The 60,948-nt window shown below is 53.2% G+C and overlaps 7 protein-coding genes across 9 annotated transcripts; 3 read left to right on the top strand and 4 right to left on the bottom strand.

Annotated features, from left to right (window-relative positions):
* Window positions 1-8,382: 8,382 nt before the first annotated feature.
* MUL1 (mitochondrial E3 ubiquitin protein ligase 1) lies at window positions 8,383-12,996 on the bottom strand. The gene is made up of 5 exons (XM_063317459.1): window positions 12,942-12,996; window positions 11,503-11,646; window positions 10,978-11,065; window positions 10,482-10,602; window positions 8,383-9,298 (listed from the first exon to the last, which is right to left on the bottom strand). Exons 2-5 carry the CDS (start codon window positions 11,620-11,622, stop codon window positions 8,602-8,604), a joined length of 1,026 nt encoding a protein of 341 aa, XP_063173529.1. The 5' UTR covers window positions 11,623-11,646; window positions 12,942-12,996; the 3' UTR covers window positions 8,383-8,601.
* A 1,269-nt stretch (window positions 12,997-14,265) lies between these two features.
* LOC134507134 (basic phospholipase A2 PLA-B-like) lies at window positions 14,266-18,748 on the bottom strand. The gene is made up of 5 exons (XM_063317616.1): window positions 18,687-18,748; window positions 17,458-17,509; window positions 15,937-16,081; window positions 14,621-14,727; window positions 14,266-14,464 (listed from the first exon to the last, which is right to left on the bottom strand). Exons 2-5 carry the CDS (start codon window positions 17,495-17,497, stop codon window positions 14,298-14,300), a joined length of 459 nt encoding a protein of 152 aa, XP_063173686.1. The 5' UTR covers window positions 17,498-17,509; window positions 18,687-18,748; the 3' UTR covers window positions 14,266-14,297.
* A 1,267-nt stretch (window positions 18,749-20,015) lies between these two features.
* On the top strand, window positions 20,016-23,541 carry LOC134507136 (basic phospholipase A2 sphenotoxin subunit B-like). Its single transcript, XM_063317622.1, has 4 exons — window positions 20,016-20,125; window positions 21,229-21,373; window positions 21,682-21,788; window positions 23,330-23,541. Exons 1-4 carry the CDS (start codon window positions 20,086-20,088, stop codon window positions 23,473-23,475), a joined length of 438 nt encoding a protein of 145 aa, XP_063173692.1. The 5' UTR covers window positions 20,016-20,085; the 3' UTR covers window positions 23,476-23,541.
* A 3,372-nt stretch (window positions 23,542-26,913) lies between these two features.
* On the top strand, window positions 26,914-28,334 carry LOC134507137 (phospholipase A2 homolog 1-like). The gene is made up of 4 exons (XM_063317623.1): window positions 26,914-26,953; window positions 27,228-27,360; window positions 27,846-27,946; window positions 28,207-28,334. The coding sequence occupies exons 1-4, from the start codon at window positions 26,914-26,916 to the stop codon at window positions 28,332-28,334; spliced, it is 402 nt and encodes a 133-aa protein (XP_063173693.1).
* Window positions 28,335-30,790: 2,456 nt separating this feature from the next.
* Window positions 30,791-35,196, top strand: LOC134507133 (group IIE secretory phospholipase A2-like). The gene is made up of 4 exons (XM_063317615.1): window positions 30,791-30,967; window positions 31,363-32,276; window positions 32,903-33,009; window positions 33,850-35,196. Exons 2-4 carry the CDS (start codon window positions 32,089-32,091, stop codon window positions 34,023-34,025), a joined length of 471 nt encoding a protein of 156 aa, XP_063173685.1. The 5' UTR covers window positions 30,791-30,967; window positions 31,363-32,088; the 3' UTR covers window positions 34,026-35,196.
* Window positions 35,197-35,290: 94 nt separating this feature from the next.
* On the bottom strand, window positions 35,291-42,967 carry OTUD3 (OTU deubiquitinase 3). Of its 2 annotated transcripts, none has more exons than XM_063317613.1 (8): window positions 42,724-42,967; window positions 40,856-41,004; window positions 40,026-40,138; window positions 38,352-38,474; window positions 37,984-38,115; window positions 37,415-37,511; window positions 36,270-36,439; window positions 35,291-35,527 (listed from the first exon to the last, which is right to left on the bottom strand). In XM_063317613.1, the coding sequence occupies exons 1-8, from the start codon at window positions 42,930-42,932 to the stop codon at window positions 35,351-35,353; spliced, it is 1,170 nt and encodes a 389-aa protein (XP_063173683.1). In that variant the 5' UTR covers window positions 42,933-42,967; the 3' UTR covers window positions 35,291-35,350. The 2 variants fall into 2 exon arrangements, with proteins under 2 accessions (XP_063173683.1, XP_063173684.1); XM_063317614.1 differs by lacking the exon at window positions 42,724-42,967 and adding an exon at window positions 42,301-42,341 and having other exon boundaries at window positions 35,293-35,527.
* A 9,973-nt stretch (window positions 42,968-52,940) lies between these two features.
* YBX1 (Y-box binding protein 1) lies at window positions 52,941-59,448 on the bottom strand. Of its 2 annotated transcripts, none has more exons than XM_063317695.1 (8): window positions 59,071-59,448; window positions 58,149-58,212; window positions 56,835-56,868; window positions 55,317-55,406; window positions 54,865-55,167; window positions 54,525-54,607; window positions 54,160-54,425; window positions 52,941-53,323 (listed from the first exon to the last, which is right to left on the bottom strand). In XM_063317695.1, exons 1-7 carry the CDS (start codon window positions 59,297-59,299, stop codon window positions 54,191-54,193), a joined length of 1,038 nt encoding a protein of 345 aa, XP_063173765.1. In that variant the 5' UTR covers window positions 59,300-59,448; the 3' UTR covers window positions 52,941-53,323; window positions 54,160-54,190. The 2 variants fall into 2 exon arrangements, with proteins under 2 accessions (XP_063173765.1, XP_063173764.1); XM_063317694.1 differs by having other exon boundaries at window positions 54,160-54,443.
* Between the last annotated feature and the right edge of the window lie 1,500 nt (window positions 59,449-60,948).

The following is a 60,948-nucleotide window of genomic DNA, read 5'->3' on the forward strand; positions in this document are numbered from 1 at the left end:
GGCGAGGGCGGCCGGCGGCGGGGCAGAGGCGGCGGCAGTCCGCGGCAGGGCGCGCGCGCGCGCGAGAGAGCCAGCCGGGGGCCGCGCAGCTGAGCCGCGTCCGCTCGCCTCGCCCCCGCCCCCGCCCCGGCACGCAGGCAGACAGGCGAGCGGGCTTGGGGGGCGGGCGGACCCCCCGGGAGCCCCCGCCGCGTTAGCCGGAGCGCTGCCCGCTCGCCCTCCCGCCCGGAGCGGTCTCTTTTTCCACCCGACAAAGCAACGCGAGGGACGCGGCGCTGGCGGTTCGCGTTAATTACAGCGGCGAGCTGCTTCCTTTCCCCCAGGAACCCCCCCGCCTGTCTCGCCCTCCGAAGGTACCGATCGAGAAACCAAGAAGGAAGCTTTTTTAAGCGCGGAAACCAGGCTTGGCTGCAAGTCCCAGGCACCCCGCGCCCCCCCTCCCCGCGTGGTCCTGCCTGGTTCCCTGAAAACTACCTTCTCCCCGCCCCGCCCGATTTTTAATTTTAATTTCAGGGTTGCCACACGCTCCCGCCCTTTGATCCCCAGTTTCCAGGGCGGCTTGCAATAAATTAAGTCAAAGGCAAACAGACAAACGATTTGGAAAGTCTTCCCTGACCTTGCAGTTCGATTTTTATAAAAGCACAATAATCGTAAAGCAATACGGCACTTCAAAAAACCCACAAGTGGATCCCGAACCCTGTCGGTGGCTATGCTAACAAGGTTGTTATGTGACCTATTCTTCTATTCTTCTCCCGCATTGGTGCCAGCTAGAAAGAAAATTAATGTGAAAGGACCTTAACATTTTCTCAATTGCTGCAATCGATGGTACTACCCACAATGCAGGTGTAACAACTCAAACAAGATTCTTTGAGCAGGAAAATATTCCAAGGTGTAGGGAGAAGTATCTTAAAAGAAGGAAGTTACAGTATTGGATGGAAAGGAGACCAAGAGGTGATCCAAATCGATACCTGGTAGTGGCCTTTGACAGCTGACCTTCAACAATTTCACTGGCTGGGTTTGTGCCCTGGCGCGTAATGGATAAAACCCATCCATTTAGGTTTAGGGAGAGATGGAGAACTCCTTACAATCCAAAAAGGCAGCAGAACGCAATTCTTGGCAACCCCTCTTCTTGGCTCAGTTGCCCCCATCCTTGCACCAGGGGCTTAATCCCTGGGAAATTTATTTTTATTTTATTTCTTTTCTATCCTGCCTTTATTATTATTTTTTATAAATAACTCAAGGCAGCAAACATGCCTAGTACTCCTTCCTCCTCCTGTTTTCCCCACAACAACAACCCTGTGAGGTGGGTTGGGCTGAGAGAGACTGACTGACCCAAAGCTTGGTCTACTGGTTAAGGTGCTGGGCTAGAAACCAGGAGTCTGTGAGTTCTAGTCCCGCCTTAGGCATGAAAGCAGCTGGGTGACCTTGGGCCAGTCCCTCTCTCTCTGCCCAACTCAGAGCAATGCAGAGTAGCCTCCTCGTGGTCCACCCAGGGCAACGTGACTTGTCACAGCTAAATAGTCTGCACATACAGCTGCTGGACCCACAAGGATTTCCCAGCAAGAAAAAGCAGCACGAACACCGAACTGCTATGCCATACTATTAAAAAAAGAAAAAAAAAACCAAAGTCACCCAGCCGGCTTCTAGCCCGTTGCCTTAACCACTAGACAAACCAGCTGCTCTGCTCCACGTCTTAATCTCAAAAACCCAGGACGTTCCTGTGGGTTCTGGGAGGCTAGCCAAGTCTGCCATCGGCCACGAGAGGGCATCGGGCGCAACCCCCTAGGATCAAATGAGCCTCTTCGGCTGGCTTCCTCCTGGCGATGTGGTGCTTTCTCACTACGGAGATGCACCAAAGTCCGACTTGAGGACCTTTGGAAGAAGCTGAACATCAAGTATGGCTGGTTCAACTGGTTTAAGCTGGTCACATACCTGCACGCCTGCTGCTCGCCAAGTAGCAGATGCTTTGTGGGCAGGGGCCTCGGGATCAGTTCTGATGGTGGCTGGGAAAGGGGCAGATTGGGATGCTGGGGTGGTAGTGGATCCAGGCGGGTTACCTAAATCAGGCAACAACCAGCTCCTGCCAGAACACGCGGTGCTGTCCTGCTCCTCCTGGGCTTGGTCAATAAAGAGCATGTACTGGGCCTGCTTCTTGACGTGGCCTACCTCAAAGGGCTGGCGGCAGTACATAGGAGCTACGGGACACTGGGATTAAGAGGTCAGCTGCTGCTGCTTCTCCACGGCCCAGAAAGCAAGATCCCAGGCATCTGCCCTCCCCTCCTGCAAATATTCAGGCAGCTCGCTGGCCACCCAAATCCAGTTGCTGCCTGGAGGGATCTTATGGGAACAGGGAAAAACATCAAATATTTCTCCAGATCGGGGGCGATTTCAAAAGCCGTTAGTGCCTTTTTTTTTTTTTTTTTTTGCAAAATTAAGAGCCTCAATTTCCCCCAAGGGAAAATAGTTTGGCCTCTGGAGCATCAGATTGACTTGTGTGTGAAACTTTTTTTCCCCAGCTCTGCGGCATCGTTAAAAAAAGTGACGGGGCAACTGAACCTTTTGATCATGTTCCAAGCTTGTCTCCACAAAAGGCCTACCTGAAAATAAAAGCAGTTTTAAGTTTTCAACTCAAGCCCTAATAATCCCTTGCAAGACTCAACCTGAATCGCTTACTGCTCCGTTTTAAAAACCTGGGAGATCCAGACTGGCCTGGATTTCATTGGAGACCAAGGATGCCAGACAGGAAGGGAAGGGAGCCAGCGAGCGAGTGAGCAGAAATGGGGACAAGGAGAGTTTAATTGGTGATGCCTCCCTTGGGGATAACCTTAATGTTTTCAAGACGAAACAGGATTGAAAAGGAAGCTACGGAACTTCGAGGGATTGGACTAATTGGCCTGATTTGCCCGTCTTCCAGAGGCCCCCGGAAAATAGAAAACACAAGCAGCAGTTGGGGGAACTGTGACCCAGATTGCATTTGCCTCTCATAAATGTGCACGGCAGGAAAGAAGGAATTAAACGTGATGTTAAAAATATAGTCCCTTTGCACAGAATTGCTCCTCTTTTTGACAAGAAAGAACCCTGCCCTGTTCCAACAGCTGAGTTAACGCTGATCGGATCATTTTGCAAGTTAATGTCCCGCAAGAGAAGGTTGCGCTAGAAGTATGGAAACCTCTAGTGATTAATAAGTACAAGTGGTCCTCACCTAATGACCATTCATTTAGTGACAGTTCAGACTTACTTTGGTGCTGAAAAAACCGACTCACACTTATGACCGTCACAGGGTCCCTGCAGTCACATGATCACAATTTGGGTGCTTCACAACCGGTTTGTATTTATGACTGTCGCAACATCCCATGGACACCTGATCGCCATTTTTGACCTTTCCTGCCAGCTTCTGGCAAGCAAAATCAATGAGGAACCACGTCATTCACTTAACAATGATGTGGCTTGCTTAATGGCCAGTGATTCACTTAATGACTGCTGCAAAAAAGGTGGTAAAATTGGGTTGGATTTGCTTAATGACCACTTTGCTTAGGAACCGAAATGCCAGTCTCAATTGTGGTCGTTAAGCACGGACTACCTGTACAACCAACAGGCATTGCATTTATACTCCAGTTGCAACTTCATCAGTTTCTCCCAACAAAAAACTCCATAACCTTCTAATCTTGAGAGATTCATCCCCAAAATCACCTTTTGGCTGAGCATTGTCCATCCACAGGCAAGTGTATTTACAGGATGTTGAATCAGCTGTGCTGTGGGTTAACAGGCACATGCTCCATCCAAGCTGAATTCTTTAACTGGATCTGGACACCAATAGATGGAGAGAAATGTAATGCTGGGCTGACATGGCCCACCCACCCACCCACCCCCTGCGATCTCTCAAGTTTTCTTCCTCCTGCAAGAGGCGAGGCCCCTGAATTCCCTGTTCTCACAACCCTCCAGTGTCTGTTGGAGGAAAAAGTCGGCAGTTTCGGTCCCACCGCTGAGCCTCCTCGGCAGCCTCAGTTTCCCCATCTGGAAACCCCCCCACCCCCGGATGGCAGGCCTTCTTGATTGTGGATGGAGAGGAAAAACTTACAAACACACAGCCCTTGTTCAGTTAAATCAACACAAAAGCACCACACTCTAGGAGAATTTCACCAAAACTCTCTTCTCCTTGAAATAAATGTTGAGACATTTCCTTTTGTTAAACCAAATGAAAATTGGTAGAGAACGATGCTGGAAAATTTCTCTGTGCAATATTATCTATATTCCCTGGAGGCCTCCCCTTTACTGGGTCAGTTCAGTCCAGGTAGGATGTTCACCCAAAACATTAACCAGCTCCAGAGAGCGAGCGAGCAAACACACCTGGCATTGCCTACCACACTAAACCATGGTTTGTTGAATAAGCTACAATTGGTTGGATTCACATGCTGTGCTACATCATAAACCCCATTATGGCTTTGTGGGATATGAGCACCATGAATTCTTGTGAACCACCCAGCTTGGCTGTGCAAATCCTTTGTACGTGGACACAGAAAAATCAACGTTTTCCAGTGGTTAGGCCTCCGGCTTCCGAGTCTCATCCAAAACCCACCTGGGGTTCTGGGGTTATCAGAGAAAATCTGCTAAGGGGTTGGATGTGCAAAAAGGAGAATTTAGCAAACGTGGCATACATTAGTACACGTTTTCTTGTGCAAGAGACAGAGAAAGACATAGACTGATGCGGAAATGTCATGGAACAGATTTAGAACTGAGGATGTGCAGAAGTTCCCATCCTGAGCTTCACCCAGAGATGCGAGGTGTTTTGTTAACAAGCCAACAATAGCCCAGCGGCAAACGACTTAGACAGACTTGGCCCTGCTTAGTCTAGTTTTGATGGTGGTCTCCAGCCAACACTTCCCAAGAGAAATCAAGGACAATTTTTAAGAAAGGACCCTGCTCCATTTGAATTCAGCATTAGGAATGCTCAGTGGATCCAACCTGGTTACTTGGACCAAGTTACTGACTGGAATTTAAAAGGCTGTGGAGCACCCCAACTATTAGCATCAACTTTTGTGGGTCAGGATACAATGAACTCCCTTTCAGGAAAAAAAGGTCACTATGGGACTTTGGGGAAAACACTTTCAAAAGTCCAGACCCGATTTGAATACATATCTAAACGTGAGTCTTTGGGTAGCTTTTTAAAAAGTGTGGTTCTGCACAAGAAAGAGGATGCAAGAGGCACGTCCAACCTACAGAAGCCACACGTGGTTTGAAAAAATCTACTCCCCCCCCAAAAAAAGTGGCTTTGGGTCTTCTTTGTGTGGGGACTGAGGGAAAAATCTTGCATGCGTCAAATGCAATGTGTGTGCTGAGGGCGGGAGCGGAAGATTTTTTTGGCCAACATAATTTTCAAGCGCCACATATTAATGATTGCTTGAAGTAGCCCTGGGTGGGCAGACAGGCGATGCAGAAGCCATTGTTTCTCCCTTAATTTAATTGGATGTTCTCTCCCATTTCCACATATTAGAAAACAATTAACCACAGTCAGAAGCTCCTTCTGTGGAGGGAGGAAAAATGAGAATTCTCAATGAATGCAGTTGCCTTCTTGATTATTGTTTTAAGCTTTGACTGATTAGTATTTAAGTTAAAAGGGCACCTTAGGACAAACACTGAGAGAGAGATATTATTTTATAGAAGGAAACAGTAACAGAGCTTTGTATCATTAAACCAAATCCTACTTTTTCATTCAACTTCATTAGGAAAAAGAAGTATTTACTTTCCACTAGTAAAAAGAATAATTTGGCACAAGACGGTGGTTGCATTCGCAAAACAGGCTCAAGGGACCATCCTCTGGGTTGAAACGGTAATCACACTAAGACACCACAACCTTAAACGAAGCTGTGTGTTTCTTGTTACACAAAAAACACTGCACAACCAGCCAAAGAGCCACGTTTTTCCCTTCTGGCCGTCAGCAACCAGTGAGAACAGCCAAAGGCCCTTTTGTATCTGGCACGCTCCCCATCCCACAGCTCAGAGTGCTGCATGAACCCAGAGTGGGACAGGAAAAGGGAAAGGTTGGGGATTTTACCCAAACAGCAAAATTTATCCAAGCAATGCATTTCCAAGATGTTTTGGCTTGGCTTTCCCATGTGCCATCCATCTTAGTGGCAGCTTCTGGTCTCCCAATTGTCTGCCACGGACGGTGGCATCAGGGATCGGTTGGGGCCATCTGCAAAGTGTGCCCAGCTGCCAAGGCCCCTTTCTTTCCAGTGGCTGGGTTCTCCGTGGGGTGGCATCGAGAAGCTAGGTAGAAAAGCCCCCTCCCAACCTTAAATACAGAGCCTGACCACAACAGCATCGGGAATATTGTGCGAGTCAGCCAGGAATACAAAACCAGACACACACAGACCGCACACACCCACACGACGCAGGGATTTTTGCATGTAGATTTTCTCCAGCCGCTTTGGGACTTTTTACCACCCTGGTCCAACACAATGGGAGGACTCCGAATTGGCAGAACCGGTTCTAAGAAGCTAGCAAATATCTGGCTGAAGGAGACCCCCAGGCCCCTGAATCCAGCACGTTGCTCCTACGCCGGTCAGCTGGAGGCAATGGAAGCACTGTTCCGTTCTGCAGCCAAGAGAGGGTGGGGTGGGTGCCCCAAGGAGACCCGCTTACTTGAAAACAGGCGCCATAGGAAGGGAGCAGCGGGCAGAGAAACAGCTGCTTGCTGTGCCTGGCTGCGTTGCTTTGCTTGGAAAACGAGGCACCCGTCTGTGAACTAGGCTGCCACCTAATGGTCCCCAGAAAAACCAAGACGCGGGCCCCCCCCCTGCTGATCCACGCAGAATTTCCCGAAAAGCAAGAACCTCAGCCACAATCTCCATTCTTATGCAGGGGAGAACCTGCTCTTCCCAAAACTGCAGCCAAATTAGGGTTTTTAGTAAGAGAAAAGGGTTAAACATGCGGGGGGGAGGGTTTGGTTACATTCACAGTAGTTAGCCAAATCCACTTCTTTCTCTTCACTCCTCCCGGGATGCCCGTTGTGTGTGCACACGTCTGTGTATGCACGCTCGGGCCGTCCAACCAAGACAGGGAGGGTGTTTGAAAGAGTCGCACTTCCAGGATGACTTGCTGTCTCAAGGTTTGAAACTCCCAGGAATTCTTGCCCAGAAGTAGGACATGGGGGAGCAGATCAGGGTCCCTGGGGAAACGCCTTTAGCAGGACCAACCCGGGGTGAGCTTTTGGGTCCCCCGGCACTCGGCCCCAGGCAAAGCTTTATCCCGCAAAAAAGCTGGCCCCATACACAACCAGGCATTCAGAGCTGTAATGGAAGCCAGGCCCAGGAGCAAGCAGGGCATGGATGCTCGCAGCGCGCAGGGCAAAGGGTTCCCTGCTGGTCCTGGAGACCCAGACCGACTGCAGAGGCCCCCTGGGACACCCCCTTCCCCTGGAGCAGGGAGCTTTCCAAAGGCAGCCTAATTCGCATCATGTCGGTTGGCCCCCTCCAATCAAAGAGCGCCCAGCTATGGGGGGTGAAGATTGTGTTTGAAGAACAATCCACAGTATAATTCTCTTCCTTCTGTAAATGAAGCTTGGGGATCCCTCTGCAGGCCCACACAGAGGGCCCTCTTGCGTTCATCTGATCAACTCTCCTCTCCTCAAACATGTGTTTGCTCAGCAGGACAGGCTGCTCCTCTTGGCACAGAGGCGGCCCGGGTTCAACCCCACCCCCTCTCCAACATCCAGACAGGTCTGCCTGGGGTGTTTGCACTTCTGAGCCCTCCATGGCTTCTTGCTGGGGAGGGGCGTGAAGACCTTTTGCATCCCCAGGAATTAGCCAGTTTTTCATCATCTTAAGGCCACAATGGGGGAGACAGTAGTGCAATTCCTAAAATGGGAGTTTTGAAATGTAAAGAAAAAGCACCAAGACAGAGTCTGGCTCGTTTGGCCTACCTTCCTTATGCCCTGCAGCCCAGATTGGGGGGGGGGGGCTGACATCCAGTAATTCCCAACCACAGCAATGGTTCGCCCCCCCTTAAGCACTCAAAAAACATTTGCCTCCATCTCTTTGCCAACACATGCAAAATCCTTTGCCTGCAAGAATAGCCAAAGCTGCATTTGAAACACGTGCAACGCAAACTCATTTTATTCTAGGAACTGGGTCAGGAGTCCCTCAGCAGAGAAATGGGACTCAAAAAAAAAAAAAAAATACACACACACTCAGGGTCAAACGCACAAAGTGTTGATAAATGGAGGGCAAGTGAACTCCACGCAGCTCTAGAAACATGATCCTGGGGAGTTCTCCAACAGGAAACTTTCAAAGATGAATTGGTCTCTCTTTCTCTCTTTCACACACACACACACACACACACACACACACACACACACACACACTGCAATTACCCGTAAGACCCTTCATTTTGGCATTTTATCAAAGTTGCAGCCAGCCATTCAGTTCCAAAGTCACGGCTGAGGGTATCTCTGAACAACACTGTTTGGCTTTGTCTGTCTGTGCAAAGGGCTACAGCCAGTCCCCCCCCCCGAAACCCACTCCCCATTTAATGCAGCAATGCTCAGAAAGGCTTGTTCCTAAGGCGGGCCTGGAAGCGGCCCGAGAGAGAGGGCATCGCCCCTCAACTGTTGTACAAAGGCACCACCCTGGCGATTGGCTGCCTGCAAATCGGGCAGCGGGGGGGCCTGGGGAGGGCCTCGTAGCACTTGGTGCAGGAGCACATGTGCCCGCACTCGAGGAAGACGCAGGAGCGGCTGTTGCTCAGGCAGACAACGCACGTGCTGGCCGCGTCCCCCCCCGCAGCGAGGCTCTCCTGCATCTGGCGCAGGCGCTGCCTTTCCTGGCGCCACCGGTACTGTTTGCGCAAGAGGAAGAGGAGGAGGACGCAGCTGGCCAGCCCGCAGAGGGCCGTCAGGGCCTTCCAGAGCCGGACGCTCGATTCCTGCCGCTGAAGCAGAGCGTCGAAACTCAGGCTGCTGAGGTAGTAGCGCATGCCCTGCTTGGGCGGCTGCAGCTTGATGGTGCCGCTGTCCAGGACCAGCTCCCCGACCCCCGTGAGCGCCGCCCCGACCTTCAGCATCTCCTCCGTCTCCTGGATGCCTTTGGGCCGCTCGCCGCTGATGTAGTGGCCGATCACGTCGGTGAAGGACTGCACGGAGGGGTGGAACTTCTCATAGACCGTCTCCAGGCTCAGCTCAGCGGCATCGAGAGGCTTCAGCACCCTCACGGCAACATCGGGGGCCCCCCCGCTCTCCTGGGGCACCAGATCAAAAGTGACTGTGTTCGTTCTCTGGTGGATGATCTTTTCGTGGTCATTCCTGGGGAAATTTCATCCGGGGACAGAATCAAAAACACCGTCCGTTAGCTGCAACAAACTTTAGAGCCTCTTTTGCTCTTTCCTTGCCTTTCTCCTTTTCTGTCGTACTGTACTATACACATGTGGCAAACTGAATGCCTTTAAAAAAAAGTCCTCCTCTTAGTCTCTAGAAACCTTGCTCTTGGACTACAGCTCCCATCATCCCTGAACGCCTGGAGCTGATGGTTTAAAGAAGGGATGTATGCCATCCAAAGCGGGATAGACACTCCAGATCTGCAGAGGATGAGCCTGTTTTTTCACTCAGCAGCACCTCATAGAAGCTGTGCTTTGTCCCAGCCTCGCCCAAGAGCCTGGCGCCGGGCCCCAAGTTTCAGACCTGAACACCTCACACCACGAGAGAAGAGCAAGAACAAGGAATGCTGCTGGACTCAAAAGTCAGGAACTGGCAAAATTTACTGTGGCAGACCTTACTGCGATCTGAAATCTATTTCATTAGGTATAAGAACACACAGGCGTCACAGAAACATTCAGAATGCAGTTGAACACCAATAAATTAAAAAAAAACAGTCTGTGGACAATGTGAAATGTATATTAAACTCTTATCAGGGAACTGATAAAAAAGAGAAACACTGAGATATTTCAGTACTTAACGGAGGGCACAACACTTAGAATTTAAGCAAGGAATGATAAACTGAACGTTGTGGTCGTTTACATACAGTGCCCTTTTGAAGAAACTTCCTCTGAATATTTTTATAGTTCTCATGACCGTAAATAAATAAATTAGCCTCTGAAAATGACAGATTGGTGCATGGCTCCCACAGCACCTGCAAATAACACCTGTGAACCTGCAAAACTTACTCTCTCAAAAATAAAACAACGGAATGTCACAAAATCTTCTCATGTGGTATCTTACAAGATTTCAGGCTACAATGCAAATTCACACTGATGTTGTGGTTCTCAGCCAAAGCTGCACAGGAACTAGAATACACTAAGACTGAAATTTCACGAGACTTTGGGTAGCTATTTTTAAACTACAGACTTGAAAATGCTGCTAACCGTGGATTTGGACCAAAAAGCAAGGCCAACCAACTTTTACAAGAAATAAAATCATTCCCCCAGCTTGCCCATGGAAGTCACTCCCTTGCTCTCTGTTCGTTTCCAAAATGATGTGCGGAAGGACTTACCAGAGGTGTGTGGTTCGGTTCCACACCATCTTGTGCTCTTGAAGGGTCAGCCTCTGAACCACCCCCTTGCAGCTGTCCACAAATTGGCTGTTGAGAGTTTCCTTCACGGAGCGCACGACACCTTATCAGACAGGGAAAGCGGGGCAGCGATCAATAACTGGAAAGAGATACCCACGTACGGAAGCAAGCAAGAAGAATGATGGATGGATCGCACACCAGTCATGTAGTGTGGCCTAACTGCCCTCCAGATGTGTGAACCAACTTCCAGAATTCTCAGGCAGGGGGACACTGCTAATATCACTGAGAGTTGAAGCCCCCACATCTGGAGGTGGGCACCCGGGATGGGGAATGACCAGCAACCTCAAGCATCGGCAGACCCATTTTGTGAATGTTTGACGTGGCATCCCTTGTGAAAGATGGAGCAGACTAGGAGCCCACCAGGAAGGGGGAACACAGATCTGCCCTTGACAACCCCCACAGGGACACCCTTGCCTACCTTCTATCACCGCATAGGGGACGCATTTCCCCGGTGCTTCCATGAGGACGTTCTTCAAATCCTGATCTATGGTGACTTTTTTAGCACCCTGGGGAAGCAAGGGGAAAAACAAACTTCGTAAGAGCAACTGTTGAATCACTGACTTCACAGACAGAGATTATTTAGGTTTTCAGGCATCCACCAACCACACTTCTCTGGCAAAGGAAGAGGCAGAATAAACCATGAAAATCAGCCACAGAATGGTAACTACTAGTGAAAACAATAAACAGCGGAGGGTATGTCAAAATAGATCCCCACCCCCAAGAAGACCCCCCTCTTTACAGCCATCCACCTAATGCATTTGGGAAGATGACTTCTGAGCATGAACAAAACACCCAGAGTGGGAGATGTGGACTTCCTCCCACTTCCGACAGGCACCACAGATACAAATGAATGCTGGCACAGATTCAAGCAGGGCAGATACGACAAAAACAAACACACAGATCTCAAAAGCCATCTCAGCCCACGTTCTAAACAGCGACTGACCTTCAGGCTGTCCACAACTTTTGACTTGTGCCTGTAAATGGCATAGAGAATTGCAGTCACAGCTGAACTGGTGGCCAGAAGGATAACTTGACCAGTTGAAGGGTGGCTGGCGGAATCCATGGTTGCAACTCGAGGGTAGCTTCCCTGCAATGGGAAAAAAGAAGTCTAAATTCAGCTTCCCTTGTTCTACCACTGTTCATGTATGTTGCCTTGTCCCATCCACCTTCCTTAGCAGGGTGCAGTCCAATACACGACCGATCCCAAACTACCAGTAATGCCAAAGATATTTCTGGAATGGGCAGAGGGGGATACCCAAAGGTCCTTTGCTCTCCCCAACTACGAATCTCCCTGCTTCCACCTCAGGGGTTCTTATTCCCCAGCCAGCTGCAACGGTCCAGCCTGGCCTCTGATAGTTTTGCAGCGCAGTGCCAGGTTTTATAGCAAAGGCAATGGTTTTGCCACCTTGCTTGGGATGGGAAAGGCAATAGTTCTTCCTGGGGGTGGCTGGCGCTGTAGTGCCCTTCCTATTGAATGAGAGCTTTTTATATTTATCTATTTATAATGATGGTTTGTACTGTAATTTATGTTTTATGGTTTTAATTGTTTATTTTATTGTAAACCGCCCAGAGTCCCCCTTTTGGGGGAGATAGAAATTTGAACTATAAATAAATGGGCATTTCAGAGAGCCAAAATCTTGGCGCATCCGAGGAAGGGGCAGGAAAAGGACGGGGACTCGCTTCAAAGCAATGCAACCTTTTGCATAAGAGGCAGCTTTCAGCCTCCTGCAAGGCCCCAGGGCCGTGGGCGATGGGAACTGTAGTCCTACCCACCCTCAGAGCCACTCCAAAGGGCAGCATTGGTGCGTCTGACCAGGATGAATTCCCCCACCCCGGCCCCCATTTTCGCCCTGCCCTCCCCAGCCGGGCAAGGGGGTGCCTGGGCTCAAACGAGCATTAAAGAAAACCAACTGGGTTTATCTGTTATTTTTGAGACCGATACGGCCGCCCCACACAAACCACGGGCCTCTGGGGGGCGCGCAGCACAAAAAAGCAGCGCCCCCACAATAAGAAAAACCCACAAAGACAAAATAGGGACACGGAACGTCAAATGGCGACCGGCGCATCACTGGGACAGGACCGAGGCCCGTTTCGCGCCGCCCGGCCAGGCTCCCTGGGCCCGCAACCCACCAATTCCCCCAATCCGGGCCCGACAGGGATCAGGCAGGCCGCCTCCCCCGCCACGAGGCCCCGCCGGCACGGCCAGCCGGCGGAGGGCGCGCCATCCCCGCTCCGGTGGCGAGGGGTTCCACAGGCTGACCCCCCGGGGCCTCCGCGCCCGCCAATTTCGGGGCGCCCGAGAACAGGCCCGGCGCGACGCCAAGGGAGCCCGCTGTCTCCATAGCAACACGCGGGAAGGCGAGCGCCGCGCGCGCCCCCCACCTGCACCCGCGCCCTCCGCCAGGCCACTTCCGGGAAGGAGCGGCGCCCTCCGCCCTCGTCGACGCTTAATGACGCCAGGAGTCGCGCGGAAGGGCTCTTGACATAGAGAAGGCGGACGAGGGGCTAGAGGGACCCGGAAGCGGAACGTCCGGCCGCCTTCATGGCGCCGATGCGGGCCCGCAGAGCTTGGAAAGGCTAGAGGCAACGCGGCTTTCTTGGGAGAGCTTCCGGGCGCCCTCTCGGCCCGTTCCTGCCGCCTATCAGAGAACACTGGCCTACTCTGCAAGGCTGTTGGAACTCTTGCCCTTCCGAGGCTTTTAAGGGGAACGTGGGAGGCAGGGCTAACCGGCAGGGGGCTCCTCCCAGCTACTTTCTCTTTCTCCTTTGCCCTACAAGCTGAAGGTGGCCCTTCCTCCTCTCTGGGCGGGTCTCCTGCCTGCCCCGGCTGACCTTGCAGGGCTGGCGTCCTTTTTCGCTCCCACCAGCAGTCCTGCCTAACAGACCGCAGGGGCACCAGCGAGCTTTTGCATGTCCCCAAATCCCCATTTTTATGCACCTTGAGATCCACGTTGGGAGGCAAAATGGAGGACCACGTCCTGCCTTCTCACTGCCCCCGAATGACCCACAAGCCGCCGACGTGGTTCGCACATAGCCCCTCCACCAGCAGAAAGCCCCTCCGAGTCAAAGGCACAGCAGCCTTCCCTGATCTGGTATCCTCCAGATGCGGGGGACTCCCATTCCCACCATCCCCAGCTGATGCCATGCTGGTGGGGGGCTATGGGAGTTGAAGTCGAGCCCCCAGACTGGGGAAGATGGCTGCTGAGGAGGGAAGCGATTCTAGAGCATTGCAGGGAAGCCCTGTGGAACTCAAGGGGAGCAGCTAACTAGGGCGGGAATTCATTAGCACTAGGATGGGAGACCACCAGGAAATCTCAGGATTGTAAGTTGAAAAAAACATCCTGCAAAAGGGCAAACCACAGCGTTCCTTCTTCTCAGCTTCTTCTTGAATTATGGTAGCCCCCACCCCCGTTTGAATAAACAGCTTTTCCCTTCTCCCCCCAAAGTATGCATTGAGCATGGAGGTCAGCAGGATCCATCAACACGCTTGCTCCCCACACTTTAAATTTCTGCCTGAGTTTTCCCTTAAGCAGCTTAGGAGACTCCTTCACCGAAAGACAAATAGAGCATAATGTAAAGGATAAATAATAGTTTATTGTACACGCACACACCACACTCAGGCTGCCAATCCTTGACTGAGGTTTGGGGAAACTGAAGCACAAGTCTCTGTTTACAACCCCCCCACCCCCCACCCCAATGAACATTGCTCCTGCAGCTGCAGGGAGATCAGAGCCCCCCTCAGGACTTGGGGCTGGGAAAACATTTGGGGGTCAGCTCTTTGCACAAAACAGCGGGGTAATGCCGGAGTTTGAGGCTGTAGCTTGAAGCTTCATGTTTGAAGCACAAGCTGGCATGCTTGTCACACTCGCACGCTAAGGTGGCACAGAGCGACCCGTTCTTGTACTCTGCAGACCGGAGGAGAGAGCGTCTGGGCACCCCTGGCTCCAGGGGGTGACCCATCCCAAATCCTTCCCCTCCCTGGAGCTTCCGCCAGATCGTTTTAGATCTGCCTGGCCACTGTGCAAATATGGCAACCTGGGACAGCCCCCCACCCGACTCACTGCAGAGCACGTTGTTGTTGATAATCAGGTATCTGTAGTGATCGATGAAAGGGTGGCAGCCTTCGTGATGCAAGTCTTCGTAACAGCAGTCATGTTTATAGCAACACCTTGAGGAGGGAGGCACAAGTCAGGGTTGGAGAGGAAAAAGCACAGTGGCAGGAACAGTTCTCTTCCTGCCCAGAAACTCCTTCAAAGCCCTTTTCCTTCCCAGCACAAACTGCATGGTAACCTTTTAAACCTGAAAGACGCTCTATCGTTACTCCATGCGTTCTTCAAATATCCAGCAACGAGCCAGAGTTGGCATTAAAACTGGGCAAGAGAGGAGCAACAGCAAAGGCAGAACAGCAAGGAGACCCCACCAACTTGGGGCTCGGGGCGCTTGACCTTTGCCCCCATCCCAAATGGAGTTTCCAAAACGCAACGACCGGTGAAAATCCGGCTCGCTCCCTCCTTTCTGGCTGCGTTCACAAAGGACCACCATAAACCCACATTCCAAGAATATGCCATGCCCAAATGAGCTGGCTGCCTTCCGGCTCACCACGATGGCTGGATTCAGCCTGCCAAGGAAAGGGCTGGGTCCCTATGTGCCAACCTGCGTTTAAGCCTAGTCTAACTGGTTGTGCGAACGTGGCCTGGAGAGGAGACAAATGGCTGAAGAAACATTGGGCAAGGTGGAAGGGGAGATGGGGCCTTTCTGCAGCGACCACCCTTCTTTAGACACAATCTCCCTGCATGGCTGTGAAGACCGTCCCCGTAAATTTTAGTCTCCAAAATCACTTTTTTCTAGTCTGTTTCTCTCAAGACGATGACACACAACACAGTGACCAAGCAGGGAAATTCTCAGGGAAATTGGCCAGAATTCTTACACTGACATCTTAGAAATATGTGGGTGAGCGATGCCCTTCTCCCCTCCCTGGTGGCCAACACTGCAGAGCAAATGATGCTTGGGAAAAGACAGACAGACATTCATTCATTCATTCATTCATTCATTTATTTTCTATCCCGCCTTAATTTTTTTTATATAAATAACTCAAGGCAGCGAACATACCTAATACTCCTTCCTCCTCCTATTTACCCCACAACAACCACCCTGTGAGGTGGGTTGGACTGAAATAGAGGGACTGGCCCAAAGTGTCTGGGTGCCAGGAAGACTGCAGGGTGAGGAAGGGAGGGAGACCCCCACAGGGGGCACGTTTGGTCTCCTTGAGACAATAAAGTAAGCCACGTCAAAGAGTCAAAGAGGAGGGAAGCCAGGGTCAGGAAAAGCCAGGGGTGGTGGTGGTCGTGGGGGGCCGTCCTAGGAAGCCAGCACTCACATGTCCGTGCGGTCCCTCGGCTTCCCTCGCCCCCCCTTGCCGCAGTAGCACCCGTAGCCGTTGAAATAGATGAGGGCGTTTTTCTGTGTCACCCATTGGATCATCAGCTTAAAATTGAGGAGGCTGCCAGCGCTGAAGGCCAGAACTGAAAGAGAAGGAACAGCAGGCACCGCTGGCATCGCCCAGCTCAGGAGGATGCCCAAAGGGACATCCCCACCCCCACCCCCACGTCCAACGTCAACCGCTCTGCTCCTAGTTCAGAACGGACGGACTGGGCTCCCTGGATCGAGGCTTTGGTGGCTCAGCCCGCAGGGTTATGTTTGATGCTCTGGACAAATCAAGAAAACAGGTTAATTCCATCGGATTTGTCCAAAACGCAGGTTAATTCTCTCTGGTCCTGAGGAGGTCCCAAGAGGCAGCCGATGTGACTTTTCCTGCTGGACGGCTCCCCGTCCTCACTCCCTGGACACTAAGAAAAGGCCTCGCCAGGCCGGAGCCTCCCTCCCTGTCCTGTAGTCCAGCTTGCTTGCGGAGACGAGGCCGAATTTGCCATAGCTAAAGAGGACAAAAAGCCAGGAATCTTGCCTAAAAGATCCCTTTGGGGAGGTAGATGAGCAGGAAGCAAGACGTTAAGGAGACAAAGGAAAAAACATCCCCTGAACCAGACAGAGGAAGTTGGGCCTGAGCACAGGGAAAAACCCCAATCGCAGCTAATCAGCAAGGACTTTGGGGGATAGAAGGGGTCCCAAAGCCTGCCCCCTCCTGGAGTTGTCTTTGGGTCCAGACTTGGCGGCTTCGCACCCTCTGGATGAGTGAGTGAGTGTGTGTGTGAGAGAGAAAGAGCAAAGGTATGCTTCAAGCCGTAAAGCTTTGCCGCTCCTTCAAATTCACTGGGTCTCCGCGTGTTCCAAAGAAGCTGGGGTGCCTCCGTGTTGGAAGTGATTTTGTGCACCCCAAATGACTTCCTGGCTGTTGACCAGGGCTGTGTGTCTTGTCTGCTCAAGCCGCACCTCTCTGGAAAACCCAGGTAGAAAGCAAGGCGGTCAACAAATTCCATGGACCTCGACAGGCTGCAGGTGTGAGCGAGTGAGCATAAGCCAAACCTTGGAGCACGTGCAACGCTGGAGCCACGTCTCCTGCACCATCACTCCACCACTGGAGATGTGGGAGATTTCATTTCCTGCTGCTTTTTTAAAGCCAGGCTTGGATGGATTTTTCTGGGCGTATTTGGTGGATGGTTTGCTTCAAAATGCAATGAAGCCTAATTAAATAAACGGCAAGTTCTGCTTTTGTTTTCAAAGGGAAGGCCCGGAGGAGAAGCCGTTTAGCATCCTCAAATGCAAGCAGAAATCGTGAACTGAAAAAAGGCGGGGGGGAAGAAGAGAAGGAGAAGTGAAAAGGTAAACATTCAAGAATTTTAAAAAAGCCTGGATGAGCCAGGGAGAAGCAAACCTGTTTTCAGCAGGAGGGTGTCAGGGATAAAGAGAAGGGAAAGGGACCCTGGGATCTGCCGGCACTTACCACTCACCCCCAGGACCACGGCCACATGAGACAGCCTCATCTCTGGCAGCCTCTGCAGGGAGAGACGGTTGTGCAATGAAAACAGGGTGCATGCAGAAACACCCACGCCCCGCTGAGCATCGCACCCCAATCCCTTCACCAACTGAACGAGGGTGGTGGAAAACAGAAAAGGCGTCATGCTTCCCTGAAGATCCTCGGGGACCCTACAGATCCACGGGGAGGTTGCCAAGGGCGCTGCTGAGGGCTGTTGGCAACTAAGAGGAGAAGCTGGACAGTTGGCCCAACCTTGGGGAAAGGGCCCTGCTTCCCTGTTCATGTTTTCTGGGCGCTTTTCAAAAGTGCGCCACGGGAAGTTTGGCACAGGTCAACCCAAGTTTCACCAGCTTCCCAGAGGGAATGGCTTGGAAGGATTTGGTGAGCCCTCAGCCCGGTGGTGGCCAGTTGTTCATTACTAGCCCGATTCCTGAAAGAAAGTGGGCTACCCCCTGCCATTTATTATGATAACGTTCATCAGAGCTTCCTTTTTCAGGAGCAGTCTACCTCTCAATGTAATCCAAGTGATTCCCAACACATTACAGTTTGGTATTCTTTCTTTTTTTTTTGGTTGCCCTTCCATTAAGAATTTTGTTAGGCCTGATTTCTGGCAAAGGGATAATGTAAAATGGAACTGTCACTGAATGGCAAAACACTATTCCAGATTGCTGGATCGAGCCTTAAATTAGAGGCTTCTTTGTGGCAACTTCTGCTTTACTTTGCTGTCTCTTTAACCATCTCTGGTTAATATCGTACATTCTAGCATCTTCATTACTAATCTTTGCTGGGGGCGTTGCTGAAATACTAATTACCTCCCTGTTTTTCTTTCGTTTCATTTCTTAATTGCGACAGAGGTCTACTGTATTTCCAAGATTAGGGAAGAAAAAGAAAGAAGAACATGGGAAAATCTCTCTCACACACATGCAACACTTTGGAAACAAGAACAGTTAGTCGGTTTAAAGCCTTGTTGGCTGCAAAATCTAGCAGAAACTGCAGGGAGGAAGCTGCTAAGAAACCGAGGGCGCAAAGGGACTTTCACGGAAGGGGGTTTCTCCTCTTCTCCCCACTCCCCCTTGCAGAATGAGCCTCATGAGGAACAAGGGAGCAACAAAGCAGACAGGAATTTGGACAGGAGCCGGCAAGAGCCGGCCACTGATTTTAGCCCTTCTCCTGCAAATGGCTCAGCTGGGCCATACCTCATCTCAGGAATGACGGGGCCTGCCCTTAGCCGGTCATCTCCCAGCTACTTCCTCTGCTGCACACAGCAGCAGGGGAGACCCTCAGCAAGGCCCAAAGCCAAGGGCAGGTGGGCTGTCCAAAAGGGAGGCTGAGCGACTCTCTGTCACTGGACGGAATGGCTCCAGGTTTCTTCTGGAAGGCAACGGGATTATGATGCTTGGAGCCTTGGAACGCTTGTGGGGAGAAAAGGGGAAGCAGAGGCTTAATGGCCAGTGCTCCTCAGATGGCCCTACTCTGGAGAAAACAGCCAGCGTGGAAGAGAAGATGGCCACAGAGAGACCAGACCTGGAGCAGGGAGGGGCTCACCGACCATGCAGGGTCTTCGTGAAGCAGAGCCAAGAAACTGACCAATGGAGAACTTGTTTTGCAACCTGGAACTTCCTTCCAAGTTCTGCTTCAGTCACCTCCTGATGACTTTTCATCTTTCTTGAGAAGTAGCCACCCCTGCCCCCAACTTTGCTGGGAATGGGAGGGCCCAAAGTCCCAAGGGCAAACGTTCACCCTGTCACTTCCTCCCAGTGGGGCTTCAAAGGGGCATGCAGAGGCCGAACCTGAAGTCATGATGTTGGGGACACTCGACAAGCAGAACGTCAGCTTCTGGATTCCTGGAAGGGCAGGACGGCTCTCGAGCCCTCTATAAACACGTTCAGGGAGCCTCTTGCACTTGAGAATCCTGCTCTGTTGCTCTGCAGGAAGAGGTAAGATTGGGGACGGAGGCAGGGAGGGACACCAACATCCCGTGGCTGCTTCCCAGAAGTGCCTTCTGATTGTCTTCCTTCTGCAAGGCAGGAGCAAATTAAACGCACTGAGCAAACTCCTAAATTGCGAGGTCTCTGTCCATGCACAGAATACAGCTTCCCTGTTTACTATCTGTCTTTCACCTCTGGCTTCACATGTGCTGGACAAAAGAAGCTGTGGGTTCCGGGCTCAGGATTATTATGGGATACAGTTTGGGGAGCCCACGGACAGGTGTGGTTCGCACAAGGTGCTTCCCCAGATCAAGTCAAGTCCTAGCAGGTGCATTCAGGCCTTGCCCCCGTGTCGAGAGAGGACACCAAAATTGCCCATCAGAAAGAAAAGCTGATGGAGCAGCTTCACAAGCATGTTTCCAGCACGAAACTTTGCGGCAATCCAAACCAGACACTGGGAGTTCGACATGCCAACTGAGAGGAGGTTCTTACAAAAGAAAGGGGTTGGGGTGGGGAAGGGGTGAAAAAAAAAGTCCTTTCGCAGCCTCGCCTCTTAGGCACAGCAAGGCATCTTCTGGGAAGCAGGTGGGAATCGCTGGGATCTTTTCCACATTGCAAAATGCAATCATGGTGCTTGAAGTTCTTTCCCAGGTGCTGAACGCTGAAGATGACTCCCTCCGCCCTGGTGCTATTCCTGTTTATTTGTGGTAAGGGCAAAAGAGATGCTATAGTCCTCCTTCTTTGGTGCCCAACAGCTGCCCTGCTCAAAACTCTTGGGAAGGTGGCTCTCAGCTTCATCTGCTCAGCATCTGTCCGCCCCCAGAGCGCCCCCAAAGTGTATCACTAACAATTTGAAAGTGATTTTTCCAAGAAAGGCATCCTGGCTTTCTGCATTTTCTTCAGCAAAAATGGGCCCAAGATTTTAGCTTATATCCAACCCTTCCCCCCAAAAAAAGAATTCTGGCCCTGCATAAATGTAAAAAGGAAGTACCTGGGTTTCCCCAACCCTGTCTAGTGGTGGCTTCCAGTGTTTTAGGCACTTGGGAGATGTTGGGAATCCAATTTTCTGCCTGCCTGTTAGAAGCTCAGCCTTGGAGGGAGTGGAGATAGGAAATCATCTGGCTGCAGGCCAGAGCAGCGATCCCCCTCCAGAAGGATAGGGACAGCTTATGAGGGGGCTTGGGGGAGGACAGCAAAGGAGAAGCAGAAATTTGAGGACATGGCCTGAACTAACTATGGTTTGCTGCATAAGCCATGACTGACAACATTCATACAACCCATTAGAGTATAAGCCGGGGTTTGTAGCTGGATGGGATAACACACTAAGTCTGACTTGCAAACCACACTTTGGTGGCTGCAGACACTGGGGTGGGTGTTAAAATTCAGGACCAAGGACAGCGGTTGCAAGTCCACAGCAGCAACCCAACCCCTTAATCTGCCCCCGCCTCCCCCCCCACAATGCTTTGGGACTGCAACCCCCAGGATACCCAGCCAGTATGGGTGGGAATTATTGGACCTGTAGTCTCAACCTGTCTGGAGGTGGGGAGCGATCCCTCCGTGCATTCACCTGGCACGTGGTGGTGGAAAAGGCAATGCCGATCCTCAACTCCCAGGTCTTCCCTAGGTCGTCGGTCGTAAATAAAGTCTCATAACAGCCGTGGTTTGAAGGCTAAGCCACGGAGCCCCGGTTCACACACCTTGCCAAGCCACAAAGCTGGGCCAGAAGAACCCGCAAGGTCTAGTCTTGGATGCTTGAACTGGGACTTTTGCAACACTGAGACTTCGCACCAGCCGCTTCGTTGTTTTCCAGGGGGGACCCCGACACACGGAAGCTTGGTGCAGCTTTACCACATGGTCACCAGCGCAACTGGGAAGAAAGCCATCCCATATTATTCCTTCTACGGGTGTTACTGCGGACTGGGGGGCAAAGGGAGGCCCAAGGATGCCACCGATAGGTAAGTGGGCGAACGGCGGCCAGCGCCGTAAGGGAAGATATCCCCCCACACCTCAGAACACTAAGCGTGGTGGCCTCCGGGCGGCTGGGACTCCAACCCCCAGAATTCCCTGGGCCAGGACTGGAATTCCGTCTGGCCTTTCCGGGGCATTTAAACCCTTTTCCAAAGAGGTCCGAACTCTCCTGGGGGCCCTGGATGGGGGCCGCTCCCCGAAATGACAGCTACTGGAAGAGAAGCGGAGGGGGCCGTGGGGGAAGAGGAGGGGCGGGGTCCCTTCCTGGAGTCACCCCCCGTCGCTCGCCCCCCAGGTGCTGCCAGGTGCACGACTGCTGCTACGGCTGGCTACAGAACCGAGGGTGCCAGCCCAAGACCACCGGCTACAGCTACAGCCAGTGGTGGGGGCAGATCCAGTGTGGTGAGTTAGCTGGGATGCAGGAGAGACTCACAAACGGAGCTTCCAGAAGCTACTTTGGCACACGCACACGCACAAACACACACACAGACACACACGTTCCTGTGCACAGCCAACCAGCCGGACGGAGAGACCTCTGGGTCAGCAACCACAGCACATGCGACCCAGAAAAATCTGCTTTCAGACGCACCAAACAAATCATCTGGAAGACTGACATTCGCACACCCCAGCCGAATTTGCCTGCTGGGCTTCTGAAAGGATGCGCTTCCGGGGCTGGCCCAAATAGGCAGGGTGGATGCACGACGTAGATTCACACGCAGGGTTCACACAACCCCATAACGCCCCCCCCAAGTTAGCAAGGCTAAATCCAAGCTGGGTGAATGCCACCCCCCGGTGAAGCCTGGGGGGCCAACTCAGCCCCTGGGTGGGATCCAAACTGAAGCCATTGCATGGTAATCAGTCGGGGGGGTGGGGTGGGGTTGGACTAGAAGACCTCTGAGGTCCCTTCCCTTCCCACCCAGCGGTTCCTCTGAGGGATCGCTCTGCCGGGGCGGCAAATGTGTGGTCTTTGGTGCCATCTAGTGGTCACTCCAGCTAGCAAACATTCCGAGGGGAGCCTCTTCAGCTTCTCTGCCCTCTAAACTGAACCCCAACATTTGCCGGCGGTTTTACCCCATCCCCGCAGCCTCCCCCTCCCACACCCCTTTCCCCAGTCCTCAAATGTTTCTCCTCTCGCCCTCCAGAAAAAGAACCCTCTTTGTTCGCTCCCATCTTAAAATCACCAGAGGCAAAATTGCTGCCAACGTGACCAGAAGCAGCTGCAGCCAGGAACGGCCAAGCGGGAGTTGGGCCTGAGTGTCCATGCACCCTGCATGGCTCTGGGGTGAAAACTTGGTGGCCAGGGGAAACTGAGGCTCGCTCCCTGGCCACTGAGGGCACTCGTGCACTATTCTGGGCCAGCCCTTCCCTTGGGTTAGCCTACCTCGCTGGGTTGCTGTGGTGCAGCTGAAATTAGGGGGGGGCTCTTTTGCAGGGGTGAGCACAGCTCTCAAGTCATCCCACTTTGCCCAGCGGCACCCAACAGGCACCCAAGCAAGTGCTCCCCTTCAGAGCACCCCCCTTCGCCTCCCCCCCAGGAGGGGAGTTCCCATCTGGGCTCCAGCTACAACAAACCAACTTTGGCCTGTTTGGGGCTCAGGCACCCAATGGGCCAATGTAGCGATGTGAAGCAGGAGAGCGAGCTAATTCAGTGACCCAATCAAGCGTCCTGTGTAATCAACAGCCCAGCCTCTGTTCGCCCCTCACTCTCGACCGGCTGCGACACTCCAGAACTGGGGGGGGGGGGTGAGATTGGTGGGGTGGCTGGGGAGGGAAGGCCCCTCCTCAGGTGGCTGCAGAGCTGGTCCCAAGGCTGGGCCCCTTTGCCAAAGGGCCGCAAGCAGAAGGGTCCCTCAGCCTGGGGCCCCCTTCCTTCCTCCCTCCCTCCCTCCCTCCCCCCAAGATCAGGGCAGGCTCTCCTCCACTCACAGAAGTCTTCCTTGCAGGACGCAGCGGTAACTGGTGCCAGCGGGGGACCTGCGGCTGTGACCGAGACTTGGCGCTGTGCCTGAAGGCCAACAAAGGCCAGTACAGGAGGAGGTACACCTTCCACCCAAATGTGCTGTGCTTCGGCTCATCTCCAGGGTGCTGAGTGAAACACCAGCGCCCGAAGGGTCATGCCTGGCGGGTCACCAAGCAGCTCGAACCATTTGGAAATAAAGACCTCTCTGTCGAACGCCCTGGTCCTGGTGTGGGGAGCCTGCTGGGTGAGGGGGTGGGCAGATGCGGGAGCTCGCAGGGGACTCTGGGCCAACACACCAAACAAGGGCAGTTCTCCCACAACAAGGGGAGGGGGCTTAGTGCCTGGAGTTCAGGGCCAGGATGGCAGCCCGAGAGGGCATGCCCAGTCAGCAGGGACCGTGAGAGCAGGGGTGGCTGGCAGAGCATTTCTGCCTCTGGCCCAAGGGGTGAACCCCTCTCTGCTTGGGGCACACGTACGCCAGGGCAAGGCTCACTTGGGCCTCCTTCAGCAGCCCATCTACAGATTCACCAGCTCCTGGATTACTAAATGGCTGGGTTTACTTTCAAAAGATAAATCCCACCCATCAGCCCCCAGTAATTTAAAATGGGTGTCCCATCGTAGATTCCCCGAGAACTCCATAATTAACCCCAAAGGACGGGCCACTTTTTAAGGTTTCCAGAACTTTTCATCAGGCACGACGTTATCAAAAACGGGAGTGGGGGAAAAGGAGGAAACCAACTTTGCTGTTTTAAGGCGGGCGCCTCAAGTCGGTCCCAGGACGAATTTCTGGTCTAAAGGCCTCATTTTCCCCGAACACGGTAACCCAGATTGACCAAATGCTGGGTGGCTGGGTTCACCCAACAGGGGGTCCCCATGAATCATATTCCAGAGGTGTAAAGGCAACGCCCGGGCCCCAAAGCCTCCCCACGGGCCCCCAACTCCATTTGAACCTTGGGTAGCCTGTTGGATGGACCCAACCTGTGTCACATCGTGGGACAGTGCCACTGGCATCGGCAGGCACCTCACCTTTGGAGCTGCAGGGAAAGGATGCTTTGCCCGTACGGTGGGGGATGAAATCTGCCTGGGTGAAATCTGGCTCCTGGGGCCCCCGCTGCCTGGATGGTCCGGTCCAGAGAGGCTCACAAAGGGCGTTCTTCCCACTGGGAGAAAAACTTTCCAGCCCTCCATCTTCCTCGCCCCATTCGGGGCCAAAATCCTTGAGAGAGATTTTGCCTTCCACTCTCCGGGCAAAGTTATGGCACAGGTTACGAAGGGTGCCCTGACTGACCTTCACCACCCAAGGGCCCCGCATGCCAAGCCACACACCCAGGCGGAGGAAGGCAAGGATCGGATTTCTGCTCCAAGGAGGGGCAGAAAAGCGCCTGGAGGGATTTTTGGAGATGGCTCTCCAGTTGAGCAGCAGCCTGGGTCACCTGCCAACAGCTTGGGTCACCTGCCCGTAGGAATGGGGAAGCAGGCCCCCTCCCCTCCCCTCTCCAGCCCATAAAACAGCCAGCCCCAGAGAAGGCTCAGGCCACATCTTCAAGGGGAGAGGAGGAGAGGGGCCTTGGAGAAGGCGCTGCGTGCTTCCAGACCCAAACGCTTACTCAGGGGTGCCAGGTGTAAGTATCGGGTCCTGGCCATGGTCACCTGCCCCCTTTGCTTTCCAAGCCTTGTCCATCACCCTTCTATCTATCCATATCCTCTGTCTTCACCTGAAAAGAAGACCAGGCCCCCCCAGATAAGTTATAAAACAGGAGACCTCATCTTAGATTTGCTGAGAAGACAAGAAAAGAGGCAGAGGAGGCCTTTCACGTTCCTACGGCCAGGGGAAGTCACATTAAACCCATAGGGCCATCTCCTCCTGGGGATCCATGCCTCTTTCCACCATTCCAGAGCCGCGCATGCCCTCGCACAACCCTCAGCTCCCTTAAAATGCGCCCGTTCACCATGTTGCAGTGGAAGGATAAACAGCATGCACCAGGGAAGCAGATATTTAAGAAGGAAGAAGGCAGGCATGGGATAAAGAAGAGGGAAAAAAAACCCTTATGAGAATAAAACAAAATGAATAAAATGAACCAAAACTTTGCAGAGAAAACTGAGAAACTGAGAGCAGCAGCTGAAATTGCCTGATTTTCTCTCCCCTTCCGTGGAGATGCAAATACATCCATTTTTAAATCAGTTATGTTCAGAAGGCGGCTGTGCTCAGCTTCCCTTGTGGAAGGGAGAAACCGCAACCGTCTGACCCACTTAAGCAAATGTTTATGCAGCCAGCAGCTTTTAATTTTCTGAAGTTACCTGTGCCCTGGGAACACCCTCCTGAGGTTTCCCACAGCAGCAGAACCTGACTTAGATTTCATTTAAAGTGAATGGAAACGGGCAACTGCAATTACTCCCCAGGCCATTCCGGCCCCCGTGGCATTTGGGGATGGTGGTGGGGGCACCAGGTGCCCAAAGGGTTGGCAGGAGCTCTGCGGGAAGGGCCGTAGGACCCCAAGGCTGCCCTTTCTCACCGAGCTAGGCCAAGGCAGGGCTTGACTGTTTGGACGGAAGCCACTCCAATGGTTGGAGTTTCTGAGACAGTTTCTGAGACAGGGGTGCTCCCGGCTGGGTGACCCTCAACTGCAGAAAAGCCCAGGATTGTATGAATTCCATTAAGTGCTCTTTGGGAGCAAAAGGCATAGAGGCAGTCGAGAGAGAGGACAAAACCCACCATTAATGTGCATTCACCGCAAAAGCCAAAATCCACCTCAATGGGTTTCAAGTGTTCAGACGCACCCAGTTTTAACAAAAAAGCGACAGCGAATTCTCAGGCAGCCAGGCTGGGGCTTGGTTTGGAATTTAGTTTTGCTGCTTTCCTCTACCCCCCTCCCCCGCTTCCCCCCCCCTTCCTGGAAGAAAGTGTGATCTCCTCTCCTCGGTTCAGAAGACGGGAAGGTAAAATTACCCCTTTGGAGAAAATTGTTCTGTTTTGGAGCTGACCGTCCTATGTTGCGACCTAAAGCAGGTGGCGGCGGTGGGGGAGGGAACAGGAGGGGGCATCTAAAAAAAGTCTAGGTCAGAGTTCTACATCCTCCAAGGCAGGGTCTCCTGCCCCCCCCCCCGCGAGGTCACAGCCTCTCTCCATTCCCAAGATCAGGAGACCCTCAGCCCAGGGGAAGATCCGCTGAACGGATCAAGGGCTGCTGAGAGTGTCTGCCGGCTTCCCCGGGGCTAGAAAAATTTGCACCAGCAGGCACCTATGATCTTCTGCCAGGATTAGGCGCTAGGAGAACATGCCCTCCCTAAAATTTGGCGCTCCTTTCAGCTTGCAGCCCAGGCCAGGACGTTGGGAGGGCCCCCACCAAGCCACCAAACGGCTCTGTCCCGCTCTTCTCAGGCACACGTGCTGCGCCCACTTTCCATCTCCCCAATTATTATTTGGCCAATGCTTAACTTTTGAGGGGAGTCCAATGGCTTTTGCGAGGAAGGGGCTCTGGGCTGTCCCGAGGGGGTCAGCCGGGCCCAATAAAACCTAACGAAGGACGTTAACACAGCCTGTTTGTTTCCAGATCTGGATCCAACAAGATGAAAACTTTCTGGGGACTGATGATGTTGCTGGTGGGCGGTGAGTAAAGCTGAAAAATAAAATGTGCAGATCTTGACGTGCTGGGGGGGTGGGCGGGAAATGCTGGAAGTTGAAGTCCACACTTCTCCCAGCTGCCAAAGTTGAGAAACGCTGCTCTAAATGCTCAAATTTCCCCTGGCCCCTCTGATTTTCCCTGCAAGGGTTCTCCCCTTTAGAACAGGTCTATGCCCTTATCTTATCTTTCTTCCGTGAAAGGCCATTGGCCATTAACCGTCCACTTCCTCGGCAGCTGAAGCTTTGTGTCTCTTTTAAGTCGAGGGAAGCCTCGGAGAACTTGGGAAGATGATCGAAGAAGAGCTGGGGACATTTGCTATTTTAGACTACGGCGATTACGGATGCTACTGCGGGCTGGGCGGGGAGGGCCGGCTGCAAGACTCCACGGACCGGTAAGCCAGTGACTTGCAGGACCGACCATCCTGGGTCCGCCCTGAAAAGCCTTTCTCCCAACCAGACGTTCTTCTGGGGAGCCACCCCAGGAGCTCGAAGGCTTTCAAAACAAAGGTCCTGAAAGACGGGTCTGGAAAAAGGGTGCCTGTGCCTGAATATTGCACAGACAAAGGGGTGTGTGTGTGTGGGTGTGTGGGTGTGTGGGTAGCCAGGAAGGACATGGGGGGCAGTTTGCACTTTAGAGCAAACGCAAGGTTTTCTCTTTGATTTGCAATTATAGCACAGACCTTGCAGGAGAGTGCTAAAGAAACCGAAGACGTGAATATTGCCCTTCTGCGCGGGGTGGTTATAACAGATCCTCGACCTGACCCCCTCCCCATCATCCCCAACAACCTGCCCAGGGACAGTCGGAGCTCCAGATGTTAGAAAGGCACCGGCTTGGGGAAGACTAACTCTCTTGTGGCTTTTCCCTCCCTCCGTCCAGCTGCTGTTTCACCCACGACCACTGTTACGAATATCTAACCACCTGTCACCCCAAACTCAATACATACAAATACACCCGGGTCGACCGAGTCATCCACTGTGGTGAGTGGGCCAAAGAGACCTGGGTTCACATGCTCCGCTCAAAGGGGGTTGGTCATTTCACCAACTTTGGGCCACCCACACTGTCTTCACCCAAGCCGCTCTGAGCTGCCAACGCCGGGCTGTCCACGAGGGGGTGGCAAACAGGGCTCTCCGTATCTCTACCGCCCTCTCCTGGCCGGGCCAAGGTTTGCAGCTCACGGGAAAGGCGGGTGGGCAGAATTGGCACGGAGTATCCATGGTAGCCTTTGCTGTCTCTGCAGGGGAGGAGACCTGGTGTGAGAAGCAGGTCTGCAAGTGTGACAGGGCCCTGGTCATCTGCTTCCGAGAGAATTGGGACACGTACGATGAAAAATTAAAGTATTACAAGTTAAAACCGGGGAACTGCTGAGCTGGGTGGAGTCTCTGCAGACCAGCAAAGGTGCTCTCCCTGCACCTGTCGGCGTGTGGCCCTGTTCTTCTGAATGTGGTGCTGATTAATAAAGAGGTGCCCACTTTGCAAACAATTGGATTGCGGTCTCTCTTATCCTGCATCTTTGTGTATAACACAAGCACACGGTAGGAAACTTGCCCCCCCGCCCCCGGCCAAGATTTCCTGCTCTCCTTGAGCCAGTTTGGGAACTTCAGCAGGCTTGGCAGATTAAGGTTCTAGTCCTCATGGCTCTGAATAAAGGAAGAGAGAGACTCCCTTCCGCCAAGCCAAGGCTAAAACCTGGGGACTGGGGACCTTGAGGGGCTCTGCCCCAGAGCAGCTGAAAAGCCACTTCGGATCCTGGCCCTCGAGGATCCAAAGCTGGGCCTCCTTCAGGCAGCGAGAGACTTCCTCTCCCACAAAGCCGGCTGAAAGCAGCGCATTTCCGCAGCGGTGGGAGGAAGACCCTGCCCGCCGGAGCCAGCGGGGGTGAGGGTTCAATCCCTTTTCCTGCCGGAGAGCAAGAATGGCTGATTCACAGGGGCAGGGAGCCGTGCATCAGGACATCCTTCATGACGCATCACAGACCTTCCTGCTGGAAGCGCCTCAGTTTATACTGCAGTTTTACAACTGACGGTGGCGTTTCTATTGTTCTTATTATTCTACGCTTAATTGAGGATGCACAATACACACATTCATGGCTAATTGCTGAGGTTGCTACTAGCATAACATAAGCCAAGGAAGCTTTTTATGCTTTATTTTGCGGTTTAAAATGGGTGTGGAGAGGTGGCTCCCCCATGTGGGGCTCATGATCTCATTCCTGGCTCATCTGGGGAGGGGCTGCATGGTGAACGGTTTTGTTTTGTTTTGAAGGCAAAATATGCCAGTTAAGCGTGCTGGAGGTAGTACTCCTTCGCCCTCCTCCTCCACGGGCGGGTGGTGCCATCTTAGAAGGGCCTCGCAAAAAACGAAACCCGGCCTAGAAGTGCTCTGTCTTTTTAAAGCCCACGACCATCCCATGAATAATTGTTTTTAAAAGAACATAGGGCACTCCGTGCTACCCTTAGTTACAGGGGCACAATAAATGCACAGACCGCTAACCACTAGCACTGCTGGCATCCCGTAAGTGTCCTGAGAAAGAAGCAGAGACACAGAAGGCGAAAAGGCAGCGCAGGACAGAGGCAAACCAAGGGGTAAGTTCGTGTTCAGTTGCCAACAAGATGTTCATGCCCTTCAAGGTGCCCAAGCAAGTCTGGTTTGATGACTTCACGTACAACCCAGACTCGGCCACCTGGCTGGAGCGACGGACAAGATTCCCCAGTTCTGCAAGATTTGGGTTTTGCTGTTGGCTTGAGAAGCCATCAAAGGACTGTAGACGATCCTTGGAAGGAGAAGGAATGAGCAAGCTTCTTCTGATCTTGGTGTTTCCTTCTTCAAGTATTGCGGACTCTCCCCGCTTTGTTCTGCTGCCTTTTCAGTTGATGGGTTTGGACACTGGATACTATCCAAGTCCTTAAAAATATTCAGGTCTTTATGCGCTCTCCGTGAGCAAGGATAGAATTCAGGAAGCTGTGCTGGCTACTGAGAAGAAGGGAAGACCACTTCCACACTGGCGTCTTACAGCGTCCTCCAACCATTGTTGTGCCAACACACAACTGTGGCTGGGTAACGCTAAGAAGATGCTAGAAATCCTGAGTGCGGAAATCACCTGACATGCTAAGACAGCTGCTAACACACATCAGAAGGAACGTCGCGTCAGACACGTGGTGCCCTTATTTCCCCGTCCTCTGCGCTGGGGAGACCACAACTGTGTGATTCTGGGCACCCCATTTCCAGAAGAACATTGACAGCTTGATACAGATTAAATAGAAAGAAAAATTTACTGACAGTTAGACCTGAGCAACAGTGGAACGTCTAGCTATGAAGTGGTGGGCTCTCCATCTCTGAAGACTTTTTAAACAAAAGCTGGACCACCACTTCTCCTGGAGTGTTTGGTTTTGCTGTGCGTTGCAGAGGTTGGACTAGGTGGTCCTTGTGTTTGTTGGGCTGTGTAACATGCTAGTAAGCCTCACCTTCAAGCCACACCATGACTGCCGAGCAGGTTGCGCAGACTTCCATCGTTGGGAACGTATGTTAAAATTCAGGACCAAGGACAGGGGCTGATCATCCTTGGGGTTCCTTCCAACTCCATAGTTCTAGGACGCTCTAGGTCCACCACAAACAGAGTGGGACAAGGTGGTTTGTTCTTCTAGCATAACCTTCCCTGGGATGTTGACTTGAAGGCTTTCTGGTTTTCACGTATGTAGTTTGTGGCCCCGGAGCTTCACTGAAGGACTGGGGAGAAGGTGGACTTGGCGGACCATCCTGGTTTTAAACACACCCTTTGAAAACATGTTGGTCATACTTGTAAGCAATGCTCAGTGGGCTGTGCCTTATTCTTTGCCTTTATTAGAGGCTGTCAGGATCATATCTGCTCTGACAGAAGTTTGAAGCTTTCTAGGTGTGACACCAAAGAAAACAGCTGTTGACGCTTATGGCATTCGTGCCCTTCTCCTCCTTCAACGCTGAACACAGAGCACCACCAGCTGGTTTGGACTGCATCTCTATTACCTGTAAGTGCACAGGCGTTCACTTACAGACTGGGATTCTGTAATGGCAGGTGGGAAAGACCTTGGGAGACAGGATGAAGAGAAGCTGCCTAGGGAACTGTCAGATAAGGGAGGGCATAGCCCGCAGCTGCATAATGGGTGGAGAAAAAGGCTCAGAAGGGACCCTCCTTAGTTTCTTGGCTGTAAAGGAGACAGCGGGAGGATTGTACTTTCAGCCTTGCCAGGTTCTGTCAATGTAGCTTTACAATAAAGCAGAACTAGCTCATCTGGTCATGTTTCCTGACCGGTCTACTTGGTAAGGCTGACAAATTCTGGGAACTGGAGTTAATCAATTGGGATGGGGGTTGGACTAGAAGACCTCCAAGGTCCCTTCCCACCCAAGGATTCTATGGTTCCAGGACACCTTATCTGGTGCGCGACTTCCTCCAGGCATCAAGACGACTCCCTGCCGTCTTCAAGATGGTGCATCCACTTGGCGGCAGCAGCCCGGTTCTTCTCCTCTGTGGTAGGTCCCCTGCCTTAAAGAGGCGAAGAGGGGAGGGACGAACGACCCCCTTGAAGCAAAAGGGAAGGCAGAATCCAGTAGCATTTTCCAAATCAATTGGCTGTTAACTCCATTAGCTCCACGTATTAGGTGAGGGAATATAATTCCAAGCCCACAGATTAGGGACAAACCCAAAGAATGTGGAATGGCGTTTGGAGTCACACATCTCAGCCTGAAGAGCTGAACAATCTTGTTCCCTTAAAGATCACCCAGTTTTCGGAATGGACTGGGGATGGGTAAGGAGAAAGTATCCTGTCTGTGAACTGCCCCCAGATCTCATCTGTTGGGGCTAAAAATGCCAGAGAATTTTCTGAAAACACATGGAGTTCCACCTGCAGGCTGGACTGCAGAGCAGTGGAATAAAAGAGAATTCCTGGAGAAATAAATGTTTATCAAAAACAGAGGAGATAGCCAATGCCCTAGAAGACAGGCACAGATTTCAAAAAGTTCTGGGTGGGCCAGAAAAGCAAACTCAGAACAACAGAGGGATACAAAATCCATCATTCAGGAGACAGAAAGCGATGCCCAGGGATGGGATGGTGGTGCCCCCTTTGTAAAAAGGGTTCTGGAATAGCCTGGGATGGCAATTCAGGGGGGTATTGCCAGGATCTTGACCTTGCTTTCAGTTCTTGTCTTCGCAAGTGCCAATTTGCTCCAGTTTGGGAGGATAATCGAACGCTTAACAGGAAGACCCCCGCTGATTTACAACGGGTATGGCTGCTACTGCGGATTGGGAGGCTCCAGGCAGCCAATGGACGCCACGGACTGGTAAGGGTGGCTTGGGAGCATCCCAGGGGTCTAACTCTTCTTTAGGCAAAGGGGCGCACTTGGACCTGGAGAGCTCCTTCTGAGCCCCGTCCCGAGGGCTGGCCCACTGCGGAGCACCCTCTTCTCAGAAGGCTGAGGGCATGGCTGCTTCCCTCTGGCGCTTCAGGAAGCCATCCTCTCCACCTTCCTGACCAGGCAGGCATCTTTTCAAACTGGGCATTTCCCCAAACATGTCAGAGGCATAAGGGGTGGCGGAGAGCAGCACACACGAGATGGGAATAAAGAATACGTGTGCAGGTTTCGTTCTGCGCTGCAGCAGGCTTGTTTTGCTGTTCAGTGGGTTTAATTAATCTCCCCCCCTCCAAAAAAAAAACACACAAAAACCCAGGTGGAGCAGCCAAGAGCCCAAAAGACTCCTTAAGTGACCTTGGATAAACTATTATCTGCGAAAACCACAATGGAATCCAGTATTCATTCACTCTGAGTTTACTTTATAAATATTGAATTAGGCATTCCCCCAGCTGCCACCTTCGGCCAGGAGGCTGAAACTGAGACGCAGGTGTACCCTTGCGGAGGGGATGCCGGCATCTCCGCCACACAATCGCCCTTCTGTTCTTCACTGCCAGGTGCTGCCGAGTCCATGACTGTTGCTATCAAGCCATGAAGCAGCGTGGCTGCAAGCCCAAAATAGAGAAGTATTCGTACGCCATCAAGAAAAACACCGTCCTTTGTGGTACGTGAGAACGTAAACCACACTGCCGTAGGCCTGGCTTGGGCTCCAGGTAATAGGCAAAGCTGGGCACCGTTCAGTATTTCCTCACCCAAGCGCTGAAGAATTCCCAGAATCCCTGTAAAAGCCAGGCTGGTGGGGGAATGCTGGGGGTTAAGCCCACGTGGCTGAGGCAGAGGACGGTGGAGTGGGAATGGGCACAGGGATCAGCTGGTCCAGCCCTTTGCAACACACAGAACGGTGCCCGCATTCAAAAGGACTATTACATGGCTCGGCACAAGGGGAGAGCCAAGCAGCCGCAGCGGGTTCAGGATCCTGTGGTTAAAACACACCACAGAACAGCGCACAATCGGAACCCAGGCAGCAGCTGGCGAAATCTTTCACTCCCAAAAACAAGAGAGGATTTTCACGAAGTCAGAAAAACGCTGATCAAAACCCAAAAAACGAGCTCAACTTGCGTCATTTCAGCAAGTCGCAGACCGCCGCTGTGGCGCAGAGCAAACGTGTTGAGCGTTGCAACCGCTCCTCTCGGCCTGGGCAACTTCTCTTCATAGGGAAAGGGGCACCAGCTGTTTGCACAAACCTGCAGAAACCGCGTCGACCGGTAGCACAGGCAGGAAGGAAAATGTTACATTCACCCCAAAGCAATCTAAACAGAAACCGTCACGGAGGAGGTTGCATTCTACATCTGCTACATCCTGTTTCCTGGAACCTCGCTTTTGAGATCAGAACATTTCAGGGAGATCTGGGAGGGACGCATTTGATCGGGTTCAGACCGGCGCAAGACCCCTTCCGAGCAGGTAAGACCCATGCCACCTCTCCTCTTGGCTTTCCGCCCTCCAGGTGGGAAAACCGACTGCCAGCGGGAAACCTGCAAGTGCGACAAAGCTGCCGCCCTCTGCTTCCGCAGCGCCACTTTCCAGCACAGCCTTGTCGGCTACCCAAACATCTGGTGCAGAGGCCGCACCCCGCCCTGCGAGGATCTCTGCCAAAGCTGCGCTCCTCCGTCGGCCAGCTGATCCTGCCCCTTCCCGTGTCGTGGTGCCAGCCGGGCCGAGTTAGCCAGCCACACCGCCGCTTACACCCAAATCGCCCCATCCCTGTATTCTCTGCATCTCTGGATCACGTCTTCTTGTCCAATAAAGGATGCCCTCCGAGTTTTCAGTTCCTTTTGTAGTATTTATATGGCACCACTCATGGTATCCAAAAATATTAAGGGGTTCCCTTGTGGGGTCGCACGGTGAGGGAGGCAGCAAGGAAACCCCTTAGTGTTTTTGGAGCAAGCTGAGAGCGCAAAGCTGCGCTCAGGGTCTCAAGCGCTTTCTGCCATTTGCCATGGGGTTGAGAAAAAGCGATTTGCCCTGGCCCTCTCGACTGCCGTGGGATGAAAGGCTGTCCTCAGAGAGCGGGCATGTCACAAATCTGCCCTAATCTGGCTCAGGACTGGTCCCCAGAGTGGCCAGTCAGATGCCCTCAGCAATCCCCAAATCAGCACACGGATGCTCATGTCCCCTGGCCACTATACGCTTGAGGCACAGTGCTTCTGAGCCTGGAAGATCAGCCCAGGAAGGACAGCGAAAAAGCCAGGAACAGAACCCTGGTGGGAATAGCTGGGGTCGGCCACTGACCTGGAAAAGCCAGGTTTTACCGTATTTCATTGAAAGGCGAAGCCTGAGATCCTGCGGGCTTTGCAGGAAAGTGGTCCACATTCTGGGATGCTCGTGGTACAGAAAAGTCCCCTCTGCCTCTCTTGGCTGAACCCAGGAAGCCATTTCACCCCAACGTCTGCAGGCCGAGCCAACTCAGCAGCAGCTGGGGGGGGGGGGAGCGTGTCTCTGGAAAAAAAACCCTCCCCAAATGGTTGCTTCTTCCCGCAGACAATCCCTGAAGCCCCAACATTGCTCTGCCAAGCCAGCCTTTCCCAAGAGAGCAGCCCTCACGTGAAGCCTTACCCACCTCCAGCCACCCCCCGAGAGAACCGAGGCAGATCGGGAGGCACAGCTTTGCCAGCCGGTCCCAGGTTGCCCCTCCGCCTGCCCTCGCCGGCCCCCAGCCCCCTTAAGCTTCGGGGCAAGAGCCCCCGTCTCCCGTTTAACCCTGCAGCAATCGAGGAAAAGAGAAAGCCCGCAGTCTCTCCCTGTGTTGACGGAATGAAGGAACCTGCCAGGAACGCAAGGAGGGGGATTCGAGCAACCCCTGAAACTGGGGACAGGGAAGGCACCCCCCCAGCCCTCCTCACTGGGGCTTCCTCATCCTGCCTCAATCGGCACCCATAAGGGGGGGTGTCTTTGGGCCCCCGCTTTCCACGTTCTCAAGGAGGCCGTCGTCATCCGGGATTGCCAGGTCAGATACTGAGGGCCGCGAAGGTCTTCACCAGGGTGACCTGCGCCTCGGAGTCCACCGCGATTTTGTTATTGTCTGAGGGGCCGCCCTTGCCAGCCAGGACTCTCTGCCGGTGCCGGTCCTCCTGGCGCTGCTTCTTCTCCAGCCGCTGCCGGTCCTTCTTCTGCTTGCTGGAGGCCTGCCGGAGGAGAGGGGCAGTAGAGCGGACGGGACCGACCCACAGCGGCCCCCGCCCTGGGCCTTCCGGAGGCACCGGACTACAGCTCCCATCGTCCGAAGCCAAATTTCGGGAGAAGACCTACAAGAGCTCCTCCCATGGATCTCGGGATCACGTGCCTGGGGGTGTTGGGAGTGGCCGCCCTCCCCCTAGGAGAGGGAAGGAGGGCCCCTGGGGGAGGCTGGCATCGAGCCCAGGGTTTACAGCATGCAGGGCCGGGCCTTTCTTGCAGGGTTTGCATTTCAAGAGGGGAGGCACAGTCGCTCTTTTCTGCCGGAGACATGGAAGACGGGAGGAGGACACCTCCACGACTGGGGGCGTTGGCGGGACGTAGAATGGATGAAGCGACCGAAAAGGGAGGAGTGAGTGACGGTCCGGATTCGTGCAAGCAGCAGCAGCAGGCGGGGGGCAGAAGGCGGGGCAGGCCAACAGACTGCCAGGGCCTGACTGAGAAGGGGAGGGGGGGCTCTGGTCCAGAGGGGCAAAATGCCAGAGCGAATGCCCCTGCCAGGAACCGGGCTGGGCAGCGGGAGGGGCAAAAGAAGCCGGCCTCGGCAGGATGCCTTCAGAGGGAGCAAGAGCACTGCTGGAGGAAGAACGGGAAGGGAGCCAGAGGCCAGGAGGCCTTGGCCTCGGGGTCAAGGGTGGGGCTGCCACAAGCGGGGCTGGGGAGGCGGGAACTTTGTTCCCGGCTGCTGGATACCTTTGGAGCTGGCTTTTTGCCTGAGCGGTTTCTTTCCACGGGACTCCCCTTGGGTTTATTATTGTTTTCTATTTCCTGGTGACCGAAAACCCCGGCTCCAGTCCCGCACTCGTCCCAGAGGGCCGGCCTGGGCTGCGGCTTCGGCCTGTTGGCCCAGGCTTCCTCTGCATCTACGGAAAGAAGAGCCGTTTTCAGCAATACGGCTCCGTCCCCAGACTCGCCTCTGGGGCACGCGCCGTCCGAGAAGCCCGCGCAGGAGGCAGGAGCGAGTTTCTGGAGGACAGCGAAGCTGGCATCGCTCGCGCGGGAAGCCACCCTGCGACAGGGAACCAGGGATCCCAAAGGGCACTTAAGACCTCCAAGCAGTCGAACTGATTCATTGGTTTGACCGAACTAATTCAGACAAAACATTTCAATGTGTTTGCAGAGGCACCCGAAAAGGAGGCGGCGCCCGATTCCGTGTCCTGAATCAACCAGGGAATCTGGTCCAGAAAGGCGACTCGCCGAACTGCCTTTGAACAGAATCTCCACCGGACTGCGTATCTGGCCCACCTCCTCCCTCGCCACGTCCCAGCCGGGAATATCTCTACTCTTCAGAGTTGTGTTGGCTGAAAGACGGCGTTTTTCGTCCTTGCGTGTGAATTTATGCTTTACCGTAAGCCTGTTTTGCTTTCAGTCTTCTTGGGGTAAGTCTGGCGAAAGCGTTTCTGGATGAAGCGATGGCCAAAAAATTAAACGAATCCTTACGTTTGAATTAAGGACACCAAAATAAATCGTCCAGAAGACGCCGCAAAGCCTTCCTTCGCACTGATTCGTGTCCCCATTTGAACACACACACACGGACACACACAGAGCCCTTCTTTAGCTGAACCAATGGCTGCTTGCCCCCGGGGTCTGCAAGAACACTTTGCAACTTTAACAACAGGAGCAAGTCTGCGTAACAGAGCTTTCCATGATGAATTACTCTGCCTATACAAAAGCTTTCCTGGGTAAAATACCTGAACTCAGACATTTAAAATCCCTTCGTTCCTCCTCCTGCACTGATGAGCATGCACTCTCAAGTTGTTCTTTCCTCTTCTTTCTCTACAACATTACATTTATTATTCTTATCCCTGCTATTGAGACGGACGGACGGATGGACTTACGGAGCCTTTCCAACTCCTTCATCTGAAAAACGGCAAAGATGGTTGACTCAATGTTGTAACTCTCTGATTTGAGGACCTGGACAATTGAATCAGTGTCCTGGGCAGGGAAATAAAAGGAGATGTGTTGAATAGATATTGGGGGTCTGGGTTGGCATGGCAAACCCCCCCCCCCGCTCTTCCAGTAATCTCTGCAACCTCCCTAGAGGGAAGGATCACCTTGGTTCACCCCGCTGCCATGTCCCCAAGTCCTTCAAGGCAACTAAGGGAGGGAGAAGGGGGCCCTGGCTGGCAGCTGCATCCAGTCTCGCGCTTCTTCTGCCCCCACCCCAGGCAAATGTGTTGGGGCTGCGAAGCCCAGATTCCCAGCCAGGCTGGGGAAGGACGCTGCCGGGGCCCTCCTAATCGCATCCAGAGCCTCAGCAGAGTGCGGGTGTAGAACTGCACCGTCTGTCAGACCAGGAGCACGAAGACCCGGATTCTGCTCAGCCAGGGAAGAGCACGGGGGGCTTCGGGCCAGCAGACTAAAGAGAAGCACTTGATGGGGAGGGTAGGGGTGCAAATCCCCTCACCAGGCATCCGGTGGCGTTGCGGACTTTCTGGACGGCGTCCTCAACTTGATCGTGCGTCTCTTCTTTGGGCTGATGCCTCTCCGCCTTCACCTGGAGGGCCTCTTTGTTCTTCGGTTCATTTTGGCATAACATCTGGGCAAGACAAGAGGGGTGCGCGGGGGGGAGGGGCTCAGAGACGAGCCAAGGGAGGCTGCCCAAGGGAGCGTCTTGGTTTCCCTTCCTCTCCCTGAAAGGGAAGCTAATGGCACCATGCCATCTTTGGCTCAGATTTAGGGGGAAGCACGAACCCGCGCACGGTTCACAGCTTAGCACGTAAGGGGATTTGACCGATGCCCTTTTGGACCCCAGAGGCCACAACGTGAACCCACCTCCGTCTGCAGCCAAGTGGGGGCCGCCGAGTTATCGTTGATCTTCCGGACGCTGTCGTAGTGCTCTCCGTGGCAGTACGCGATGTGCAGTTCCCGGGCGTGGCTCCTGTCCGTTCCGTGGATCTGAGGAAGGAAGAGGCAGGCTTGAGAAGGACAGACTTGACATCCCGGTGGCCAGTCAAAACAAACGCTCAACATGGACGCAGGCCTTCAACAGACTAAGCGTTGGCCATTCTCCATCTAGAGGCCAGGAGACTTCTAATTTTTTAGGCCTCCCTCCACTTTAGTGGGGCGAAGCGGCAGGGAGGGCCAAAATGCCGCTCCAGGACCCGCGGCATGCCAGGCCCAAATTCCAAGAGACTGTCCAGATCCAGTAGCCAGAACTAAGGTGGATCATGTGATTAAAACAGCCACGTGGCTCACGCTTGGGGCGAAGCCATGATTTGCTTGATGACGGTTTATCGACCAAACCATAACGGGCTACAATCAGAGAGGTGCTACGTGTTGACTTGGGGAACTGCTTTAATCCAGCTACTGGGCCTCTTCAGCACAGCCCAGCTGAAGCAGACTACGGCTTAGCACGCACCACAGCAGCCGCAGCGGAATGCAAAAACAGACTTTATCAGTAAGTTGCCATTCACAAGCCGTAAAGGAGGATTTCAAGCGAATTCCAAACAAAACAGCAAAACCAATTAATGCAACCCCGATGAGGAAATGGAAAATCGACAGAGAACAGTAGCAGAAACTGGATGGTAAAATCAGCACCGAAGCCCGTTAACTGGCTTGGAGCGGGGAGAGGAAGAGCCATTCTTAGGGCCGGTTAGTTCCCCAGCTGTGCCGGGATCGGTCTTACCCCTTTATGGGCTGAATTTGATCCACCCTGACTTGGATTTTATTGTATTTTATATTTATTGATTACTGGTATTATTCGTAATTTTTTTGAATTTTAAATTGTTTTTATTGTGAACCGCCTAGGGTCCCCCGTGTGGGGGAGATGGGTGGTGATAAAAATAAAAATAAATAAATAGAGAGAGAGAGAATGAGAGAGGGAGGGAGGGAGAGAATGAGAATGAGAATGTTTGCAGATTGCCAGAAGGGGAAGAATAAAGTCCATGAATGGCCCTTTTTGGCTCTCAGGAAACCAATGCTCCCAGACCAGCCTTTTTCTGGGAGGGCAACCTGGCTTCCAGATGGGATGCCAGCTGAGATCTGGGGGGCTTCTCCAGAGAGATCACACCCTCACAAACAACACATCCATGTTTCAGAGTAGCAGTGCAGAACCTTGGGCCCCATTCGGCCTGGAAACTCTGCACCCACTCCAACAAGGAAGCTGGGCGAGGGTGCAGATGTGGAAAAGACCAGCTCAAAACCAACTGGATTTAATTCAGTTTAACTTAAACTCCATACAATGCCCCCCACCCATTTAACATTTTCCTCTTTCTGTCCCCTTAAATATGACAGCATGAGAGCAACCTCCAAAGGTTGCAAAGAGCGCCTTAAGAGGTCTCCAGCCTCCTGCTGCCCTCCAAGCCTCCCCTGAATTAGGAAGAGCCTTCTGCAGGGAGCCTCACTGCGGCCAAAAGAAGGGTCCGCACCGACGGCAAACCGTGTTGGGGTTGCTCTTCTGGCGGGCAGGCACTCCAGTCTCGCTCGTTTCTTTATTGGGAGATTCACCTGCCAGAGGGGGGCATTGAGCTGGTGAATGACGATATTCACTTGGTTGTTCCTCGCAAAAGCCACGATGGCATCGTTGCCAACGAAAGTCCCAGGCTGGGCCAAATTGGCAACTGGAAAAGATAAAAAGAAAGGAAGAGGGGCATTCAAGGAGGAGAGGACAAACATGGGAAAAAGTGCCCCATGGGGGAAAAAAATGGCCCCTGGAACAACTCAACCACTGAGAAGAGGGAGAAGCACCCCCCAAGGCACCCCGATCCCTCAGATTTCTCTGGGAATAAAGCCAAGGTGGATCCCGGGGATTTGGACCCTGCGTGTGATGGGAACAACGCCCGGATGGCGCCTGCAGCATCCGTCTCGGCTCTGCAGTGTATAGGAGGAAAATGTGTGTTTGGTAAACTAAGGGCTCTTCTGGGCTGACTGCTTTGAAACCCCCTCCTCTGTATTGCTCAGTCAAGCAATTATTGCTGCTTCAATCACAGTTATACCTGAAAATGCTAAAGGAACCCAAAGGTCACAGAAGAGGCCAAAAGGGGCTCAAAGAGAAAGCATTCCCAGTACTTCCTTCCATGGCTAAGTTGTTAAACTGCTGACGGGCTAAAAAAAGACCCCTTCGCTGGCATAAGATAACCATTTACACGTATATTAAATCATATTAATATTCAATCATACTTAACACGAAGACTGCAGGTGAGCTATGCAGGACAGACTTGCACGAGGTGACTGACAGTTAAAAAACCGCCACCAATCTTTCAAGGTTACAGACGCCGGGCAACACGGGCTCCCCTTGCGGGCACCCACAGCCCCTCGCTGTCACCGGGGGAACTCACTGTGCTTCTCGAAAGGGACGTCGTCCTCCACGAAAGGCTCAAAGTCTCCCCGCCGCTTGATCATGTAAGCGACGGTTTCCTGTCGGTGCTTGAGGTGGTTCCGCGAGTGCCCCTCCAGCTGGTCCCCGAGAGCCCGGAACAAGCAGTTCCTAGGAGGAAAAAACAGGAAAATCCAAAAATGTGCCTAAAAGGGCAAGCAGCCTGGATTAGCCTCAGCCTGCCCCAGGCCTGGCACGGATGGACCCCACCTCTTCAAAGGCTTACTCTGCGCATGCACAACTGTTTCAGAGACTTATTTATTTATTAAATCAGCGTGCTGCCCGACTCCTGACGACCCTGGGCGCCTCACAAGTAAAAACACGAAAATCACAGCAATTTGTTTTCTCTGCACCGTTGCTAGAACAGCACCATTTTGTTGTTAACCGGCCTGCAGAGGAATACAGTCGAAATGGCCATCTTTCGATTCTTCCAGGAATTTCACGAGGGTCAAAGTTCTGAAAGAGTGCAGCCATCAGCCTGGAGAGAGCCAGTCTGGTCTACTGGTTAAGGTGCTGGCTAGAAACGAGGAGACTGTGAGTTCTAGTCCGCCTTGGGCATGAAAGCCGGCTGGGTGACCTTGGGCCGGTCCCTCCCTCTCAGCCCAACTCGGAGCAATGCAGACCGGCCTCCTCGGCTAAACAGTCTGCACATCTGGCTGCTGGACCTCACAAGGACTTCCCAGCAAGAAAAAGCAGCACGAACACTGAACTGCTATGCCATACGATTCAAAAAAAAAAAAATCAGCCTGGAAGGTGGGGGGGGGGCTCCCTCGGTGGAGGATTTGAAAAGGTGGCCTGGTCAGAGAGGGTGAATGCTCTGAGGCTCTTTCCAGCTCGCCCTATGAAAATGCAGCGGGATGAATAAACGCCCCCCTTCTCCCCAAAATGCACAGGAGTCAAGCCAGGCTCGTGCTTTCATCCGACCGACGTGAGGTTTTAATCCGCAACGTGGAAGGCCGTTAACGGGAGGCCTCTCCGGGTAGCTCTCCCACCCCAGCCAGGGTCTACGGAGCGAGTCGCAACCGTCCGGGCTCACCCCACACACAGCCCGTCGGCCCGGCCAGTCTGGGCGCGCCTGTCCTCTTCGGACGCCACGAGGATCCCCTGCCCGCGCTACCGCCCCCTCCGGGAGAAACGTCCGGGGAGAGAAAGCCGCTCCTACTCGCCGCTCCCCGCGTCCGGCAGGGACCCGAGTATCTCCTCCCGGCTGCCCACTCGGCGCCTCTGCGCTACTCGCGGACTTGCGGTTGAAGAGCCTGGCTCGCTCACTTACCGACCGACCTCCTGGCATTTTACGCTACTTGGCTCTGTTGTCGTCGCGCTTCTATCCCTGCCCTTTTACTTTCCATATGTCATTCCTGTTCCTCGCTGCATCTCCTACATCCGCCCACACGGACCGACACCCACCTTCGCTCGCTCTTTAGGCTTTGCATCGTTTTCTGGCCGCAGGGCAGGGATAAAGTCAGTATAAACCCCGCTAAAGCCTCCGGGCGCAAACGAACCGGCGCCGGCCCCCGCGCCCCCCTCCCGGCCGCCTCCGGGCCTCGAGGCCGCTCTCCGCCGCCCCGTTGCAGGAGCGACCTCGGAGGACGGGCGGGAGGACAAGGCCCTAGTCCTCAGCGAGGGCAGAGCCCACGGGGGAGGGGGCCACGAAAGGGGGCGCGGCCTAGGACCGAGTCCACCCTCGCTGGCGACTCCGAGCCCCGCCCACCTCACAGGGTCGTGGGGGGGGCTGCGGCAGGGAAGCCCCCCACCCAAGCCAGGCGGGTCGCCAACGAGGCCGACGGGCCGGCGGGCGGGGCCTGCAGTGAGGGGCGTGGCCTGGCTCACCCGTCGCCCGGCACCTCGCGCAGGCGCAGTCCGAGTCCTCGCAGCTGCTCGGCCAGGCCGCAGCCGCCGTCGTCCTCGTCGTCTTCCCCCTCGGCCCGGGCCCGGCTCCGCCGCTCGCGGGCCAGCGCCCTCCGCGCCGCCCGCTCGTCCCGCTTCCGCTCCGCCTCCGCCTTCCCGGGCCGCGCCCGCGCCGCCTGCTTGCGGGACATCGCCGCCGCCGCCGCCGCTCCCTCAGCGCGGCCCTCGCGCCTGCGCCTGCGCCGCCCTGCGGCGGAAGTGGCGGCCGGGACGGAAGTGGGGGCATGAGAGGAGCGCCAGAGCGGTCGGATCATGCGGGGAGGGACGCGGGCGCCCCCGGGAGGAGGAGGAGGGGGAGCGCGCCTGCTCGGTGCGCTCGTGCCGCGCCCGCCCCGCCCGGGCAGGCCAAGGGCGCGGCGGGGTTTTCCCCCCGTTTCCTTCTCCTTCCTCCCGGGAATCCACGCGCGGGCCCCGGGCGCACGTTCTGCGCGAGAGTAGCGGCTAGCCGCGATTTCTTTCTCCAGCCGCCAGCCGGGGCCAGGCTGCCCCTGTGCTGAAGCCACGCCGGCGGGCAGGTGGGCCAGGGCCGCGCCTCTCGACCCCGGCCCCTGAAGAGGGCTGGGATCCCAGAATTCCCCAGCCCGCAGGCTGGCTGGGGAGTTCTGGGAGTTGGAGTCCGGGCCTCTTCAAGGGGCCACGGTTGAGAAACCCCGTTCGGGGGCTGCTGGATGCCCACGCAGTGGTGGGGAGCAGAATCCTTGAGGAAAAGGACCGAACTCTTACTCGACCGCGATGGATTTGGCTGGTTTGTGGCCGGGTGTCTTGCAGGACCCGCTTCCGTGGTGGCTCTTCACGTTCGTTCGTTTACTCGGTTTCTATGACCACCCATCCCAAACACACACCACCACGAAACGCATAAAACAAAACAGAAATAAAAGCAGCCCGGGCACGATATAATCCGTCCTCCAAACAACCAGGAGTCCGGCTCCAACCCATACCCAGGGCTGAGCACAGAGCCACGTTTTCAAGCCGTCAGGAAAGGCCAACAGGGGCAACTGGCTTGTTTAGGAAAGTTAAATGGCTGCCCATCTTAATGTGAGAACTCTGGGTGGCTAACAGCAAGTAACAAAACAGAAAATAGCACTTTTATTGTAGCAGCCTTGAAGGGCTTTTATTCATGAAGAACCACCCTTAGTGTTCCACTGTAGAAGTATAAAATTGATTCCACGTGAATAAACACATCCAGAGTAAAGGATGAGGTGTGAACCAAGTTGCAGGCTCTTCAACAGCCGTACAACGTGAACTGACTTGAAATTGGATCAGCCCCGGAGTCTTGGGATCACCCCTCTGCCCTCCACCACCCCGTAGGTCGCTCAACCTGATAAACTGCCTGTTGCTAAGGGGAATATTATGCTGTTCCCACAGTGAGAGGAACATGTGTTCAATTAATTTATCACCCTGACCTCTGCCCATTATTTATGGCCTTTTTTTTTTTTATTAGCCCTCTGATGACATGAATAGTGTGCCTCCACCTGTTCCTTTCCAGGGATGTCTTCCTCCTAATGTCACAGAGGATGGTGGGTTCACAGCAGCTGAATTAAAGCAGTTTCAGGAGGAAGGTGGGTGTTCCTCAGCCAGCACTTCACCTTTGAAGAGTTCTTGGAAACTCCGGTGGGCTCACGTTGCAGTACCTAGGGGCCCGTTTTGTTTCCAAGCATTGCTCAAGGTGCTGTGGTTAACCTCTGCCCGTATAAAGGGGCAGCTCAGAAACAAATGGAAAATTGGATGTGACTATACAGGGATACTGTTTTGCAGATTTCTTCTTCCAAGGTTGGAGAGAGGACTCTGGTCCCAGAGGGGAGATTGGGACATCAGGAACCCCTTCCCTCCCCTTCGGTTTGAGCCTACCCACTGGTGGGGAGCCCACCCCCTCTCTGGAAATGGTTGCTTCTGCAGGAAATCATGTCCAGGTTGTCCCCAACCAGCAAATAGACTATTTCTGTCAAGCCCATTAGATCTGCCTTTGAGCCTCCACACCTTCATGGTTTCCCTCTTCTCTAATTGGTACCTGATCGCTTTTTCAGTGCGGCCTCTTCCACCCCATTTTTCTTGCACGTAAGAAGAGTGTGTGCATCTCAATGCAATTTTTAAATAATAATTAAATTAGGTACTTGTTTTCATTTCCAAAAGAAACAACCCATTTCAGTGGCTGGGTTCACACTGTATATGAGCCAAAAACAGGCCCCATGAAGGCTTTGCAGGGTGTGTGAACACCCTCAATCTTCATGGTAACATCCTTGGGCATCAGTAGCTCTATCCTTACACGAATTGGTGAATCTTTGGAGATCATCTGAAGCCCCTTCCCCTGCACAGCCTAGCTTTTCCTCTAGCTTCCCTGTTTGAAATAAAACTGCCATCGTGAATTGATCCGATGGTTGAAAGATCTCAGCAGGCTGTAGATTTTCAAGTGTGACACACACTTTTAGCGCAAATCTGCATGTAGGGCCTGCTTCTAACTTCTTTATAGCATCTATTGGGAAAACAAGCTGCATCCAGTACTAGTTTTTGAATCATTCACTGAAGACCAGCTAAAATCAACTTCTAATCTTGCCTGATGGTAGAACTCAACATCTGCTTTCTCCTTCCATATAGCCAAGCTCAAAGCTGGTTGGCATATAAAACCTGTCCTCTACTTTGACCTTTGGCCTTCCAGCTCACATACCTGAAGAGATCTTTGGATGACTGCAGTGAAATCCCTCAGGATTTAGATCAACAGCATTGCTAAAACTAACGAAACTTGGGAGGAAATGAAGTTCTGGGCAAAAAGGTTATTTGCTGATCCTGGATTCAGATACATACCCCAATTCGCTTACGCGTCCCCGCTTCTTTTCCTAAACTGCAGCTTTGGACTGGACCCAGCTGGGGGACGTCAGGTTCTAGGGGAAAAACCCAAGAGTGACCCAATCTCACCACCTTTGTGGCTCGAGGGCCAGCACTTTGCCTGAGGGGAGGGAATCCAAAAAGCAGACCTTGTGAGGACACAGAAGCGAGCGAGGAGAGGACAAAAAAGTGAATTAATGTGAATCCAACGTTATTCTTAAGGATGGTTTGTAGGATTTTCCTCCGGGGATGTAATTACAGTTCGGTGGAAATTCTTGGAGAGCTCTGGAGGTCTGCGCTCGTGATCTTGGGTGGGGGTGGATGCACCTTCCTGGAGCAGTGTGTTCTTCTGTCAGGCTTTACACACCAGCCCCCTGCCTCCCCAGCGTAGGAATGACCCCCTAATGAAAGTTCACAAGAAATCCAAGATTATAGGGAAGTAGAAGTAATATTTACAAAGGAAAGCAGGAAGTGATAAAGACTTTCAGCAACTGCTACAATTCGGACGCAAGCGCTAAATACAGAAACGACATTCTTGCCTTCCGTTTTTGCTAACAGAATACTCGGCCCCCTCTCTGGAGTAGGCTGGCAGAACTCCATTTGTTTTTTTAACCCTCCGATTTGCTATCCTCTTTTTCCCTGGTTGCGTGACTGCTGGTTCCCACAAGTCAACTATGTTGGGACGCCGAGTCTCAGAAGGACCAGCCAACGTGGTCAAGGGAGACCTGCACTCCCAACCACCTGGAGGGCACCAGGTTGGGAAAGGGGGGGTGGGCAACATCCTGACAGCATCTGTTACCAGCAGCAGAGATTTCAGAGCGTCTTTACCCTGAAACCAGGGTGCCCACGCATGCTAATTCCTTAAAAAGAAAAAAATTAAATGACCGTTTCCCACCAGCTGCTAAATGTTTGAGGTTCTGTGATTTAGATGCACCCAAGAACAGCTGGGGCACCTTTTGCTCTCCCAGAACAGCAGCAGGGAGAAGTCGGGCTGCTCCTGTATAACTCAAGAACACACACCGCTGAATTGCTAACATGAGATGGAAGTGAAGCTGGAGCTCCTATCTGTGTGACAGTCCTCCCTCCCACCCCATCCCCCAAATCCTCAGAAGTCAGATGTTTGGCATCTAGAAACACCCTGCATCTCATCCGGAGGCAAAACTGAGGGCCAAACTTCCACTGACAAGGAACAGCTCGGTGGGTGATGATGCGACTTCCTCTCGTTCTCCTGGATTGGCCCGAAACGTTGGAGCCGCTGCATTGCCACCTGGGGTTCCAGCAAAGGACCCCTGCCACGGCCAGCCCCCAGAGAGCGGCAATGCACAGGGCCCACTTCAGGAGGCCGGGGTACACGAAAAGGACGGTACAATAAGCAGCAGCGTCAGCAGCATCACAAGGAACAGAAGCCTCTTGGCAGCCATTCGGTTGCTGCCGTCTTCGGAGCCCCCTTGACCGGTGCTGGGAATGCCACAGGCCAGCTGCTTCTCATTTGGAGCATCCGAAGGGAAAGACCCCTCCCCATTTCGGCCTCTGGAAAGGGCCGCCTCGTTACCGAGATGGCAAATCAGCCCTCCCAGGACAGAGGTGACTTTCCGGCAGAGGGGGCAAGTGATGATCCACGCTTGGCCGTCGTTCCACAGGAGCAGCTCCAGGCAGGCGGCGCAGAAGACGTGCTGGCAAGCCAGCCGTTTGGGCGACCGGCTGAGGCCATATCGACTGCAGCAGATAAGACAGTCGGCGTCGCTGGTGCGGCTGGGGGGACCACTGAAGCCCGTTTTCTCTGCTGCGCTGCTGAAGGCACCTGGGGATCTCAGTGTGGAAAATGGCGAGGAGGAGAACGAAGTTCCTGCATCGGCTGCCGGCAGCTGCGGGAATCCTGGGTGGGGCAGTTCTGCAGGATGTGTCGAGTGCTCCCACCCTGAGCTGTGGCTTTCACATCCTGCGCTGCCCAAGCTTTTCCCCTGCTTTTCTGAGACCCCCGTTTTGTCCGTTTCTGCGGCTGCTCCTTGGAGGGGCGTGCGCCCACCCAGTTCTTCCTTGCCAGTCCCAGGAGGAAGAGCTTCTATTTGCGGCATGCTTTGGAGGGGGAAGAGGTGGCCTTGGCCGAGATCTGTCCTAACAGTAGCAGCTGCAATTTCTAGAGCCCCTTTATTGCTTTATGGTGGTGCTTGCTGGTTATCAGAGGCTGGCTTTCAGCCACCGCTGCGCCAGGAAAGGGCAGCAGTGTTAATTAGTAACTCTGCAGCCATGCAGATAATTCTGCAGGGATCAACCATTTATTTATTTCAAGCACTTTTCTGCCACTTTAACTATTTCATTCAATCCTGGGTCAGCTCTCAGCACATTTTAAGGATAGTATTTTCAAAAAATGAAAACATTTTATAGTACTTACCAAATTTAGCCTTTCCCGAAACTAGTGAGACTCCAGGGGACAATTCTGGAACTTCACCAGAGCTAGAGTGCAGCTGTTTTTGGATGCTGGGGCTTCAGGATCAACTCACAAAAGCGGCAGGGGAAGGGTCTAAGGAAGAGCTCAAATTAACGGACGTTAAAGTAAATTGGTGGCAGAAGTGCAGCTAATCTAGTACACGGCTATGGCCCACTTTCAACATACCCGCTGCCTGTCACTTTAAACATTTCACAAACAAGCTGTAATGGTTGCAGCTTTGGAAAGGAAGCACACTCTGCCTCCGAGCTTAGCATGACCTAGCCTGCCTCTCTGGAGCTTCGTTTAAACCAGCATCCAACGTCTCATGGTGGCTTAAGTCAATCTTGCCCGATCTGGCCTTCCAGAAGCGATGGCCATAAGATGCCCAGAATTCCTGGCCAACTTGAAGAAGCCTCCAAACCAAGAGGAAACGGGAGGGCTGAGTTTCAGAGAACACGGAGAGATGGAGGAATGCAGATTCAACCGTTTAAGAACGGGGTGATGTGTCCCAAGGGCACTCTATACGCTGTGAAAGAGCAGAGCCTCAGCTTTCAGGACAGGCAGACTCCAGCAAAGACTTGTTGGAAGACAGTACCAGCCCTGGGACATGCAGTCGCCTCCCAGCTCGTTTTTTTCAAGGTGTACATCAAAAGGGAAATCAGGACGGCATGCTGGAATCCGATTTCCGTGTCCCTGGCTCTCAACAGTTCATTTATTTTACGGATACCAGGGCAGTCAGCGAGAAGCCCCAAGCAGCGAGGCCTCTGGAAATCCTCCAGGAGCGATGCTTCCAATGATGTTCCCTGCAAAATCCCCTGCGCAGAGGCTCCTTCCCTAGCTGAAAGATTTCATTTGGGGCCACCCTCTGGACCAACGAAGAGGGTTGGGCTCTTTAATGGATTCACTCCCTGTGATTTGTAGCCATTGGTAGCAGCAGGAGCAGCAGCAGCAGCACTTGGAAACGTAGGTTATTTAATGCTCCATCTTGAAGAGGGTGGAGAAAGGCCATGAACGAGACATCAGAGTTGCGGTGATGCGAGACCTCGGTTTCCCACGTACTGAAACGTCTGCTGCGTGTTCAGGCACAGAACAGAAGCGAATCTCCTCTAGAGGGTAGCAGAGAGGAAAGGTTTGTGCATCTGGTGCCCTGCTGTGGCTTCAACGCAGAATCCCTCACGGATCTTCTGCCACCCAGTGACAATCTTGGGCATTACCAAACATGATTTGAGAGAACATGGCCAGTATGGGACAGTGAGTAAGGGTTAATGACCACCACCACCAACCTCCAAGGAATTCAGGACCAGATTTTCAGTGTTTTTAATATGAATCTTTGGCACTTTTAGTTACAACAGATGAACTTCCTCGGCCCCTCTGATCTCATGGACAACGTCCATAGTCCTTTGGGCAACAGGACTGAAGTAGCTGGCGGTCTTCTTCCCAGAACTGTTTTGATTCCAGGATTAACTGTCGTCCCTGGCATTTCCTGGCCAGTTGCCATTCAAGTGCGAACCGAGCCCAACCTGCTAAGCTTCTGAGTCCAGACAAGGTCACCAGGTTTGTCAACTGGCAGGTCTTTAAAAAACACTTCTTGTATAACTCTGGGCGGCAGAACTAATTTAAAACAAATTAAAGGCTGGGAAGTGATTAATGCTTTGACTGGGAGAATGTCAAAGGAATGAAAATACGGTGAGGCTGAATTTGCTGAATAAACCTAAATGCAGTCAAAGGGTTAACTCTGATTGGATCCAGATTTCCAGATGACGGGAAAAACTCTTCGAACATGTCCAATACAATCAAGCATACAGATCTGATTTAAGTTGTATGAAGACGACGAATAGAGGTGCTGATCACTACGTTGAAATTACCATTGCATTTTCTTGCATTTCTTCAATGACTATGTTCAAATTTAACTTGGCAATGTATTCAATCTTTTTTTTTTTTTTTTTTTTTACAAATGAAATACATTCGGATTCATCTACTGCTGCAACCTGCCCTGATGGGCTTCGGATTGGTCTTCAAGCGAACACCATCAAAATCCAGTCTTCAACGCCACCTGTGGAAGCACCGAGGCAGAACATTCATCCTTCCTGCTGACCTGAAAACATCCCAACTTAAAAGATTCTTGACTTCTGAGGCTCTGTTGACAAGAGTTCTCAAATGAGCACACCAATCTCTGAGTATCCTTTCAAATGGCAAACAAACTATTGGTGTTGTGCTTTTCTTGAGTTGGGTGGGTGGGTGAAATCTATTTGGCTCCTGTCCTCCTGCGACCCAGGCACCCTCCTATCTGTCCAGGGCATCCTTCCCAGCCTGTCCACATGATCTCCTAGAAATGTCTGTGGCCCTCTGGCCAGCGATACAATCACCACCAAATATGGCTGCAATACATACATGGCTCCGTTTCATCCTGCTGAGTCATATTCCATTTCTTAACTGAAACAGCCTGGTCAAGATCTCGGAGGGGTTGAGAGAGGGGAAGGCTTTCAAATTCAAGACGCCGTTTTTGGACTTCAAAATTTTAAACCCGTCTCCTGCAGCTTGGTGCTCCATTGATGTGCTGGCAAACCGGGATTCCCAAACTTCCTGTCCCCAGGATTATCTGTTCCTTTTTTATGAAAAACTAGTCATTTGGACCTCTTGCAGACAAAGGATGATCACATGGGGGATTTTTATGGTATTGACTCAACACTTTTTGTGTAGAAATCACAGAAAAGTCAAATAAAAAACCATCTCAAAGATCATCAACCTGCTGCTCAATGAAAAACGCAACACAACACCCCATCTCTCAGCTGCTTGGTGCTGCTCACTGCTCCCAGGCTCAAAAGCGGACCTCCCACCAAGGCCGTCCGCCCCACTGATGACCGTCTCTATTACTGAGTGGCGGTCTTGGATTTGCTCTGCCACCTGAAACAGCCAGACTGCGTTCAGCGGTCTGTGCCACGGCCACTGTCGTATTGCCCTTTAATCCTCCCTTCTCCGGGGTAGTCAGCGCCTTCAGCAGCTCCTTGCGGGTTTCCAGACATGTCCTCCCCCTCCCCTTTTGGACGTAATCTGGCTTGTCAGGGTCCACCTTTATCGCTTGCCACCTAAACAGAGCACCTCCGCGATTGCGCACTAAAAGCCGGAACCTATTTTATCCCCCTGCTATTCCTCCAAGAGTTAATGTCAAGTAAACAAATCCTTCTTGAAATACCATTCGCAAATATTACACCAGGACTAACAGTAGCAGGCGTGAGATTTGGCCAAACCCTGATCCCAAATGGGCTGGTTCAGACAGCCTGGAAAACATGCAGAGAGGCTTCTTCAGTGTAGCCTGAAAATCAGTCCGAACATCCCCAAACCGTTCCAAATAACTAGACACACGTTTTTTGCAGACTTCTTCCCAAGATCTTCCCATAAAGAAAACGCCAAGGTGGAAAGTGTCAGAGCTGTTTGTGGTTATCAAATGACAAAAAGCGTGTTAAACATTTCACGTGCTCCCAAGTCTGGGATTAGCCGAAAAGGTCTATTTTCTTGAGTTTCCCACCAGCAGCTCTTGTTTCTAGACACACTGAGTGAATTAAGCAAGACTCCCCAATCACCGGCTCTGAGAGGAGAATGCCGAAGTAACGCATCACAGGACCATTCAGGGTTCAATACCGTTTTCTTCTAGAAACAGGGAAGATGAACACTTAACGTTTTGTCTGCCTGCCTGGTAGATGCATTTCTCTTGCTTCACCATTTGCTTCATTTCCTCTACCAGGAGGCCCTTCCACTGTTTCCATTCAATTCAGCTTCCTAATCCTTGTACTCACTTTTCTGAAGCGACACATTTGACTAAAAACCTTTGTGAGATAGGCAGTTTTGACCTGTCTACTCTCAAGTTTGGTTATTCCCAACCTATGAACCTCCTTCCAGGTATTCTGAAGTTGTTAGGGTTTCTCAGTATTGTCTCAAAACTTAAGCAAACTTGCTCTAGGGAGATACTTTAAACGCCTCCACTATCACTTAGATCTCAGTCATAAGAGCCAAGCTAAAAATGAATCTACATCTCCAAATCTGAAACCTTTCAATTATCTAAACATGGCAGTTTGCTCTGATGAATTGGGGATTTCTTACTTCTAACCCTCATTTGTAATCCTAAAGCCTTCTGCTGGAAACCCAACGTTCCTAGCCAAGAGAATTAAACTCCAGGTTAAATTCAAGAAAACCCGTTTACGAGCCACCACACACAAATGCTGCCAACACAGTCTTTGGTTTGCCAAGAGCAGGGTGTGCCATCTGCACGCCACAAGCCCTGTTCTTGCAGTCCCCAAAGCCACTCCTGACCCAGGACTGAAAATGGGCCATGCTGCTTTCTGCCATTGAGGCGGGAAATGTGCACAATCTCTAGTTCAAGCCCTAAAATATATTGAACCACAAAACACAACTAAACGTGCCTAAATTTGCCCTCCCCCAAGTAACACCTTGATACATGGAATCTGGTAGTTGAGAACAGTCCAGAGGGAAGAGTAACTTCTGCAACAACCTGGAATCCCACAACAGCTTGTCGTCGCAGAGAGATGGAGGCCCTTGTCTGCTGCTCCCTGGTCTTTCCTCATGGCGGTGAACCTGGGACATCGGGCTGACTTTCAAAACGCCACGAACAAATTCACCCCGGGGAGGGCCATCTTCCCACCCCAAAATTCAGTTGCCAAGTCCTAATGCACGCAAGTCAAATTTCTTGCATGACCTTCTGGTTCAGCTCCAGGGGTTCCCCAAGCCACCCCCCTTTAACAGTCCAGAAGTTTCTTGGATTAGTATCTCATCAACTCTTCCTGTCAGAAGGTTAACAGTCGCACTGTGACCACAACGAACACAACTTACTGCTGATGGCCAGCACAATCGGAATCATAGCCAGACCACACCAAGCAATTCTTAAGACCTTTATTAAGAGATGCTTGCAGTTTGACGTGAAAAAATCAGGTGTATATTTCATACAAATTAAAAATGAGGTTCTTAAAAATCCCAACTTGACCAGATATGAAACAATTTAAAAACCTTTAAAGGTGTATTGAGAAAAAACAGGCCTTTAAAAAACATGTTTGTCGCTCCCAAAAGGAGGAGACTGCTTTAGATAAAAATAATAAAAATCCCATGCTGCATAGATAATGCAGAGAGTTCGAGTTATCTGGTCAACAGCAAAAAGCAAGCACTTAAGGTCTTCAGTTCCAATTCTTCTGTTCATTTCTTATTGCTGGAATTTCATATTCTGTTTATTTCATATTTCATATTCTCTCTTCTTTGATGACTAAACTGAAAATAGAAAAAAAAAGCCACAAGTAATATTACCTTGCCCCACCCTGTAAAAATAAACGGGGGATACCAATTCAAGTTTTCCACGCACAACTCCCATCACTTGGCACAGCAAAGGCAATTAAACACAGAGAGCTGGCAGATTCACGTCACCCTAAGCAGGCAGACAAAACGTGTAACGTGCAATCCTGTTTTGTTCCTTCCCTTTGTATCTTCAGGTAAGGCCTGAAGCCCCCTGGTCTCTTCTTCGAGAGCTGGGCCAGAGTGCCGCACTCCTATATTCACCCCAGCAGAAAATCAACAGCAGGACTCACAGGGAACAAGCGCTCTTCCAATAGGAAATAACAGCTACAGCTACAGAGTAGAACCTGTTCTAATGAAGCACAGTTGCTCTGCACGCACAACATCCAAACAAATGAAACATATTCTGCTTTAACAGGATGACCTACTTCACATCATACGCCATCCCCCAAATTTCAAGCTCATTTTGGTCTAGAGTAAAGTGTGCTGTAACCCAAATTACACTGTACTACGTCTCTGAAAAAACAAATGCTCTGTGACTTAAACCACATTCCGCAACCTGCACCATTGGCAAGTGCTGGGACCGTATTCCCTGTACCCTCCAAAGAGCACCAGGTTGGAGAAGGCTGGCTTAATATTATGGGCCGCTCAAGCTTTATTAGTGCTCCCCCCGGCCTCAGCCAAGATGGGGGCTCTCTCAAGCTTCCTGCCACTGAACTCGCAAATGCCCTCCCCGCCCCGGCAATGACTGCAATCCAGGCGGCCTGGCTGCAATCTGGCAGAGCTCGGCTCGAACTTCCTCAGGGCAAACTCACCCGGATGATGGTAGAGATGGTAAGCCGGCGTTTACTCAGCCCCGCCCTGCTCGGCCTCGGGAGCGGACGTGTTCTCAGCTGATGGTTCGGCTGCCTTGGTCTCTTTGCCATCTTGTGGTTTAGGGTTCTCTGGGCGTCTGCGTCGGTAATTGAAGTTACGGCGGTACCGACGCTGTGGTGGCTGCTGGCCCTGGACCTCATCCGCCTGGTTCTCTTTGTCCTCTTCGTTGCCTTCCTCCCTAGGCTGTCGTTGACGAGGAGGACCCCTGAAAAACCCGGTGAGGCTTGAGACATTTCACTTTGGCTTTACGGCAGGAAGCACCCCCAACATCCCGGGCCGAGCGGCCCTGCCTGCAGGGACTCACCTGCGATAGCGCGGCCTGTAACCCCGATACAGGTTCTGTCTGACGGGCCTGCCTTGTTCTCCTGCACCCTGGCTGTCGGCGCTCTGCAAGACGGGAGAGGGGGGCACTGAGGCCTACCCACAAACCGCCCCGGGGAGGCCAGGAGGCGCGGTCTACACAACCTCCGCAGGGCAGAGGGGAACAGCATCCACACGACAAACACCCGCTAACAGCATGCATCCTCACGCGACCCTCCTTTAGGATTCTACACTCCCAAGAACATTTTAATTCCACTGCTCCCCACTCCCCCAACCAGCCAGCAAACAAACAGCAAGCAGTCTTTATAATTAGGAAGAGTTACCTCCACTAGATCCCCTTGCACAGGAGCATTGGAATACTGTGGCCGCCGGCCGTAGGGCCGACGCATGTAGTAAGGGGGGTACCGCCTCCTGCGGTAAGGGCGGCGTTGTTGGGACTGCCCTTCCGGCAAGTTCTCTGACCCCTCATTCTTTTCCCCACTCTCACTATTTTGGTAATTTTGCTGGTAGTTGCGTGGAGGACCTCTACGCCGAGGGTATCGTCTGTACTGGTTACGGTCTGCTGCGTATTTGCTGCCTTGCACTGGAACGCCACCAGGACCTGTAACGTTGGCTGCCTCTGCTCCCTGGAAGGAAAGACCCCCCCCATGGGAATCAGTGTCAGTGCTCTCGGCCCACAGGCGCCCTAACACCCCTTTGGGGAAAGGGGGCTGTCACCCAGAAGGCAAGGTGGAAAGGCAAGCCCGCGCCAGCAAGCCCTGGCGCATCCACCCACCTTTTCGCCTTCAACCACGTCAAACTCCACAGTTTCTCCATCTCCTACGCTGCGAAGGTATTTCCTGGGGTTGTTCTTCTTTATAGCGGTCTGAAGAGGAAACATTGAAGACGTTAACCCAAGTGGCCAGGATGTAACACGGAAGGAAGTTTTCTGTATCTGAAATATGCTGATGGAAAGCTATGTTTGAGGAGAAGGTGGAGTGGAGATAAACATGGCCTGAGAGCGGACTGAAAGATCAACAAGAAGTATGTGACAGGTTTCCTCCCAGGCAATTGTGGGACGTGCTTCTCCTACTGCGACAGACAGAATCAAGACATCTCTAATAACAGGGACAGACAAGACCAGGAACTTGGTAAGACCACTAGGCTTTCAAGGACAGAGACACTGCGACTATTCTTACGTTTCCTTTCACAAATCTGTACTGTTTGTTCATAAATACGTACTATAATGTCATTAACTTCTTTCTAACCGACCCCTCAAACAAATCCCACCCCCCCGGTTGTATTCTCAATGTCAACATCATCACAACTCCGGGGCCTCGTTCCTCAGCATGATCAACGTTCACCTACGTAGAACCCACGTCTATCTTGTTCTCCAAACAAGAGAACAGCAGCCAATTCAGAGAAAATAGTTTCCTAAGACTGAGAAAGTGACGGAAACATGTTTCTGCTAGGGGAACCTTCATGAACCCAACCAGCAAGAATTACACGTGCTCTGATAGCAGACGTGAGCTGAACATAAAGAAAAGGCTTAAGTAAAATTCTACAGTATTTCTGTGTCAGCAGCTTTACGATCAGGAGAGCTCTTCCAGGCTACACAGCGGGATATCCAGTTAGCTTAAAAAGTTGTAGTGTTTTGGCTACACTTTTGAGTACCTCTTTATTGCTACGAAGGCTGATTATGTTCTTCTGGCTACAAGAATCTTACTCATTTGTGGACTAGTACTGCTGTTACTTCAAAGGGAGACCAATTCAGATACGTGACAGACAGGAAAATGTAGGAGCCAGAAAAGATCCTTATGCCACAACAGTAGGAAGGACCCCCTCCAAAAAGCATGAATGTAAGAACAGATTATCAAAAAACAAAGAGAACTTTTTAGTTTGTCAGAAGACCTAATGCAAGACAAACCAGGCCATGATGCAGGAAGACTGTTCTCAGGGACAAAAGCTCACGGAAGCGTGAAGGTAGCAGGGCCAAGACAGGGACCAACAAGCTCACAGGTGGTTGTAAGAAGCAGAGTCCACGGTAGACAAATAATAATGAGGGAAGAACCAAGTTTAAGAAATAAGTAGCTGGAAAGAGATCCACAGCTCTGCTGGACATGTGCAGGCTCTCAGAATTGTATTTTGGCCATCCTTCGCTGAGGTTTCCCATTAAAAAAATCACTGCTTAAAAAACCCAAAGTTCCTTTTGTTCTGAGCTAACACTGATTTTCTCCCACAATACTGATGTTCTTCCATCCCTTTTGTTTCCTCAAAAGCCAGCAAATCTGGCTGCGTAAACAAATAATCTCACCTGGTGGACAAACACATCTTCCTTGGTGTCATTCCTGCAAAACAAGGAGTATTCAATTCAGAAAACATGACACAAAGAATCAGCATTCTCTGGCAAGGAGTGGTACTAAAGTTGGATGGAGGCCAATCAAATGTTGGGCCCTGCCAAGGAGAAAGCGATCACTCCCCAGTCTACACCCATGACTTTCTTGGGCTAAAAATATAGGAGGAGACTAGTAACTTGACGTTTCAGATTTCTTCTTTGCAAACTCTTGCAACTCTGAGTACAGTTAAAAACAGTTAAAGCTGAAAGGTAGTCCGAGCATATTTTTGGATATGTGACAGCTCTTTTCTGCAGAAGCATTTTCATGAATATTTAATACAAAACTCCTCATAGGAATGCAAAGGCCCACAGGGGAAACGTGTGTACGTGTGTGTAATCTTAACTTTTTAATTATGATTTCCGCTTTCAGGTCGATGTGTATATAGGACAAAATAAAAAACAGTTGGGATTTCTGTGCCTGAAAGTACCAAATGTATTCAGTAGCCCAGCCCAGATTAATTCCACCACTTGGCATAAGAGTGAGACCAACAGCTGCTATCAGGCAGGAAACACAGCCCTTTCCATGAAAGTGGCACTGCATTGTGCCACATCATGCAGCTGCATGCCGGACCCACCACAGGTGGGACACACTATTTAAACTTCCTGGCCAAGGACAATGATTCTGCATAGAGAATGGCAGGCCACTGGATGTTCCAGCCATCCAAGGCAAGGGAGTGTGCCAGTACCTTCAAACACCTAGCACCGTATTAAGAGAGTTAATGAAATAAGGGGGAAAACCCAGAGAATTGACTGAATTTGAAAATTCTTATACTTCAGAACATTTGTTGGGCATTATTTATAGTGTGCCGGTGAAGTATGACTCAGAATCCAAACGGCCCAAGTTTTTATGATTAAGTGGATGCAGAACTTGAATGCACCAACAGAGATGGGCACAAGGAGGATTTCAACAGAAGACAGAATTAAGTAGCCCGACTTAGCTTTATATGTGGTAACCGCCGCAAGCGTACTCTCTGCTTGCTGGAAAGGTCATCTGACCCCTTCAACGGAAGAACGGCTACCCATTCTCAACTATAAGAACGGGAACACACGCTCCCGGTGAGCCTCTAGAGGGGCCGTCCCGGACCGGGTGTCATCCAGATGCTCCCACCCCTCATAGGTCATCTGGCTGGGGAGGGTGGGAACTAACAGTCAAGAGGAGGCAGCTACAAGCTGGAAGTAATCGATGTCACTCCTGCCCATCAGTTAAAACAGCGCACACCCAGCCCTGGTCACCTGTTGATGAAGCCATAGCCGTTCCTTACGTTGAACCATTTCACTGTCCCCAAAACCTTCGTTGCTACAAAAGAGAAACGGTACAAGACGAGTAAGAACCAGGGTAGGCTCAAGGCCCCCGTCCTCCTCCAAAGGCGTTTATCGCTCAGCGGCAACAGCGCAGCGGCCTTTCCTGTCCCAGATCACAGGATGTTTTCAGCTGTCCCCGCCCCGGAGCGCAGCCTCGTTACCCGCCCCGAGAAAACTCTCCCGGCTGGCAAAGACTCGGCGGCTGCCGATTTAGGAGGAAACGACAGGATGCCTGGAGGCCCCCAGCGCGCATGTCCGCGGGCAGACAAAGGAGGGGCGCGGAAACAGGCGCGAAAACGATGCAAAGCGGAGGGGGCGCGTCCGGGCTTCTCCCCTCGCCCCGCTGGACGCGCCCGGCCCCCCCGCTGACCACGGCCAGCCAGGCCCCGCGCACGCGCAGAGCGGCGCACACAAAGGTTCCGCGCGCGGCAGACATCTTGGGCCACCGCCTCGGCCCCGCCCCCTCCCACGCGCTCTTCCCGCCCCCGCCACCAACGCCGCCCGCCCCGCGCGCTCCATCCCGCGCAGGCGCGATGGAGGGGAGAGGCGAGCGAGTGAAAGAGCGCGAAGCGCCTCAACGGCCGCGGCGCGCGCCGGGCCCCGCGGGGAGGCGGGGCAGGGCTCCCCGCGCGCGGCCAATCAGGGAAGCGAGGGAGGGAGCGAGGGGGCGAGCACGAGGGGCGCCGCGGCCAATCAGCGAGCGGGCCGCTGGGACGTGCGCGAGGGGGGGCAGCCGGGGGAAGGAGGGCGGAGGAGCGAAAACGGCGCGCGCCGCCCGCGAGCCCGCCCCCCCACGCGCGCGCGCCCCGCGAGCCCGCCTCCCCACGCGCGCGCGCCCCGCTGTCTCCCTCACCGATGACCTTCTTGTCCCCGCCGGCGGGGGGCGCCGCCAAGCCCAGGCCGCCGTTGGTGCCGTTGCCGCCGCCGCCGCTGCTGCCGCCGTTGTTGCTGGGCTTGGCGTCCGGGACGGCGGCGGAGGGGGCCGCGGGAGTCGCCAGGGGGGCGGCCGCCGCGGGGGCGGCCGCCGGGGCCGACAGGGGGGCGGCGGAGGGGGGCGCCTGGGTCTCGGCCTCGCTGCTCATGGCGTCGCTGGCTGTCGGCGGACGGTGGTGGTGACTGGCCTTCGCAGCAGCAGCAGCGGCGCCGCCTCCCGCGCGGTGTTGATGGTGACTCGGGGGCCGGCCGTGGGCGGGGGGGCTGCTCCCTTGCTCCGGGCTCGCTGGGCTCCGCTCTCCGCTCCCGATACCGATCGAACTGGCCACAATGGCGGCACGCACTCACTAGCCACCCCTCAAGCCCCGCCCCCGCGTGACATTCGTTGGCTCCGGCGCGCTGCCTGTCAGCCGCCGCGCAGCCTCATTGGGCCGCGGCGGCGGGCCGAGGCGGTCGCCGGCACGGCCTTGGCTCGGGCTCACCGTCCGTCAGAACCCTCGCCCCGCCATTGGCTGGCTTCCTCGACTTGCCCCTTCCCCGGAAAACGGGCGTGCGCCTTTAGGCTGGCTTGTCCCCTCGCGGGGCTCCCGATTGGCCCGGAGCCCGGTCGCTCCGCCCCCTGGGAGAAGCGCAGGCAGGAAATGCCTTTGCACGGGCCGCGGCACACGTGGCCGCGGGAGCCGCGTGGGGCGGCCTGTCAGCGGCTGCGGCCGTGGTCCCCGCCCGGCGCCTCCTTGACCCGGCGTGCTTCCCGGAGCCCCCGGAGGCGCTGCGGTCCCAGCTGGCGCCGCCCTTCGGCCCGCTGGCCGGGGACGGGCGCCGGTAGGGACCCTCCGCGGGCGGCGGAGTCCCGCCGGTCCCCAACCAAGTTGCTCTCAGCCGTCGCCTCCGGAAGCGACGTGCCGCTGGGTCCGGCCCGGCCGTCTCGCTGGAGCCACCGCCAGCTTGCGGGAGGTCGAAGGGGTCCGCTTCTGTCCCTAACAGCCCGTCGCCCCGAGGTCGTACGCGCGGCGCGTCCCGCTCCGCCTCCGGATCGATTCCCGGAGAGCCGGCCGGGGACCGCGACCCCCCGGAAAAAGGCTCCTTGGCCCGCAGAGTGCTTTTCTCGGAGCGCGGGCGCTCGGCTGGGGCTCCTGCTGGCTCGGGATGCAGGAGCGGCGGCATTGGGCAAAGCCCCGGCCCCCCGCCAAGCCTATTCCGGGAGTCCCCGCATGGCGACCTGTTCACCCACAAAGGCTGCCTGTCGGAAGACGAGGCAGACCCGGCCCCGCTTGGGGCACAATCCACCCCCCAGGGGCTGCCAGCGAGGGTGACTCCCGCAGCCCTCGGCCAGGGACGCTCTCGCCTGGCTTACTGGGAACCCCCGGAAAACTAGTGCCAACCCCAGCAAGGACCTCCAGCCGGCCCCTCTCTTTAAGGGGTGTAGAGGCGGGAAACAAGTGCCAGCGGAAGAGAGAAGCTGGTCAAGCAGGTCCTGAACTGCCACCCCCCACCCCAGCCCCCTGCAGGAGGCTGTTCTGCTTCCCGAGGGGGGTGGGCTTCAGTCCTGGGACCTCAGCCCCGAGAGACCCTCACAGTCGCCCCTTGAGGCAGGCGGAGGGAAAGACAGGTGCTCTGAGAAACCTTTTTATTTACAAGGGGGGCAGAAACATGGAATGTGGGGTGGTGGAGGAGCAGTCAGGAACCGGTTGGGATCCCGGGATGAAGAAAGGTTAACCTGGAATCAGGAAGAGGCCAACAGTTAGTCCCTCAATCCCACACCAGATTTCCCCCAGATCCGAAACTGGTGGCAGGGCCC

This window comes from Candoia aspera, chromosome 18 (assembly GCF_035149785.1).
Source record: "Candoia aspera isolate rCanAsp1 chromosome 18, rCanAsp1.hap2, whole genome shotgun sequence".
Taxonomy (NCBI): Eukaryota; Metazoa; Chordata; class Lepidosauria; order Squamata; family Boidae; genus Candoia; species Candoia aspera.

Coding starts and splice junctions, on each gene's coding strand:
- MUL1 (XM_063317459.1), bottom strand. CDS start 11,622: ATGGATTCCGCCAGCCACCCTTCAACTGGTCAAGTTATCCTTCTGGCC. Junction 11,066..11,502: donor AAGTTGTGGACAGCCTGAAG/GTCAGTCGCTGT, acceptor TTGCTTCCCCAG/GGTGCTAAAAAAGTCACCAT. Junction 9,299..10,481: donor AACCGAACCACACACCTCTG/GTAAGTCCTTCC, acceptor AAATTTCCCCAG/GAATGACCACGAAAAGATCA.
- LOC134507134 (XM_063317616.1), bottom strand. CDS start 17,497: ATGAGGCTGTCTCATGTGGCCGTGGTCCTGGGGGTGAGTG. Junction 16,082..17,457: donor CGTGGTCCTGGGGGTGAGTG/GTAAGTGCCGGC, acceptor CTTCTCTTTCAG/TTCTGGCCTTCAGCGCTGGC. Junction 14,728..15,936: donor CCGAGGGACCGCACGGACAT/GTGAGTGCTGGC, acceptor TCCCTCCTCAAG/GTGTTGCTATAAACATGACT.
- LOC134507136 (XM_063317622.1), top strand. CDS start 20,086: ATGACTCCCTCCGCCCTGGTGCTATTCCTGTTTATTTGTG. Junction 20,126..21,228: donor GCTATTCCTGTTTATTTGTG/GTAAGGGCAAAA, acceptor GTTGTTTTCCAG/GGGGGACCCCGACACACGGA. Junction 21,374..21,681: donor CCCAAGGATGCCACCGATAG/GTAAGTGGGCGA, acceptor CTCGCCCCCCAG/GTGCTGCCAGGTGCACGACT.
- LOC134507137 (XM_063317623.1), top strand. CDS start 26,914: ATGAAAACTTTCTGGGGACTGATGATGTTGCTGGTGGGCG. Junction 26,954..27,227: donor GATGATGTTGCTGGTGGGCG/GTGAGTAAAGCT, acceptor GTCTCTTTTAAG/TCGAGGGAAGCCTCGGAGAA. Junction 27,361..27,845: donor CTGCAAGACTCCACGGACCG/GTAAGCCAGTGA, acceptor CCCTCCGTCCAG/CTGCTGTTTCACCCACGACC.
- LOC134507133 (XM_063317615.1), top strand. CDS start 32,089: ATGGCAATTCAGGGGGGTATTGCCAGGATCTTGACCTTGCTTTCAGTT. Junction 32,277..32,902: donor CCAATGGACGCCACGGACTG/GTAAGGGTGGCT, acceptor CTTCACTGCCAG/GTGCTGCCGAGTCCATGACT. Junction 33,010..33,849: donor GAAAAACACCGTCCTTTGTG/GTACGTGAGAAC, acceptor TCCGCCCTCCAG/GTGGGAAAACCGACTGCCAG.
- OTUD3 (XM_063317613.1), bottom strand. CDS start 42,932: ATGTCCCGCAAGCAGGCGGCGCGGGCGCGGCCCGGGAAGGCGGAGGCG. Junction 41,005..42,723: donor CGCGAGGTGCCGGGCGACGG/GTGAGCCAGGCC, acceptor TTTTCCTCCTAG/GAACTGCTTGTTCCGGGCTC. Junction 37,512..37,983: donor GCAACGCCACCGGATGCCTG/GTGAGGGGATTT, acceptor TTCCCTGCCCAG/GACACTGATTCAATTGTCCA.
- YBX1 (XM_063317694.1), bottom strand. CDS start 59,299: ATGAGCAGCGAGGCCGAGACCCAGGCGCCCCCCTCCGCCGCCCCCCTG. Junction 55,407..56,834: donor AAGATGTGTTTGTCCACCAG/GTGAGATTATTT, acceptor TTTCCTCTTCAG/ACCGCTATAAAGAAGAACAA. Junction 54,444..54,524: donor TACAGGCCGCGCTATCGCAG/GTGAGTCCCTGC, acceptor AAATGTCTCAAG/CCTCACCGGGTTTTTCAGGG.